The 60,450-nt window shown below is 36.4% G+C and overlaps 3 protein-coding genes across 3 annotated transcripts; all 3 read right to left on the bottom strand.

Moving 5' to 3' along the window:
* Positions 1-12,189: 12,189 nt before the first annotated feature.
* Positions 12,190-14,187, bottom strand: LOC104900756 (polyphenol oxidase, chloroplastic). Its single transcript, XM_010688262.4, has one exon. The coding sequence runs from the start codon at positions 14,168-14,170 to the stop codon at positions 12,368-12,370; it is 1,803 nt and encodes a 600-aa protein (XP_010686564.3). The 5' UTR covers positions 14,171-14,187; the 3' UTR covers positions 12,190-12,367.
* Positions 14,188-15,253: 1,066 nt separating this feature from the next.
* Positions 15,254-15,879, bottom strand: LOC125492932 (uncharacterized mitochondrial protein AtMg00810-like). Its single transcript, XM_048635686.1, has 2 exons — positions 15,695-15,879; positions 15,254-15,626 (listed from the first exon to the last, which is right to left on the bottom strand). Exons 1-2 carry the CDS (start codon positions 15,877-15,879, stop codon positions 15,254-15,256), a joined length of 558 nt encoding a protein of 185 aa, XP_048491643.1.
* A 22,362-nt stretch (positions 15,880-38,241) lies between these two features.
* LOC104900843 (polyphenol oxidase, chloroplastic) lies at positions 38,242-40,249 on the bottom strand. Its single transcript, XM_010688373.3, is given in 2 exon segments — positions 38,242-39,171; positions 39,174-40,249. Coding segments are annotated over 2 exon segments (1,791 nt in total). The 5' UTR covers positions 40,216-40,249; the 3' UTR covers positions 38,242-38,422.
* Positions 40,250-60,450: the final 20,201 nt, after the last annotated feature.

Genomic DNA, 60,450 nt, shown 5'->3' with positions numbered 1-60,450 from the left:
ATATTTTTTTCAAAGATGCTTGGAACATAGTTGGTGATGACTGTGTTAATGCCATTCTTGATTTTTTTTTCATTCAAAAATACTTTTGAAAGAAATAAATCACACAATTTTAGCTTTGATCCCAAAAGTTAAATGTCCAGGCAGTGTTACAAAATTTAGGCCAATAGCTTGTTGTAATGTCATTTATAAGTGCATTACTAAGCTATTGTGCACTAGATTGAGAATGGTTCTCCTTGAGATAATTGCTGCTAACCAAGGGGCTTTTATTAAAGGAAGGTTTATTGCACATAATATCTTGATTTGCCTAGATATTGTTAGCCAATATGGTAGGAAAGGGGCTTCTCCTAGTTGCATAATCAAAATGGATATGAAGAAGGCATATGACTCGATTGATTGGCAATTTCTTGAGGACTTGTTAAGGGCTCTTAGATTTCCTGAGGTTTTTGTTGAGATTGACGTGGAATGTGTAAAGACTCCATGTTTTTCCTTGATGATAAATGGCTCCCTTGTGGGTTTTTGTAAAGGAAAAAGGGGTCTTAGACAAGAAGACCCTTATCTCCTCTATTATTTACAATTTGTATGGATAACTTCAGTAGGATCGGACAATGAAAAAAGCTGGTGAAAAGGATGGTTTTCATTTTCATTCTAGGTGGGCCAAGTTAAATTATTTGCTTATGTAGATGACTTCATAATGTGTAGCAGGGGTGAGTATAGCTCAGTGTTAAATTTACTTCAAGGCTTTAAGCACTTTTCTGAGGTTTCAAGCCTAGAGGCAAGGCCTAGTGTTGAAATTTACACAGATTAAATGAAGAGGCGGGAGGTTAATAGAATTATGGAAGTGTTTGGTTTCTGTTTGGGTAAGTTCCCCTTAAGATACCTAGGGGTGCCTATTATGATTTGAAAGAGCGTGCTTGGTTTGGTGGAGAAAATGACAACTAGAATAAGGTATTGGAGTAGTCGTAACCTTTCTTATCAGGGCAGATTGTGTTTAATTTATTCAGTGCTCGAGTCTACATGTGTTTTGGGCTTAAATTCTCATAATTCCCAAGAAGATCTTGTAGGAGATTAATGGTATTTGTCGTGCATATCTTTGGAGTGGTGAATATTACAGTCAAAAACCTGGAAATGTTTAATGGGAGAGGGTGTGTTTTCCAAAGGATGTAGGTGGTTTGGGTGTTAGGGACATTGTCAAATGGAATCAAGCTACTTTAGGAAGATATGTGGGCAATTGTTGCAAAGAAGGAAGGACAATTTATGAATTAGATGGGTGCATGAGGTTTATGTCAAAGAAGAAGAGTGGTGGGTGTATGTTCCCACGCAAAGATGTAGCTGAAACTGGAAGATGATTTGTGCAGGTAAAGAGCAACTGAAATCTGTCATGAACTGGCAGCAGATCTATCAATTACCAAATTATAAAATTCAAGCCGTTTATAAGGAATACATGGGAGTTACTCCACATGTGATGTGGTTTGATTTTGTTTGGAACAGGTTGAACATTCCAAAGCATAGGTTTATATGCTGGTTAATGATTCAAAGAAGGCTTCATACAGCTGAGTTTTTGAATGAAATAGGAGTTGTTACACTGCCTCATTGTTTACTATGTGGTGATGATGTGGAGTCTCATTCACATATGTTCTTCAATTGTTATTTTAGAAAATATGTTCTTAGCCTGCTTATGGATTGGGTGCAGATAAATAGTCAAGGTGGTTCTGTCATGGATGTTGTGTAGAATATAAAACAAAAGTGGTAAATCTAGATTTTAGCGTAATGTATGTTCTGCTGTTTTGTGCATTGTTGTGTATCAGACATGGTTAGCAAGAAATGATGCAGGTCCTGGGGTTCCCACACTTGAAAAAAAAAAACCTGGGGCGTATCGCTCAAATTATTGGTCCGGTACTGGACGTAGCTTTTCCTCCAGGCAAGATGCTCGCACAACATCTCCTATTCATAGATCTGCGCCTACCTTTACACAGTTAGATACAAAATTATCTATTTTTGACACAGGAATTAAAGTGGTAGATCTTTTAGCCCCTTATCGCCGTGGAGGAAAAATCGGACTATTTGGGGGCGCGGGAGTGGGTAAAACAGTTCTCATTATGGAATTGATCAACAATATTGCAAAAGCTCATGGGGGCGTATCCGTATTTGGCGGAGTAGGTGAACGTACTCGTGAAGGAAATGATCTTTACATGGAAATGAAAGAATCCGGAGTTATCAATGAACAAATATTGCAGAGTCAAAAGTAGCTTTAGTCTACGGTCAAATGAATGAACCGCCAGGGGCACGTATGAGAGTTGGGTTGACTGCCCTAACTATGGCGGAATATTTCCGTTGGAATGGTGAGGTGGATGTTGTCCATAAACGTGTTTATAGAGTTATAAAAGTAATTATTGACATGATTTATAGTATACTTCCTAGAATATGTACTAGGAAAGATAGGGAGTGGTTAAGGGAGCTTGCCATGGATTATAATTAGTAGCCCCTCGTGTTAGGTTGTAAAGTTTCTCTGTTTGAAATATATCTCTTAATTACTTAGCAAAAAAAAACTTAATGATGTTGATAAACTAAGTTCAATCAATTACTGCGTATAAATAATATAGTGGTTGTTTGGTATACAAGAAATTATGTAGGCAGTACAAATTTCCATGATTTTCATATTTGGGTAGTTGTTTGGTTGACATGAAGTGAGAAAAATGGGGGCAATGCAAATTCATGGGAATTTGAGATTCCCACAAAATGTAGGAATTTATTTACCTACCCTCTCCTTGGTCACTCACAATTCCTACATGAATTCCTATGAATTATTCCTTTATAACTACCAAACAATTTAGACTAATTCCTAGTAATTTCATAAAAGCAATACTTTCCCACAAATTGTAATAGGAATTTAATTCCAATTGCAATCAAATAATCACATAATATATACAGCACACAAGAAACAAGAATATGGACTATATAATTAATTAGTAGCTATGAATTTATTAATTTGATTATTTTGAATTAAATTTTTTTAAAATTATTGATGGATATCAGGCTATAGATATAACTTAGGCTCTCACAAATGTCTTTCACTTATGAGTACATTGAATCTAATTTAGATAGGGGTATAGATTGATTTGTTTAGCTTGGCTCGCTTAACAAAAATAATCTAACTTAAATCAAGCTTTTGAATAAACACCCTGAAAAATAAACCAACCATGGTGATTTTTCTCATAGGCCTCCCTAAATACATATTATGAAATAAGAATGAGTAAAAATACACTTTATATAGGACTTAGATTAGTGGATCTATTCAACTAATACTATTTCCAAGATAGCATGTAGGAATATATATTAAAAAAACCGTTATGAGCTTTTTGTCACTTATCACGTCATACCGTCAATTTTTCACTTGACAAAATATACAAAAAGTAACAAAATTAATTATAAAATTTATAAATAATAACATATTTGTATATCATAATCGACCCGGGGTATCGACTGGGCCAAAATACTAGTTATGAATATACAATTTGTGAAAAATCTTGGTTAAACATCCATTGAGAAATATGAAACTTTCAAAACAGAGATGTAATTACTATATATGGAGATTATATCATTACGTGGGTTCCATTGGTTCTTCTTCATCACCTCTTTTTTCTTGGTTCTAATACCACTGCCATGGCAAAGAAATCTGGAGGCTCAGGGAAGAATGTAGTTAAGCCAAGAGGTCCATCATCGGACTCATAGGCATTAAAAACTCGTTCCATAGATGAGGTTATAGGAGTGGAAGCTCTGGATTTTGGATTGAGTGATGTACTGACTCCAAAATCTTCGATTAGAAGTTTACAGCAGCAATCGCAGATCAGACATACATTCAATGAGTGGCTTGATTCACTTCACATGACTCAGAACAAGGATCGCACTGAGGTAACTATTTCCCCTGTTCCTATACTACATCCTCTATCTGAAGTAGATGTAGCTGAGGTAGATGTAGTGAATAGAACTTGTGTTAATGAAGTTAAAATTGATATGGAGGACATTCAAGAGGAGGTGGATTTCTGGAATTCGGCTGTGATATGTTATGTGGTTGGATCAAATCCCCCAATTCAAGTAATGGAAGGTTTTATTTGACGGATATGGAAGAAATTTCAGGTTGACAAAGTGGCTATGGTGAAGAAAGGAATATATATAGTAAGATTTAAGGCAGTTGATAATAATCATGATAAAGTGCTGCAGGGAAATTTATCCTTTGATAGCAAACCTTTGATTGTGAAGCCTTGGAATCAGGATATGGATGTAGAGAAGGAGGAGCCGAAATCGATTCCGATTTTTGGATCCAATTGAAGCTTGGATTCAAATACTAGGGTGAAAAAGCCTAGTTTGAAATTGTTGAGCAAATTGGTAAGCCTTTGCAAAGGGATGAAGCAACTAAGAAGAGAGATAAGGTTCAATATGCTAAAGTGTTACTGGAGGTTCAACTGTCACAACAGTTCCCTGATTATGTTGATTTTGTAAATGAACATGGTGTAAGCACTCAGGTGGATACCCACTATGAATGGAAGCCTATAGAGTGCCATGTATGCCAGGGACATGACACAGCTCACTGTAAGAAGGCTAAGAAATAGCAATGGGTGCAGAAACCTTCCCTACAGAACGGTGAGACACATGAGAACAAGATGGTTGCTGGGCCAACAAGTGCTTCTACACATAAGGCTCAAGAAGGGTGGATCAATCTGGATTCCAGAGAGCCCTCGGGCCTATTAAAGTTAAAGTGGGGCAATGTAATCCTACATCCACTAGTAATGTCTTTGGGACATCCGAATGTAATGCTCAGGAGAATGGGCAAGGTGAAATAGGATTGTTAGAAGGTAAGAATAGGGATGCAGATATGGGAAGGGGGGACCCTTCCCCTTCCAATGGATAAGGTCCTAAGCTGGAATGTCCGGGGAGTCAATGATCCTAAAAAGCAACAGGAGGTTAGAGCTTTCATTAACAAATATGACGTACGGCTGGTTCGCTTGCTGGAAACCAAGGTGAGCAGGTTGCTACCAAGCATTATCAATTAAAGCATCAAATTTACACTAGAGTGGATCAAGCATGGTGATGAAAATACAACATTAAGCATGGTGATGCAAATATGGGAAGGGGGGACCTTTCCCCTTCCAATGGATAAGGTCCTAAGCTGGAATGTCCAGGGAGTCATTAATCCTAAAAAGTAACATGAGGTTAGAGCTTTCATTAACAAATATGCCGTAGGGTTGGTTTGCTTGCTGGAAACCAAGGTGAGCAGGTTGCTACCAAGCATTATCAATTGAAGCATCAAATTTACACAGAATATCTTAGGCAAAAGGCAAAGCTAGAGTGGATCAAGCATGGTGATGAAAATAAAACATTATTTCATCAGAGCATTAGGGCTAGGAGAGTTCAGAATCAGATGTATGCTATTACAAATGATCATGGTGTGTGGCAGGATCATGCTGAAGGGGTGGAGTAAGCCTTTATTGCTTATTATCAGCAGTTACTGGGTTCTAATCATTCTCACAGGAAGACTGTCCTGCAATAAATTGTTCATAATGGCCCTTTGATTACTGAAGATCATATGAGAATCCTAAATGCTCCTTATACAGCAGAGGAAAGCAAGCTTTATTCTCTATCCCTGGCAATAAAGCACTTGGGCCAGATGGTTTTAGGGCTCATTTCTATAGAGATAATTGGGAGTTAATTGGAAATGAAGTAACAACAGCAATTTTGGATTTCTTCACTCACAAGAAGCTACTCAAGGAGCTGAATTCCACAATGATTACTCTCATCCCTAAGAGTAAATGCCCTACCACTGTAAGTGATTTCAGGCCTATCTCATGCTGTAATGTTTTGTATAAATGTATCACCAAACTTCTCTGCAATAGACTGAGAGAAGTCCTGCCAGACATTATTGCTGAAAACCAGGGTGGATTTGTTCAAGGAAGATACGTTGTCTATAATATCATGATTGTACAAGCAGTGGCGGATCCAGGAATTTCCTAATGGTGGTTCACCATCAATTACCGTTCACTAAATCCAAATAATTTTAAATAAAAATACTCCAAACTAAATTTCAATCGAAAAGAAAATAATATATAACCAATAATTATACAAAATACAACCAAATAGTACTAGAAAAACCAAATATCCAAATTATACTACAAAATACAACCAAATACTAGTAAAACTGATTACAATTGCTCACGTCGAGTTTTCATGTTTTGATATCAATTTACAATATCATTCATGCTAACATTTAAAAACAAATCATTCTCTAAATAAGTAATCAAACACTCATTCAATATTTGATCTCCCATACTATTACGCAATTTGTCTTTTACTTGCGTCATTCCAGAAAATACCCTTTCCACACTTGTTGTTGCAACGGGGAGAAGTAACACCAATTTTAAAAGCAAGTAGACCCTATCGTGAGTTTCAGAGAATCCCGTCTCCACAAGTTTCATTGAAAGCTCACTAAGAGTCTTCAAATTCCAAAACCTTTCATCTTCTCTCATAGCAACAATAAAATTCTGAAGTGTATGGTCAAAGAATATCAATTCTGAACTTGAAAATTCATTTGGATAGAATTTTGCAAGTTCAATCAATTTTGCTTTATCAAAAGAAGCAAACCGATTAGTTGGATTCAAACAAGACATACACACAAGTAAATCTTTACTTATCTCGGGAATCGATTATCAAGTTCTTGCAACTGAAGATCAATGACACTCAAGAAAACTTCCACTCGAAAATGATGTAAATTTGACACTTGTGGGCCCTTACCTCTAAACAACCTTCTCCCGGGATAACATATTTCCCCTCCATGCTAGGAACCTCAATGTCATACTTAGCCATCAAAAAAAACACCTTCTCCATATGAGAATCCCATCCTTGCAAAGTAATCTTGGTTACATTAACCATTCGCATTGCATTTACAATGTCTTGATCACGTTTTTGTAATGCCACATTCAAGTTATTTGTTATCCCAAAGATACCAACCATCAAATGCGCCACAAACACAAAATCAAAAGACATCAACAAATTTGTAATAGTTTGTGCTTTGTTAGAATCAAGTGCATCAGAGACTTCTGCAATGTCATCAAGCGACCCAAGGATTGAAGGATATAAATCAAGCACATTCAATATTGTTTTAAATGAGATCCCCAACGAGTGTCATAAGGTCTACGTAACCCACATTCTTGATTTAAACCCGACCCTGTTTCACGTTCACCTAAGGACAATGCTTCCACAATTCTTTGAGCTTGTTTTTCACGAAGAAATTATTTCCTCTTCGGTGAACCTCCCACAAAGTTCAAGAGAGGTGCAAGTACATCAAAAATAACCAAAGCATAGAGTTTTTTTTAGCAAGTGCAACTTGAGTCAACTGAAGTTGGTGAGCAAAAGTGGACAAAGTATGCTTGTTTACATTCATTCTGTATTAGAGTCTTAAGGCCATTAATTGAACCTTGCATATTACTTGCCCCATCATAACCCTGACCTCGTACTTGAGAGAAAGACAAAGAATACTCCATCAACAATGACTCTATAGCAGTTTTAAGAGTCAAAGAAGTAGTATCGGAAACATGCACAATACCAAGTAAACGCTCCCAAACTTCTCCTTTTTGTTCACATATCTCAACAAAGAGCCATTTGTTCCTTATCAGAAACATCAGCAGACTCATCAGCCAAGATAGTAAAGAAACCACCATCAATATCTTTAATGATTGCTTTAGTTGTCTCTTTTGCACATGCATTTATGATATCTTTTTGGACAATTGGAGAAGTAAGTTGACAATTACCAGGAGCATTTTTAAAAACAACTTTTGAATATTCAGGATCTTTTTTTAAAGAAGAGTCAACAACGAAATAAAGTTACCTCTTCTCAAGGAACTTTCTTTTTCATCGTGACCACGGAAAGATAATCCTTGGAGTAGAAGCCATTGTATAGTTTCAATCGAAGCTTCAAGTCGCTCCTATAAGCACTCATAGTTTCCTTTGTTTGTTTTGACAAGGCAGAGGAGATACTTGACTTTTGTTTCTTGAATAAATCCATGGCTATCACTGCTTTGTTGTGAGCACTCGTGTGTTTCCCGACATGATTTTTATCGTATCTAATCTATTCCAAGATTTGAAACCCCCACTAACAAAAGCATCACCTCCAATTGCATTCTCATCCTTGAATAATAAAACGAAATAATAGGCAGCATCCTTTTCCACACTATACTCAAGCCAACTCCATGTTTCAAACCACTTGGCAACAAATCGACGGTTTTTTTGTGCAATAAGTGTTTGAGGAAATAGAAAGTCTTTGGGTTGACAAGGTTTTCTCTCAATGTAAGTTCTCCTCACTAAATCTCTATCATTTTTATGAAATCACTCATCTTTCTCTAATCCTGGGTCTTGTGGAAGATTGGCGCAATCAATTTCACTTAGTCTTTGACCAAAGACCGGAGCGCTAGGAGGATTATGAGGGGAATTATGAGGGGAATTTAGAGGGGAATTATGAGGGTAATTTAGATGGCAATTATGAGGAGAATTTTGAGGAGAATTTTGAATTGAATTGTGTGATGGAGAGAAATGTTGTTCGCTTGCTAGTTGAGGAGACAAATTTGTTCACTTTGTGTTGGATGTGGAGGAGAATTTGGAGTTGGATTTTCTTAGTGAAGAAACTAGCAATGTTTTGCATTTTGTTTGGAGTACGTTTTCTCTTCATTATCAAATCTGAAAATCAAGTAACAATTGAACTAAATTTGATGTATCTCACCAAATGAATATTCAATTTGTCATAAGCCATAAACTATCATCAACAAAATCACAATAAAGTGATAACACCAATTAATATAATGTATATCATTATCAAAACCAATAACACAAATCAAAATAAACAAAAAATCAACATTTATAACAATTCTACATTACATAATCTGATATATAAACACCTATAACAACTGAAATTGAAATTTATTTTTCAATTCTCATGAAATTGATAAACCCTAATCTATAAAGTAAAACAAGAAATCAAGCAAATTGAGTAGATTAAGATGTACCTAGAGAAGATTCACGATTGTTGGAAGTTGTCCGTCCACCGTCGTCCACCAAGGAACGAATTCCGACCACTTGAAGCCACAAATCGCCCCCAATGAAGCCACGAATTGCCCACCAATGAAGCCACGAATCGCCCACGCACGAAGAATGAAGCCACCAGAAGTGACGAAGCAACCACGAATCGCCCACGAAGGCGCCGCCGGACGAAGCCAGTCAGCCACCAGCGATATGGTTTGAGATTTTATGAGAGAGAAAGTAGAGGTCTGCTGTCGCCCGTCTGCGATTGTGAGTGAGAGAAAAAAAAGTTGCTGAGTTACAGGGGAAAAAAGATCGTGCGTGTTTTTTGAATTTTTTTTTATTGCTAGTGCACGTGCACCAGCGTGTTATGAGGTAAATCCGCCACTGTGTACATGATATGGTTAAGCAATATGGTAGGAAATCGGCCAAGCCTAGTTGCTTGATTAAGCTTGATCTCCAGAAAGCTTATGATACAGTTGACTGAAAATAAATTCTTACAAGAAATGCCCACTCACTTAGGATTTCCTACTCATTTCATTGAGATGATAATGGAATGTGTTACAACTCCAAAGTTTTCATTGATGATTAATGGAGCAATGAAAGGCTACTTTATTTCAACAAGGAGTTTAAGACAGGGAGATCCTATGTCTCCCCTACTCTTTGTAATCTGTATGGAGTACTTGTCTAGATTATTGGGGATGATGAGCCGGATGGAGCAGTTTCATTTTCATCCTAAGTGTCATCATCTTAAGCTCACTCATTTATGCTTTATTGATGACCTGATCTTATGTAGTAAGGGGGAATTCTCATCTGTCTATTTGTTATTACAAGCATTCAAGCTTTTCTCTGATTCATCAGGTTTAAAAGCCAATGTAGGGAAATCTGAATTTTATTGTTGTGCCATGAGTGAGGAGGAGATTCAAAGACTTGTCAATGTTTTAGGTCTGCAAAGGAGTCATTTGTCTTTCAGATAATTAGGTGTTCCTATCTGTTTAAAAAGTGTTTCTAATGGTCAGTGTGAGATTTTAGTTGAGAAAATGGCTGCAAGAATAAAAATGTGGAGTTCAAGGCACCTCTCCTATATTGCAAGAGTTCAATTGATTAATTCAGTGCTTATGAGCCTTCATGTATATTGAGCACATGTATATGTGCTTCCAAAGCAAGTACTGCAAGGTATTGAAAAGATATGCAGAGCTTTTCTTTGGTCTGGGAATGTATATACAACTAAGTCAGGGAACATAGCATGGGAGAAATTATGTAGCAGCAAGGCTCATGGTGGCCTAGGTTTCAAAAATATTCAAGTGTGGAATGTTGCTAGCATGGGAAAGTATGTGTGGTCTTTGGCGCAAAATGAAGATAATCTCTGGGTGAAATGGATTAAGGCATTGTACTTGATGGATGTAGAGTGGTGGATTTACACTCCAAGGACTAGTGGCAGCTAGTATTGGAGGAAAATATGTGCAACTAATTAGACATTGCAACAATACTTTAGTAGAGATGAATTCTATGCAATGACAAAGTACTCTACTAAAAGAGTATACCACAAGATGATTGATCATTTCGAGCAGGAGCATATTCACTGGGATCATATGGTGTGGAATAGGATTAGCACTCCAAAACATAGATTCATCACTTGCAAGTTTGGTGCCGCAGTCCACGCTAGGCTATATACAAAGGCAAACTTAGTTCAGTTTGGTGTTGCCACTTCAAATACTTGCAATATATGTGAACAAGATCTGTAAACTCATGAACACTTATTCTTTAAGTGTGAATTTAGTAGGAGGTTGGTGGGTAATACTAAAGATTGGATGGGGATCACAACAGGCACAACTGATTTGGTGCGCTTACAACAATGGATTCAACATAGCAAGAAGACCAAGTTTAGGAAGAATGTATGGTATGCTAGTATTGCTGCAGTAATCTACTGCACATGGCAAAGTAGGAATATTGCCTATTGGAATCAGGTTGTTCCTAGTCCTAGGCATGTTTTTAGATGTGTTAAACAGACAGATAGGCAGAGAATTATAGCTATTATGCCACAGAAGGTCTATAGTGTAGACCAGAATTGGTTTGTAAGATTGTAATGGCTTGACTTTGTTGCTCTTCTTGGCTTTGGGGTCCAGCCTAGTTAGTTCGCTTAGCCTTGAGGTTGCTAGGTTGTAACGAGTTTGTGCAATCAATATTAATCTTACTTCTAAAAAAAAAAAACACTACTTGGATAGTGACCATATCATAATATAAAACCATGAATACAACAAGATACAATAATACTCTTATTATTATAATCAAGTCACTGATAATGGGCCAATTAACATTACATTAGAATATACTCAGGCACGGCTATGGGTGAAAAAAAACCCTAGCCTCTCCTTCTATCTTTTTCTCTCTAAAACCCTAGCCTCTCCTACTCCTTCCTTATCAATTAGGGGCTGCCATGGATGATTTCATCCATGGTAAGCCCCCTTTTCCCTTTTATTTTCAGTTTTTAATTTATTTTCTTATTTTGTTGAATAAATTAGTATCTCGTTATGAGATTTCTTCAAACCCTATTATGGGGTTTTTAGTCTCTGTTGTGGAGATCTCCTTCTCTCCTATGGGAGTTGTGAGTGTGGTTGTTTTGTTTTTAGGTATGAGAAATTGTTCTTATTGGTTGACGTTCAAAAGTCTACATGAAGGTATTGGAATCTCGGATGCGGTTAACATGACTCGATCAAGAATGCTCTTCCCAAACTATGTCAGAATGATAGACTTCCTCATCAATAGTTGTTTGATTCAGCAAAAACAAGGGGGCTGCGCTGTATTGATCGATCTGGTTCATTATAGTTTCTTCGAAGATAAATTTGATTTAGCCTTGTTTAATTATATCTTGTTTTTCTTCAATATCTATTGTAAATGCCGTTTGGCCTTCAATTAATGAAATTTCTCTTTCAAAAAAAAAAAAACATTACATTAGAATTATAATATACAATTAGTGAAAAATCTTGGTTAAAACTCCATCAAGAAATATTAAATTTTCAAAAAAGAGATGTTATTATATAATTTATATGGAGATTATATTATTACTTGGACGGTGACCAAAACATAATTGAAAATCATTAACATTACAACTAAACCATGAAGACAAGATACAACAAAATACGCTTCTTATTATAATCAACCCCCATGATCGAGGCAGGAATAACACGTACACGAACACAAAGAGCATCCAACAACCAAATCGAAGGAAATTAATTAGGAGCTAATTAAACAAGTAAATCAGCTCCAACGGAAGTTCATTTCAACATTCAAGCAAAACAGAACTTAATCAATCTTGAAACTCAATCCTCACATCCTTGATAATCACTGAATCAGTTCCAGTACGTGGAACAAAGATGATATCAATTCCTTCATCATCATTAGCGTCCAAATCGTCAATTAGCTCACTTAATCCAAATTTCACAGTAGTCTTCTTCAAGTGTCCATCCTTACCACCATGTCTATGAGGCACATTTACGAAACTTCCTGCATACTCAGTTTGAGTACGGTTTTCCAACGTTGGACTTTCATCTTCATCATTAACATACACATCAAACTTGGAGTAAACATCAGCCCTTGACTCAACCTCAATCACCAAAATTTCTTCTTCATCATCCTTCTCATTCTGAGTCCTAGACTTCCTTGGCCTTGGCAAGTTAGTCCTGATGATATTCTTCAATGGCTTAGGGAAAACCACCGTTGGTACGACAGGATCAGTGGCGGGTTCGGCAGCCACGGCATTCTTGACAGTGGAGAATACCTTCTTGAGTGGCTTAGGGCGACGATTACGCTTAGGAGTTGGCTTTGACTGCAACCAAGGAAGGTCCTGAGGCTGGTAGTCGTACCCCAGTTTCTTGGTATCCAAGACATCTCTAACATAAATTTTTACAGGCTGGGCATTTTCATCATAGAAGTAGAAATGAGAGTCCAAGAAATCTGTATCAGTGAAATCCTTATTCGTAGTGGACAAGCTCTTCCATATGGACCATGTTCTATCCACATTAGCATGGTGGGAATAGAAGATGGGATCACGCCCCGCAGAGTAAAAGTTACCCATATCCTCCCAGAAGGGAGTATTTGGTGGCGGGTTACCGGTCCAATTATGGATGGTACCGTGTGGTTGGACCTCTAGGGTACCAGGTGTACTGCCTGGGGGATCCCCAGCTCGGTAAGGTCCGCCTAGGAACAATTCAGGCTTCTTAGCATTAGCAACCATTTGCTTGTACATAACAGCAAGGTTTTGCGCTATTTGTTCCTCCTTGGTTAGGTTGCTAACCGTGTCCGGCCCATCGTAACTAAGATTCATCAAGGTTGGTGGGCGATGGTTTTGGTCACGAATGGCGTCGTAGAAAGGCGATGCTTCAACGTCAAACATGGAAGGCATATACATGCCATCAGGGTGATCCCAGTTCCAGTATGGAAGGGAAAAGGTTGGATCATCGATAAGCTTAGCTAAGATTCTTTCATAGAAATATAGGTAAGCCCTATGGAAGGGGAAAAATAACCAAGATCCATGGACCTGGAACTCGATATTGGGCAACCCAACTTGATGGTAACCCCCATTACAATAAGCACAATGCACATTTGCTTGGTTCTTAAAGCTACGAGGGTCACTATCAGGTAGAGCTTTCATTAAGGCCAAAGCTCTAGAGTACTTGGCTAAGTACTGTTCATCGACCAAATGGGCCGCTGGTCGAAGCCTCAACTGTTTAGGGTTGACTGTAGGCAACTTAAAGTCGACAAATTGTGAGGGTTTAGGTGGGCAACATAATAAGGTTGACCCATCATCTATTGTGGATGGCGCACATTGGGTCGCATCGGGGGCGGTAGGGGCAGCTAAGGTAGCATTACCACCAGTTAAGGTGGTAGCTGCACCGTAAAGACCACCTAGCCCAATGAGCAAGTTTCTCCTATCAAACTTGTTGGACTCATTATTGTTTGCTGCATTGCATGAGATCTTAGCTGGGCCACGACGACTTTGGGTGGATCTAAAGGCAGAAAGTTGGGATGATTTTGATAGCAAAGCGTTACGTGGGACAGCAGAGAGGTTTTGGGTGGTAGTGGTGGTCGTGGAAGGAGAAAGAGAGGCCATTGTGGTGTGTGTTTATGTTTTGGGTTAATGGATTACCATTCTTTTTATAGTAGCTTAAGGGCTATTGGTCTAACCACAAAAATCAATGCGAGGAATTATTTTCTTGCTAAAACTAATAAGAAATTGAAAAAAAATCAAACAAAATCGACAAGATCCACGTGATAAGCATTAAACTAATATTAGTATATGAATTAGAGATATTAGGTAATCTCCATTGGCAGTATTATATGTATGTAATGTATCCATATAGTAACTACTACATTGCGACTAGCAAAATATTGATCAAATTGCATAAAGAATATGGATTATAGTCCAGCGTATGGTTACGCATCTGGCAAGAAGTTATGGAGGAATATTATGTATCTCTTTCTTTTACAACTTGTACAGTTACTACTCGCTACGTATCAACTAATTAAGTAAGTTAATTAGGTGGTTAAACTCTCTCCATGATGGAATTGGTGATGCGAGTTGAGTTTAAGTTTGGCTATTAGGGTTTAAAATCATTTGACTAACTAGCATTTAGACTCGATTTCTAGTCGAGCTTGAGTTGAGTCAAGCTCAGTCGAATCGAGTTTTAATTGAGTTTTGACTGAGTTGATCTCGAGTAGTTTACAAGTGTTTCATCTTATAAGCACTCTTACGGTGGACAATATGTTGGATTTAGACATCTTACTATTAACATTAGTTGATAATTGGGTTTTTTGAGATTTTGATAAATGCGGCTTACACTCTGCTCTTTTCATTCATCTTCACAATATATATACATCCTATTATGACCTAAATACACAAATAGGAAATATAACATAAATAGAACTTTACAATATTATATCTTAACATCCCCACTCAAGATGGAGCATGGAGATGGCGAATGCCCATCTTGTCTCTAAAAAACAAATTGTATCTTACCCAAAGCCTTAGTGAAAATGACCGCTAATTGCACCTTTGTCGACACATACGTAGGGGAAATGACACCCTATTTAATCGCATCTCTAATAAAATGACAATGTGCTTTGTTTACTCATGAAAGACGGGATTCTGAGCAATATGGAGGATCGATTGACTATCACAGAACATACGCATACCCTATTTGTGGTCAACACCCAAATCTCGTAGCAGTTGCTTCAACCACTTCAACTCACAAGTCAACGCTGCCATCGATCGATATTCTGCTTCCTCGGATAAGCGAGAGACAATATTTTGTTTCTTAGTTTTCCAGGACACCGGAGAAAAACCAAGTAATACGAACCACCCAGTCAACGAACGACGGGTCAAAGGACAACTTTCCCAATCTGAGTCACACCATCCCTCTAGTTGCAATGCACTATCAAAACATAGAAGAATATACCCTGTCCTGGACACTTTTTCAGATATCGTACTACTCTCAATGCTGCTTCCCAATGCTCCTCTCTTGGTGCTTGCATAAATTGCGACAAAATGTGCACGGAATACACCAAATCTGGACGAGTAACAGCTAAATAAATAAGTCTCCCAATCAACCATCTTTATTTTTCGCCGTCCTCTAACTCCTTCCCCTCTGCTAAGGCCAGCTTGTGATTTTGCTCCATTGGGAAGTCAGCAGGTTTTGCACCTAACAATCCAGTCTCTGAAACAATATCCAAGGCATATTTTCTCTGGCAAACATAAAATCCATGCTTGCTACGGGCCACCTCAAACCCCAGAAAGTACTTCAGAGCACCCAGATTTTTCATTTTGAAGCATTCACGCACTCAAATATGCTTTAAAACTCTCCATCGCAAATTTATTATTCCCTGCTATAATCATATCATCCACATAAATAAGCACACTCAATTGCAACGAACCCTTCGAAAGAGTAAAACGAGAATAATCAGAATACGATTGTTTAAATTTGTATCCCTTCAGAGCTGTAGACAACTTCTCAAACCAACACCTAGGTGCTTGTTTCAAGCCATACAATGACTTTCTCTTTCTGCAAACATTGTCAACATTATTCTTCTGAAATCCTGGGAGGATCTTCAAATAAATTTATTCTTCTAAGTCTCCTTGAGAAAATGCATTGGAAACATCCACCTGGGGCACCTCCCAATTTTTCACAGCGGCAACTGCAAGAAAAGTACGTATCGTTGTCATTTTCGCCACCGGAGCGAATGTTTCATTGTAATCTAACCCTTCTTCCCGATGATTCCCGAGACAGACCAACCTTGCCTTTAATCTAAGAAATTTTCCATCTTCATCTCGCTTCTCCGAATACACCCATTTGCTCCCAAGTGCTTTTTTTCCCATAGGTAAACTCTCTAAAGTCCAGGTTCCCTATTCCTCAAGAGCCTCAATTTCAGCTGCCATTGCTTTTCGCTAACCCTCATGTTGCATAGCTTGCTTAAATGTTTTAGGACCATTTTCTGCCTGCAAAGCTGCAATAAAATTTATGTGTTTTGACGAAAAAAGTTCATAATTAACAAAATATGTGATAGGATAAAGAGTACTTTAGGAAGATGATCGGGCGGACGAGCTGTCAGATAAACTATATTTTTTCCGTATTGTATGCATTACACAATCTTGCAATCTCGTAGACTGAAATTTTTGACGTTTACTCTCCCTAAATCCTCCTCATAATTTTTTCTTTAATGCCCCACATCTTGTTCCTCACTACTCAAGTTTGCTGCATTAGCTAATTCACTTTGTTGACTCACTGCATGGCCTTGTTGGAGTTGCTGCGTCACTCCCATCTCCTCACTTTGGTTTTGCACACATCCCCTCACTCAGCACCTTACAAGCTGCATCTTGTTGCACCACATATGTGCCTCTCTCAGCACCCCACATTTTGGTCCTCCACTCACCCAATCCCCAGAATCCTGCTGCAATTCCCCAACTCTCGTTGGCTCACCCTCACTTGCCATAGACAAGCCATCATCTAGTGGATCCCCTACACCAATGTCAGATACAATTAAAGGCACTGCATCCAACGGCCAACGCTCAAAAACGTCAACACGCGCATTCCCAACACATGACATAGGAGACACAAAACTCTCAGTAGCCTCATCCTTATACGGAAAAATACGTTCGTGAAATTGGACGTCATGAGATACAAAAAATTCACGAGTCTCCAAATCAAACATTTGCCACCCTTTTTTTCCAAATGGATACCCAAGAAAAACACACTTACGACTACGCGACTCAAATTTATCTCCCTTACTACGTTGATTATAAGCATAACACAAACAACCAAATACTCGAATAGTGTCGTATGACGGTGGTTTCCTAAATAACATTCATAGGGTGTTTTATTTGAAAGAAGAGGTGTAGGTGTCCTATTAATCAAAAAACACGCAGCCAAAATACACTCTCCACAAAACTTTTTAGGTAAATTTCCTTTAATCCGCAAAGCTCTACCAACATTTAAAATGTGTTGATGTTTTCTCTCTACTCTCCCATTTTGTTGAGGAGTCCCAGCACAAGACGACTCAAACAATATCCCATGTTTAAAAAAATAACCTTGTAAGCAGTTGAACTCCGTAACATTTTCACTCCGAACAACCTTGATAATTTGATTAAATTGGCGTTTAATCATAGCAATAAAATTAAGAAACATTAACTCAACTTATGTTTTATTACTAATCAGATAAACACAAACTCCTCTAGAAAAATCATCAACAATCGTCAAAAAATATTTTGAACCACAAGAAGAAGGTGTCTTATAAGGACCCCATGAATCAACTGAACAAGTGCAAACATATGACTAGCCTCACTACTACCGATGGGAAAACTCTCTCTACATTGCTTGGCACGAGGATAGACATCACAAACTGCAGTATTCTTCCTAGTAGAATTACTCACAGGAGGGAGTAATTTCAATACTTTCTCTGACGGATGCCCTATACGCTGATGCCAAAGATCAAATACACAATCCACTGCCATCACCCGTACTCGCTGAACACCACAGAAAAAATATAGTCCATCTTGTCACTCACCCACGCCAATCACCGTCCTCGTTAATTTGTCCTGAATCACACACATTTTGTTAGTGAACTGAACATAACAATTCAATTCGTCACATAATTGAGTCACATAAATTAAATTGCAATTCAATTGTGGCACATATAATACATTATCAATAAATAAACCACCCTCCAATATGAGTGAACTAACCTAGTTGATTTGCATTCACAGTCTGCCCATCCGGTATCAAAATCGGATTATTTGCAATTTTTTTGATATTTTTCAATAATGAGAGCTCACTCGTCACGTGATTATTAGCTCCTGTATCAACTATCCATGGAACATCAGTTTTACCTTGCAACTTTAGGGAAGATTCATTATTAAGAATCTCAATAATTTGTTGAACTTGGTCACTGGATACTCCTTGCAAAGCTATTGTATTTTGTGTGGGTATGTTGCTGCTCATACCTCCACTTTGCACCGCATCCGCACGTACTGAGGTACTGCTACCAGCCCCATTCACATGTCCTCCTCTGCCTCCACGCGCCCCCGAGCTCCTACCACCTCTCCCAGCCTCCCAGGGCCTCTACCTCCCCGCTTTTTCTCATCCCACCAGTATTTTGATTACAACTCGCCTCATCATACCCCTCGCGGTTACAATGGGGACAAAATTTGTCACTCTTATCGTCGTATTTAGCTCGGTGTTTGGTCTCCACCTTAAATGCCATCACGTTCTGCATCTCTTTGCCTCCCTTGTTACGTAGACGCTCGGTGTTTATGACTGTCTGGTAAACCTCATCAACAGAAGGTAAAGGAATTTGCGCTAACAATTGAGCACGCATGGCTTCATACGGATCATCAAGACTAATCAAAAAGTAATGGAGGTAATCTTCTTCACGAATGTCACTTACTTGCTTGGCAATATTACACTTACATCTGCCACAAGTACACCACGACACTCGAGAATATTGCACTACCTCCTTCCACACCTTCGACAACCTTGCCGCATACTCCGTGACGGTTTCGGACACTCCTTGATTGCAGTCACTCAAAGCCTGTTTGAGTTGACAAACCCTAATACCACTCACAACGCAGTATCCCTTCTTCAAGTGAGTCCACAACTCATGTGCTATATCAAAGTCTTCCGTGGTGGACCTCAAACTTTCCTCAACAGTATTAGTAATCCACAAGACCACTATGGAATTCACAGCTACCAAAGCTTTTTCTTGTTTGCATCTGTCGATGGCACCTCAATCGTACCATCTACAAAGCCAAACTTGAATTTTAAAGTTATCGAACGTCTCACGACCTTAGCCCACTCATCATAATTTGATGCCCCACGTAGTTTGATTGGAGTAATCACCGCTCCGGGTCCATTACTCGAACTAAGGTAGTAGTCAAGATCGACAGGTTCTACCTTTGGTGATTTATCTTCTCCCTCTTTGCCCATGCTGAAAGAATGGACAATAATAATCTCACGTCTCTGTGAGTGGGAATAACAATGTCACTATTCGCAAATATGGCGGAAAAGAAAAATAGGATTTTAACCTATGCTCATGATGCCATGACAAATGCGGTTCACACTGTACTCTTCTCATTCATCTTCACAATATATATATATATACATCCTATTATGACCTAAATACACAAATATGAAATATAACATAAATAGAACTTTAGAATATTATATCTTAACAGTTTTTTATCAACAATTTTCAGGTCGGGTTTTAAAGTTGCTCAATTTAACTTGACAACATCTTGAATCCACCTTAATTGAGTTCGGTTTGGACTTACTCGAATCGAGTTTTGACCGAGACAATGTCAAATAACTCAAGAATTATGTCATCCCATTTACACGTGGTATTGAAATTTGTAGGTTTGAATCCCCCATGAATACTAGTTGGGTGTGAGAGCTCATTTGTAAGGTTTGTAGATTTGTCGTCCACTATTTAATACTAGCCTTCATATGCACGCGATGCGTGCGTTAATTTTAAAATTTATTATTCTATTAGATACTCCACTCGTACTTTATTTATGATTAAACTTAAATGTGAAAAATTCAACAGTTAGATGAATTTAGATATATTAATTTGCTAATGTAAAAAAATAAAAAGGTTGTGAGTGATTGTTAACATTAATTTTTTGTGAATGAATATTGAACAGAAAGAACAAAAATAATGAGTTGATTTAACTGGATTAAGAGTATCAAAAGGTAGTGAATGTTCAGACTTTTATGTGCACGTTATGTATGCCATCTTTTTTTATAAGATATAAATATTTTGTCCATTTAATTTTTGATTGAAGTATTTGATGCATATATCATTTTAAACTTGTTTTAAATGGCAAGTTGGAATGAGATTTTTAAATGATTTGCTTTTGTAATTTTTTTCATTCCATTAATTAGATCATTAAGGGTATTTTAGTCACTTCAAAAGAGGACACCACACCTCCTCCCTTGGCTTATATAATAGAGATATTTCGCCCTGATATATAATAAATGCTCCCTGCTCTACTCCTCTCCACTATCCTCTCGTCATTTCATACATCTAAGTTTCACTCTCCAAGATTTGATTTTTTTAATATAATTTCATTCATTTGTAAAAATTTCTATAAAAAATTGTTAATGTAGTGCAAAAATGTCTACAAGGACCTTTAGCCAGATTTCCTTTTTAAAAAGCAATTTTCACAAAAACTTTGAATGGTCATCACTTAGTTTTTAGGGATTGGAAACTGAATTTTTTATGAAAATCGCATGAATTGGTCAGTTTACAAGAATTTTAAAAACTTAACTTTAGTTACCGGATTCAAATGGGGTCTTTGAAGTAAATAATCGCATAACTTTTCAAGATCTAAATCACAGTTTCTTTTTCATTTCCAAAATTATTGATTTCTTAACTTTTTTTTTTTCCTCAAAACACCTATTTGTGATATATATAATTCAACAAAAAAACAAATTTGTTACAAGTTATATTAATTAGATTATTGGGTTTAACTCAGTAAACCAAAACGTATATAACATCAGTGGATGAAACAGTGATCTACCATCATTATCTTACCAAAAGTAAGTCAAGCCCCAAACTAGGGGTATTAACGAGCCGAACCAAGACCGAACTTAACTAAGCTCAGGTCGGCTCAAAAACATTTATGATTGAGCTCGGCTCGAGCTCGAAGTTCGTCGAGCTTAAGATATTGAGCTCGGCTCGAGCTCGAGTTCCAAAATTAGGACTCGGCTCGTGCTCGTCAGGCTCGAAAACTATTTTCAACATAAACAAGTCCAAGGATGGATGGAGGCCCAATGTCCAAACTAGTCAACTTGTATAGCCAAGCAATAAGCAAGCCAGTTGTGGAGTAATGAGATGTCAATGGTTTGTTTTATAGAGTTTTGAACTCCCCCCTCATGCTATTCCAACGATGTGGGATGCCCAAGATGTAACACACTTCTTCGCCATCCTCTACTCTCAGTCTCTCGCTGCACTCCCTCCTTCTCACTGCACTTTCTCTCTCCTGAACTTGGTTGCGCCGACGACTGTGACCCAGATATCACCACCGTCATCTTCGCCGGTGCACTATCGCGCCGTCGGTGTAACGGTGTTCATGGTTAACGTTGCTGAGGTTTTGGCAGAAGGTTTGAAGGGTCAATATATTGCTGATTTTCTAATCACATGAAAATAGAAGTTTTTTACTGAAGTTGAAGATGAAGATTTAAAAAAAAAAAAAAATTGAGTCAAGGGTACTATAATATATGTAGTTTTTGTTCCTTTTGAAGGTTTTTCTTAATATTAACGAAAGTTTCATATGATTAAAACACTAACATGCTACACTCTACATGGATTTTGATTATGTTTTGTTAGTAACAACACTTGTCTTTCAAATTTAAAATATCTCGATATTGGAAAATATTATAATTAGTAACATGCTTGTTATTAACCATAGTTATTCATTAATTTTTTTTATCTTATACTTCCTCCGTTTCTTTTTAAGTGACACATTTGCATAGTGTTTACTATTCAAAGTATAAACTTTAATTAGCTTTGGTGATTTACATGTTAGGAAAAACATAGCCATGTGGGATCTTGTTAGATTCGTCTGAATGTGAATTTTTTTAATATCAACTTTTTATAATTTTTGCTTATTGATAATTGAAGATATTAATGGTTAAAATAACGCATTGGCAAACGTGAAAACAAGAAGTGTGTCACTTAAAAAGAAACGGAGGAAGTATTAAATAACTGAAAAATTTTAGTTACTAAAAAATTATCGAACCTGTTTGCGAGCTTTCGAGCCGAACTTAAGGTAGCTCAGGCTTGGCTCGTTAAGGTATCGAGCCGATCTCGAACTCGAATCGAGCCCGCTCGAGCCGAGCTTTGACCGAATCGAACTCGAATAGTTTGCGAGCCAGTCTGGCTCATTAACACCCCTACCCCAAACACAACCCCCCCTACTTCAGGTCAACAGAAAAAAAAAATCATATTAGCCAAGCAAATCCATGCAATAACTATATTTTTCATTTCTAGAAGTATTTTATTCCTAATTAATACTAATTGGGTAACCTTTTCTTACAAGCAAATCTGTCAATAAAGCACCTTCCTACATAGCTATCATAAAAGTAATTTGTTTTGAATAATTGAATGTTATTAAGAGCAATTTCCAAACTACCACAAGGGTGCATTACTTTAGATCGATTGGTTTTTTTTTTTTACAACTAGATACGTTTATCATATTATATAATTAGAACAAAATCCAAAACCAACTTAAGAGACCTTGATATCAATTTCATTTTTTTTTTTTTTTGATTCATAAAGTTATCCACTTATGTACCACCACATCTAGTCACCAACTATCACTTATTCACCAAAAAAAATGTATCTGGTAACAAATGTAGGAACGTAAACTGGTAACAATTAAAACAAACTTATCTGACAATCATGGCGTCAAAAGATTATTGCCTTAAAGTTGAATTTGCCTCGTAATAACACACGGGCCACATCAATCAACCTCCAGGGATACACGGTTTATGCGCTTCTGGTGTTGAACATTACCCAGAATAATAGAGGAGAAAGAAAGAGAAAAGAAGATGTGATTTTCCGTTTATGTGTTCTCAATGAATACCAAAACAATAGTATTTATAGGGGGGAAAACCAAACGAGATCATAACATGGCTGAAATCATGGGAAAATAGTCAATAAATAAGAAGAATGATGGATGCGAATTAGGAGATAAATTAGGGAAAAATCAAAATATTAAGATATAGATTACGGGAAAAAAGTAACTTAAGATTGATAAAAATATTCATGAAATACTGACAAATAATTGACCCAAAAAGATAGTTAAGTTAAGTTTATTCCCCAAAGCCCATGGCCCATGGCTTTGGCACGGACCGGGCGGTGCGCGCGTGGTAACCACATATCACAACATACCCACTAAGCCTCATTGCTACACAACTCAAAGAGTAGAAGAAGAGTAATGGTTATAAACCTTACTCTTCCCTTCTATTCTTTCAATGTGGAACAAAAGATAAAATAGTCTCTTCATATTCTTTTGAAGCAAACTTTGATTTTCTATTATAAACTCTTATAAACTCCAACAATATATTCCCCCACATGATTCAAAAGAAGAAAATTGAAAGAAACAAGACTGGAAAAAGATGATATGGGCAATAGATACTAGGTTTTGAAGTATCAATGTCTTATGGACTTAAATTGACACTCAATGCATATAATTATGTCTTACTGTCGTAATGGGTATATTTCTCTTGAACCTTTCACGAAGTCAGCACAGCATAGTTGCGCACTCAACCTTTTTCAAATCAAGAAACGTTCTCGCAATTGTAATATCGGTTCCCATAATTAGCTTGGATTCTCATGAATGCTCTAGACAGCCTAAGCCTTCTAACTCTCATAGGGGATTGGGAGTAATCCCCACATTCAAATAGGTAAGTTAATCAAGTTTGTACTGTCACAAACCACCTCATAAGGCTATGAACTTATTAAGAGCTCTATGCTCAACCTTACACATATACCAGTAGGTTAAAACAAAATACTACATCACTTTTATCAATAGAAATGGTAGTAATATAAAATGTGCATTCTTAAATGGATTTTCACTTGAAGACGTCTATGTGGAACAACCTTCTGGATTTGAAAATCTCGAACTTCCAAATCAGGTCTATAAGCTTGATAAGGCTCTTTATGGGTTGAAACAAGCTCCTAAATCTTGGTATGAAAGGTTGTAACAACCCTGAATTTCCAATACTTCTAAACTCAACTTAATATAAATAAACTCGGAAATCCAAAGGTGCTACGCCGCTATAATTATTCATAATAACCCGAGGCTAATGGTTCTAACTAAAACAATAACCAATAAGTTTTAACTAATTATTGTAGACCAACTAAATAGACTGTAAAATAATTATTACAAACCAGAACATAAATCTTATAGTCAAATAAATAACAGCGGAAGTCATTTTAAAGTCCTATTAAATCAAAAGGGATACAACGCACTCTTTAACCCAACTGGAGCTAACTATCTTCAAGTCCCTGCACATTAAACAATGTATATATATATATATATATATATATATATATATATATATATATATATATATATATAATATTAACTTTCTAACAACCTCAAATCCAATCTTTCTTTCTTTCTGAACTATTATGTAAAACTTTCAAATATAACCTTTCGTAATCTATGAGTAGGAAGTAATAAAAATCCAATGAGCTAGCTAGGCTCACTAAACAAGGTAAACACCAAAGTCCCGAGTATTTATACCCCTAACTTGATAACGTACCAAGAAGGAAGACAAATGGCAAGAGTATTGATCAACATACTCCCAACTACTAAAATTTATTGTGGAGACACTGTTAACTCAACGTACTTCCAAACTCAGAGAATACCGCTTACCGGCAACCCCACAATAAAATTCTATAAACCCTCGTAAGGGTGAGGAACTTCCTTCTTTCAAAATCTCAACTTGGTAACATAGAGGAACTTCCTCCTTTTAATATAAGTCTCATATATGATCTCATAAACTCTTTCAATATAAATATTGAGAACAATATAAATCTCAACATATAAACTTCATAAAACAATCTCGTTGTAAAAACAAATTTCTAAGCATGAAAAATAATTTCTGAACACATCTGTACAGCACAGTAAGAAATCTTACCTTAGTAGCAAACACAGTCAATGTATCTCAATCTCAAGTCAAAAAGGTTCCTCTACGAACCCGCAATCTACAATAATATATATATATATATATATATATATATATAGGGGTGGGATCCGCTGAAAACAGCTCTTAAGCTGAAAACTGAAAACAAAGGTAACTTTTAACCCCTTTAGGGTAACTTTTAACACTTTTAGGGCAACTTTTTCCAGTTTTGGGGTAACTTTATTATATTAAGGGTAGTTCTATATATTTCAAGGATAACTTTATTTATTATAAGAGTAACTATTATCATTTTTAGGGTAACTTTTACCATTTTTAGGGTAACTTTCAGCAATTTTAGGGTAATTTTATATATATTTCAAGGGTAACTTTTAGCACTTTTAGGGTAACTTTATATGCTATAAGAGTAACTTCTTCCACTTCTAAGGTAACTATAAAAAAAAAATCAAAAACACAATAACTCGATTTATCAACACTTGCAATAACATTCAACGAATTTCGCAACACTCATCAAAACACATAACTCTCAAACCAGAGAAATTTAATCAAAATAGAGATAATTCTTCGTTTGAGAAGAGTACGGAGTTAGTTACAATTATATAGAACGGAGGAAGTATATGAACACACAAAATTCCAGAAATAATTTACCAACTAATTAGTTTAGTATTACCCTATCATCTACGTCACATTACAACAATCAACAAAAACAAAAATTAAGTACAACCCAAAACCAGAATCAATCAGCAACCACCAAATTGGCAAATTCAACAAAATCAAAACTGAATATACATATAAAAGTGTAGAAAAGTGATACTCTGTCTCTCTTCAAAGGCAAAGCAGCTTTGCCAGTCTTAGGCTTAGTAGACTTAGGCAAAGTGACAACACCACCACCACTTTCTCTCTCCTCTTCCTCAGTCTCAGCAAACTCAGCTTCAGCAGCAACAACAACATGTAAAGAACCAAACTTTCGTTGTTTCTGGGAATTTACATCAACCCATTTCAGACATTTTCTTTCTCTTTGATTCAGAGTTAATGGGTATAAAGAAGAATTGAGAAAGAAGGATTTATGGGTTCGAAAAACAAGAATTTGTGAATTGAAGTAAACATTCGAAAAACATTTGACATTACCTCCTTTGTCTTTGGCGGCATTCCAAGATAGGAGAGAGAAAATTAAGCTTCAAATTGAGGAGAGAAATTAAAAGCAGCAAATTAGTTGCGAATATGGAAGCTCAAGCTCGTCAAACTGAAGCGAGAGGAGACGAGAGAGAATTTCATTAGAAGCTCCTGATCCGACGCCATTGTTGACGCCATTGAGTTATATTTGTGAGAAAGGATTTGAATGGAGAGGTCAGATATGGAAGTTGAGATGAGGAGAGAGAAAATCGCCGGTGAGATTGGATGGAGAGAGAAAATCGCCGGTGAGATTGGATGGGGTAAGAGAGAGAAAGGATTTGCATGGAGAGGTAAGATTTGAATGGAGAGGTAGAAATGAGGGTGAGAGGTACAAATCGCCAATGACCCAGCTAAGGAGAATGAAAGATCTGACGGTTAATAAAACCAAGCGAAATCGGACGGTCAAGATTTGATGTTTTCAGTTTTCAGCCTAAGAGTGGTTTTCACAAGATCCACTTCCTATATATTATATATATAATATATATATATATATATATATATATATATATATATATAGAGAGAGTTGATTCAACTCAATCCAAGACAAAACTACTTATACCATCATATGAACAATATACTTAATAAGCAATTATCAAACTACTATCATAATTCCTTCACTACTACTTCTACATGTTAAAGCAATAATACCACACTAATAATTTATAGAGTACTTTACCACTGTTATCAACCTCCATTACCTACCCTTACACGCATACAGCATTACCCGTATACAAGACCACCAAAACAGCATGAACTTTCAGGAAGCATAACTTCTTGTATACAACTTCGAATCATGTAATTCTTGTGTCTAAATTCATTAGCTTTTCGAGCTCTACAACTTTCATGAAGGAACTAAGGCCTAAAACTGACTGTATCAATGAGAAAATTCGCCTAAACAACAGCAGCGAGCAAAACATAGCCACGACAACAATTGCAACCACAACAACAATTAACACCTAAAGGAACCACTACAAGATTAATTTTTCTATGAACATTACTCATATTGAATCAGAAATTAAACATAAATCAATTATATAAACATGTTAATATAGAAATTTGCCCCAATTCTATTTATTCAAGAACCCTAACCAAACAACATACCCAAATTCGAAAATACATTAACGAAGTGGAATTAAACATGAAACACAAACCAATTACACTAATTTCGCATAGTAGGAATTTCCCCCAATTCGATTTTGTTATGAATCCTAATTTTTAAAATCCCAAATTCTGAAAATAATTAACCAAATACGGAAATAAAACTTAGGATTATAACTTACTTGATTAAGGGAAGGTGAAAAACAAAATAAGAGACCGATATCACAACTTTGAGCCGATTTTCGACCCGAAATCCGCAAGCCCAAGAACTAATTCCTCTCTGTCAAACTAACGAACCCAATATGAAGATGGAGATGATGGACAAAGTTGATGTTTGTTGGTGATTAATGAAGAAAGTTGTAGCTTTAATCGAGTTTTTGTTTTTCTTCTTTTGGGTGTAGCAAGAGGTTGAAGAAGAAAGATAAAGAAAGGTAGTACAGAGGAAAAGAAAAGAACGTGGTTTCTAAGTTCTACTTTCCCTTTTTTTCTTTTTTCCTTTTTTTTTCTTTTGCTTACTCTATATTTATGATAGATTAGTTAGGTGACTTGATTAACCTAGGAAATATAGGATTTAGTTTTTGACCACTCCAAAGATTAAGTCAAAGCTAGTAAAAGAAATATATTTTTAATAAAAGACATACATCTGAAATTATTTTCCTAAAATAAATTAATGCAACTAATTACTAAACGGGTATAAAAAAATACGGGGTGTTACAAAGGTTGTCAAAATTTCTTGCTTTCTAATGATTTCATCAAAGGTAAGGTTGATAGAACCTTATTCCTTCGATCAAAAGGAACAGACATACTAGTAGTTCAGATTTATGTTGATGATATAATATTCGATGCTACTAATGATCTTCTTTGTAAGGAGTTTGTTGATCTTATGAGTAGTGAGTTCGAAATGAGTATAATGGGAGAATTTAACTTCTTTCTAGGATTACAAATCAAGCAAACTGAAAGAGGAACAATGATTCATCAACAAAAATATGTGAAGGAGCTGCTAAAGAAATATGGACTAGGACAATCAAAAACCAACCACACTCCCGTAGGAACATGAACAAGGTTAGATGAAAACACAAATGGTAAGTGTGTAAATGAGAAGTAATATAGAGGTATGATTGGTAGTTACTTTCTTAACTCTAAGCAGACCTAACATTGCTTTTAGTGTTGGTTTATGTGCGAGATTCCAATCAAATCCCAAAGAATCTCACTTAACAGTAGTTAATTAAGAGAATTCTTTGGTATTTGAAAGTAAGTGATGAATTATCTTTGTTCTATCCTCGATGTGATATTTTTGATCTTGAAAGTTATTCGTATGTGGATTATGTTGGAAACTTGGTTAATCGCAAAAGCTCATCATGCATTGTTCAGTATCCAGGAACAAGCTTGGTTTCATGGAGCTCAAAGAAACAGAACACATTTGCCTTGTCCACTGCAAAAGCAGAGTCTGTGGCAGATGATGCATGCTGTTCCCGGGTCCTCTGGATCAAGCAACAAATAAGAGACTTTGGCATTAAGTTTAAGTGTGTTCTTCTCTATTGTGATAATACAAGTGCCATTTGCATTTTCAAGGATCCAGTCCATCATTCAAGAGTCAAACATATACACATTAGACATCATTTTCTCAAAGACAATGTAGAAAAAGGTTTTTCATAGTTGAATTTTGTCCTACTGAAAATCAAATAGCTGACATTTTGACCAAACCACTTCCAAGAGACAAATTTGAGAAAAATTTTCCTAGAACTAGAAGTGATTAGAATTCATTGGGTGTGCTACACAAAATAAAACCCTTAGTCTCATAAAGTAACATATTTGACAAGCAACATGTTGTGAAGATGTTCATATATTACATATATCGTAAAGGACTCATATCTTGTCTTCGTAATACTCTCCTTATTGTCCATACATATACTTGAGCACAAAATAGTAAGGACAACGTACATATAGCTTAGAAATGTAACATGAATGAGTTCACACCTTCTTCAATTTTCTTTCTTATTATTCCTCTCATTTCTATTTTTTATTTTTTAGTTTTATCTTTATCTTTTTCCGTCCACTCTATTGAATATTAATTATCCCTCTTCATTAATCACCCACAAACAAATTTCAAAACATAAATTAAGCAATGTTTCACCAGCGTGCATGTACATACCCAAAATTGATAAATCCAAAGGATTTAGAGAAGGGAAAAAGAAAAGCCGCATTTACTTCTTTTACCATCCCTCACAAATCTACCCACATAAAAACCCATCAAATCAACCCACTTTCACACGCCAAAATTCACTACTTTTACCCGAAAACCAACACCTATGCAAAACCACCTTATTCTCTCTCCTAAAACCTCTGAACTTCAAACTCATTCTCTTTCACCTCACCAAAAATGGCTTCCAAACGAAACACATCCGCCGATACCCAAAACTTCCCAACTAAAAAATCTTCTCCATTGGTGGATCACTACAACGCCAGTGAAACCGAATCATCAAACTCCAACGCCAATTCTTTGGGATCTCACGAAATTTCGGGAGAACCGGAAATGAGTTCTTCGAAAAAAGAAGATATCTTGGAGGAAGTTGAAACAGAGCAAGACAAGGAAGTTCTGGTTCCTATTACAAGGGATAAGAAATTGAAGTCTTCTAAATATATGATTGGGTTTTGTGTCGACTTTTCTTGGTGCAAGAAAGTTTAATGGATTCAGTTTCTTAATATGGTTAAATTCCAAAAATGGGATAAACTCCTAAGTTTTGATGAGGGGTTATATGAAAATGAAATGAGTGAGTTTGTTTCGAGCCTTGAGAACAATGAGGGTCTATGCATTGGGGTGGTCAATGGGAAAATAATTAAGTTTTCGAAAAAACTGCTGGGCGAATAATTTGAAGTACCTATTAAAGGGTACAAGGATTATGTCAAGAGAAGGGTTAAATTGAATGTAAATGGTGTATCAAATGCTATTATTCTAAAATACTTTGGGGGAAAGGACTCTGAGGTCACCCTTGATCAAAAGGACCTTTCTCCTCACACAAATTTCTTTCCCAACTGGTTTGGCGATTCATCTTATCGAGAACATCCAAAAAGACTCAAGCGAGTCTTATGGATCTCTCGTTAATGTTCTGTCTTGCTAAAATTGTTAAGATTAATTTCCCTGCCTTAATAATCTTCCATCTCTCTTATTGCATTTCCCATAACACTAAGGTTGGATATGACAACCTTATTTTGTGATTCTCAAGAAAAATCAGATGAAACTCCCCTCTAGTACATCATTTGATCTTAAACTAGATAATTACTTGACTAAGGATATCCTTTCAAGGTTGTCCTTAAAGGTACTATGTGGGAAGTTGGTCTTTGAGAGAGCATAAACGAAGGGGAAAGGAGAGATTGGGTCCAAGAGGAAATTAGAAGAGGAGGTCAGTACTGAGAGTCCTAGGTCCGTCTGCAAAAGCCAACGCATTGTTGAGACCAAGGCTCCCCGGGATCAGGGACAGGATACAGTGCATATCAATCTGGAGGAGGATCGAGCTCCTTTAGGATCCCAGGCAGTTGATTATCCCCTATTCTCCACCACTGGTCCCCATGGGATACTAAATCAATACAGGAGTCTCCGGCTCTCCTGCATGCTATGGTCCAGGGTGTTGAAGCAAGAGTTATCCGGGTTGATATACAACAGGAGCAAATCCTTGCCGTTGTGAAGCAAGGTGAAGCTGCAGTGAGAGAGAAGATCGACCATGTGGTCTCTTCTTTCTCTGTCCGTTCCAAACCCTACCCCCCCCCCCCACACCTCCATTCCTTTATCTTAATCTCATTAAACAATATTTTTTTTGGATTGTATTAAACAATGGTGACTTGTTCTTAATTTTTTTTTTATCCTTTGGTTGTGTGGTGCACATCCTATATTGATGATCATTTTGCTTTTCTATTTCTTTATATTTAGCCTCTTTTCTTGATCTTTTCATTTCTCCTTTTCTCCCTGAACTCATCTTGTGCAATATTTTGTTATTATGCATTGCTCCCGTCTTCATATGCTCATTACATTGCTTGGATGACTAGTATTACTAGATAACATGTTTGCGCTACTAAGCCTTGATCCTGTTTATATGATGTCCTCTATGCATATTGCTGGTTCCTTTATTGATTTTAATGATGACAAAAGGGGGAAATGGTTGTGGCACATAAAATTAACATTCTAATCTTCTGTTTTCTTGGTGAAGTTTTCTTACTTAGTCTCTCTTGTCACAAATGCTTTAGGATGTTAGAGTAGTTTTGTTTTCGAGTTTCTGCATGATAGGTTTTCTATTTTATTAAATCTCATAGCTCTTAATTCTTTTGCTATTGTTTAGTTTACTTTTATTTCTTTTTTTTTTTGCCTTATATTTGCCATCATAAAAGAGGGGGAATGTTGTTGTATTCCATGCTTTGATGATGCCAAATACTTAGGTCGTAATATGATTTAGTTTAGAAAATGATAAAACACCAAAAATATTGTCATGTTTATTTAATATATCCTGTAAAGAAATATTTTATAATCTAAGTCAAGATATTATTTTTAATACACTTTTGAGTATTATTATAAGGTATGTTTAATGATCTATTAACTAAAGAATCTTTGTATCAAAGATTCTTATAGTTATTACATATATGGTTGTTGATTTGTGGCTTGAAAACAGTTAGAGCACACATAACAATGTTAAGCAAAATTCGACTAGAGCGTGTGATGCATAAAAGGAGCAACTACTTTCTTGACGTTCTCTAACTACCTGAACCAAATGAATCCGCAACTAACTGTTGTAAGCACTCCAACAACCTAGCGGCACTTCCACACTAACGCATAGTGGTGGAAGTTGATAGCCATTGCAAAATTGGTGGAACAAGTGGAGCAAAAATCACACCATGATCTACCCTCCATTAGAAGTGCACATCATGGAGAAAGTGGAGATTAATAAGCGCTGAGGAGAAGAATTGAAGCAGCTATGAAAGCGACAATTTATTTGAAGAAAAAAGATAAATTTCGAGCATAATAGATAATAATTGTTTTAAGAAAGTTTTTCTGTATTTTTTCTTCTACATTTCCTTGTAATACTCTAAGTGTTTCGGTGAGAGAAAAAATTAGAAAATATCCTTGAGATAAAAAGAGAAAAGAAAGAGAGAAAAGAGAAGAATTCAAGTGAAGTCAAAGTGAGTGTCATCAAGTTCAGGTGGAACTGAATGACTGGGAACAAGTTCCTAGAGGAACAGAGAAGGTCCTTATTAGGCTGTAAAGAGAGATTCTTTTGGCCTATTTTAGTAAAGAAAGTTGAGTTAAAATCCCTTTGAGTCGAGGTTTTTTTCTTCCTATTGGGACTAGGATAATTTCCGCTTATAAAATCTTTTGTGTCTTTTCTCTTAAGTTTTTAAGTTATATTTATTCCACATTTTAAATTCGAAAATTTTCCCTCAAGTATTTTTACCCTCGTCCTCTAATTGATTTAGTGTTCATACTAGAACGACAATTGTGTTTATCATCATCAAAAACCATAAGATCAAAACAATTACATTAGAATTATAACATACAATTAGTGAAAAATCTTGGTTAAACATCCATCAAGGAATATTAAATTTTCAAAAAAGATATGTTATATATTTTATATGGAGATTATATTATTACTTGGATGGTGACCAAAACATAATTGAAAATCATTAACATTAGTACATTACAACTAAACCATGAAGACAAGATACAACAAAATACTCTAACTGTTTATTACAGTATGGAATGGAAAAGGTTGGATCATTGATAAGCTTACCTAAGATTCTTTCATAGAAATATAGGTAAGCCCTATGGAAAGGGAAAAATAACCAAAGATCCATGGACCTGAAACTCGATATTGGGCAACCCAACTTGATGGTAACCCCCATTACAATAAGCACAATGCACATCTGCTTGGTTCTTAAAGCTACGAGGGTCACTACCAAGTAGAGCTTTCATTAAGGCTAAAGCTTCAGAGTACTTGGCTATGTACTTTTCCAAGCCACCTTTGGTGATGTTCCCGAGCTACTTCACGATCTTCGCGCATGGCACATCTCACAAGGATGGACGCCGGGCAGCTCTAGTGATCATACCATGCATGACGCTCCTCCTGATCCATGAGTTCCCTCTATCCCTTCTCCTTGCATGCTTCTCTTTCTTGCAAATTGAGGACACTGTGTCATTTAGCTTGGGGGAGGGATTTACCATATCATCTGTACATATTCATCATTTAGGCATTTTTATTTTCCGTCTTTGCATATAGTTTCATCATTAAGTTGCATTTTAGGTTGCATGTAGGACCGATCTCTGCTGATAGTACACACTAAGCTTGGTTCTAGGTTCATCTCTATGTGAAGTATAAGCATGATTTGAATAACTCAGAACTATTTTTGATCTCTCCTTGCTCGTTGTGATTTGAATGGTTTGTGGTAAGACGGTTTGATCCTCCTAAGGGAGACTTGACTATACTTGTTAGCCAAATATATATACCTAGTGAGGTTATTTTGAGCCCTAATAGACTAACATCTTCTTAGTCTTTCTTTTCATGTGTGATGCTCTTCCTAGGCTATTATTCTCTAGAACTTGCATTGATACTCCTTGAGACCGCATTGACTTGTTTGTGCATTGAATATGATTGAGGTGTCTATTATTTTTGAGCTACATAACCAAATGCCACCCACATTGATTATTTCCCTTTTATCACCCCTCTGAACCTAGCCTGTTTCTCTTGATTAACTACATCTTTACCCCTTTACCTTGTCCTACCTAGGGGATTGTGAAGCTATGTTGATGAAGTTATAGTGTGACATTAAACATAGTCTGTGGTGTTTGTGATGTTTGATTGCATTGAGTTCAACTCCTCATAGTTACTTTCTTTTAAACTCCTATCGATTTCCTCTTGTAGATAATTTGTTAAATCCTTATTGAAAAAAAAAACAAAAGATTGTGATTTATGTCTTTAGTGCGTAATAAAAGGAAATTGGAGTTTGTAATTGAGGAGTTATGAAGTAGCTAATGAGAAAGAGAAAATGAAGTGAATTAAAATGTGTGTGTGAGGATTGGTAATTGTTGTCAAGGGTGTTTGAAAAAAAAAAGAGCTTCACTTTCCCCTTTGAGCACCACTTTCCTAGAACTTTCCACACCCATACCTTAAGCCTTCATTACAACCCATATAAAGTCCTCATGATTCTTTGCATATAACATAGTCCCATAGCGGTGGAGAGTGAGAAGATGTGCAAGCTTATGGTAGGATATAGTCAATGGAATGGAGCCTTGAGCGACCATTTGACCCTCTTATACACATGAGTGTGGTGTGCACGACTAGAGTGAGGGTTACCATGTATAGTCAAGACAAGCTTGGGGGAGCAAAGTGGTAATATTGATTGTCAAGTCACAATTATGAGATCTAGTATTTGCATTGAATAGTTTTGTGTTTATTCTCTTCATGGTTTTATTTTCACATTTGAAGATTGATTTGAAAACCGTGTTGTGTGTGTCTTGAAGAGTTTTTATCTTACTTTTCCCAATGTTTCATGTTGGAATGCTTGAGGACAAGCATTAGTTTAGCTTGGGAGAGTTTGATAAGTCGGTTTATAGTTGCATATAGGTAGGTATTAAGTCTCATTTTCATGAAGATTTTAGTGCATATTAGGTCTAATTGCATGATTTGGGCACTCTTCTGAACCATTGTGTTATTTCGAGATACTTTCGGGTTTTTCATGTGATTTTCAGGTTATTGAGTCCGATTGTGACTAAGAGGAGCTCATGTGGCTCGTAGATGGTCTAGATGGCGGTTTCCGGATGCGAGAAGATGAGTTTGAGTGCTTTTGGAGTTGAAGGAATGACGATATCAAAGATTATCCTCTTTGCGGGACCAAGCAGAAGTTTGCTTGCCCACGCTCCAAGGTGCACGCCCAAGCAAGATCTCGCTTGCCCACGCACCAAGGTGCACGCCCAAGCGAGATCTCGCTTTCCCGTGCATAATTGTTACAAAATCGTCAAAAACCTTTTGTTTCGCGCGCACGCCCAAGCGATTGCTTGCCCGTGCACTGTCTTGCACGACCATGCGCACTGTTGGCCAATTAGTTTTGCGGTTTTCAATTATTTCTTTTTTTTAGTTTATGAAAACGAAATTAGGTTTTATTAAACATACTTTTCAGTACTTTTTCATTATTAGAGAATAGACTATTATTTTTTAGAGAGCTTTTGAGATGAAAATTCCATTATTGAACCTTGAATTCTACAAGTTTGATTCATTCAAGTAAATACTAAGTTTTTCTAATCTCTTCTTTTCCTTTATTATTATTATGTCTTTCAATTTATTTATTATTTGCTTTGTTATTTCAATTATGAGTGAGTAGTCTTATAATCTAGGGTTAAGTTGAACCCTAGCAATGATTAATACATGAATTCCTCCATTAATCCCAAGTTGATGTGATTAATTGTTCTTGCTTGATTGAATTTTTCTTATTTTCATTATCATACTAGGGATAGATGATTTTGAATTGATTCCTTATGTCTTATTTTCAATGGGAATTGAATTTAGATGGATTTGTTGATTCGATCAAGAGTATGAATATCTCTATGAGAATAAGTAGATAGGATTACTAGGGATTTATTTGTGATGTCATGTTTAAAGTCTCTTTCTTGCATGATTCCATGGGAATAGGTTTGATTGCTTGTTTAGAGTAGCCATTGGTACTCAGGAGAGATCTTTGGTAGCTATAGAGCGCATTACTCCTTTTGAATCATTGATTATGTTTATTGGGATGGAATTTATTCATGTATTGGTCATACTAGTGGGGATACTTAACTCTAGATGTCTTTATTGATTGATTACACCTTGTGTGTTCCTAGTGGTTGTCAGAGTTTAGCATTATTATTAGTTCAACACCCTTTTCATCATTGTTTGTCACTTGTTTAGTTAAATTGAGTCGAGATTTCTAGTGTTTGGTACTATTTGTCCCTGTGGATTCGACCTTGACTTGCCCTGCTACATAGTTAGGAGGTTATTTAGGAAATTACTTTTGTTAGGTGCGCGACACGCTTATCAGGATCCCTTTTCCCTCCCTCATCTTCTATAAAATAATTCCCTCAGAAACTCTCTCTCTATATATATATAATTCATAAACTAATTTTTCTTCAATTTATGCACCTCCTCAGCTAGCCTGCACTTCTCATGTGTAACAAAATTTAGCTTCATTGTCAGGATGTGATTTTCAATAGCAAGCCTGTGTTTTTCAACTATAAGAATATTAGTGACATCTCTTTGCTGTTCCAGTATCTCCTCGTCAACCCATTCAAAGGTATTGCAGCCCCTTTGTCCAATTTCGTGGTTGTAGAACTTGCAAGCAATGAACTTTCTTCCATGATTTTCATGTGTTCATGAAGTCCTTCTCGCAACCGGTATTCCCCCACCCACAATTCACCATTGTTGCTGCAAAATTCATGCATTATTGGAGAGGTAAAAGAAATGCACAATTGTGAGAGATAAAAGAAACCCTAACTTACACTATGAATTGCACAATTAATAGAGAAATAAAATAGATGGAATCAAACCTTGAAGAACCAGATCTCTGAAAATTTCTCGAATTTATAAGAATTTATGAGTGAATAAAGAGAGAGAGAGAGAGAGAGAGAGAGAGAGAGAGAGAGAGAAATGAGTTTCTGAGGGAATCAGTTTATAGAAGATGGGGGAGGCAAAAGGGTTTCCAAGTGAATAAAATTGGAGGGAAATGGGAGTAAATTGGGTTAAGTAAGAAGTCAACGCCAGAAAAGATGAGTCAACACCGGAATGACATCATGTGTTTGTTTTTGACAAAAAAAAATTGTTTAAGGTTGTTCTTGGAAAAAAAAAAAAAATTTAAAAGGTTGTTTCTTACAAAATCTTCCTTTTAAAATGTTGTTTCTGACAAATTTCTCTAAATCTTTACATATATATGAGAGTTTAACCATCATATACTGTATAATTTATTTGTATAATGTTTCTAATTAAATATGATAAAGTCTTATAATAATTACACTTAACTAAAAAAGACATAAACAAATATTTACAACTCTAACAATCTTATTATAGTACTAACAAAATACTATTCATGACATATTCTCTTATCCCAATTCCTTTCAGCCTATTATTTTCAAACTCAAATTAAACCATTAGTTATAATTTTTCACTCATCACATCACGACGTCAATTTTTCAATTTCTTATTTGACAGAATATACGAAAAGTAACAAAATTAATTATGAAATTTATAAATAATAACATATTTGTATATCGTAACTGACCCGAGGTATTAACTTGGCCAAAATACTAGTTATAAATATACAATTTGTGAAAAGTCTTGGTTAAACATCCATAGAGAAATTAGAAATATTAAACTTCCAAAACAGAGATGTAATTATAATATATGGAAATTATATTATTACTTGGATAGTGGACAAATCACAATATAAAACCATGAATACAACAAGATACAACAATACTCTTATTATTATAATTAAGTCACTGATAGTGGGGCAATTAACATTACATTAGAATTATAATATATAATTAGTGAAAAATCTTGGTTAAACATCCCTCAAGGAATATTAAATTTTCAAAAAAAGAGATGTTATATAGTATTTTATATGGAGATTATATTATTACTTGGACGATTACCAAAACATAGTTGAAAATCATTAACATTACAACTAAACCATGAAGACAAGATACAACAAAATACTCTTATTATTATTATCAACCACCATGATCGAGGCAGGAATAACACGTACACGAACACAAAGAGCATCCAACAACCAAATCGAAGGAGATTAATTAGGAGCTAATTAAACAAGTAAATCAGCTCCAATGCAAGCTCATTTCAACATTATTCAAGCAAAACAGAACTTAATCAATCTTGAAACTCAATCCTCACATCCTTGATAATCACTGAATCAGTTCCAGTACGTGGAACAAAGATGATATCAAGCCCTTCATCATCATTAGCGTCCAAATCGTCAATTAGCTCACTTATTCCCAACTTAACAGTAGTCTTCTTCAAGTGTCCATCCTTACCAACATGTCTATGAGGCACATTTACGAAACTTCCTGCATACTCAGTTTGAGTACGGTTTTCCAACGTTGGACTTTCATCTTCATCATTCACATACACATCAAACTTAGAGTAAACATCAGCCCTTGACTCAACCTCAATCACCAAAATCTCTTCTTCATCATCCTTCTCCTTCTGAGTCCTAGACTTCCTTGGCCTTGGCAAATTAGTCCTGATGATATTCTTCAATGGCTTAGGGAAAACCACCGTTGGTACGACAGGATCGGTGGCGGGTTCGGCAGCCACGGCATTCTTGACGGTGGAGAACACCTTCTTGAGTGGCTTAGGAGTACGATTACGCTTAGGAGTTGGCTTTGAATTCAACCAAGGAAGGTCCTGAGGCTGATAGTCGTACCCCATTTTCTTGGTATCCAAGACATCACGAACATGGATTTTTACAGGCTGAGCATTTTCATCATAGAAGTAGAAATAGGAGTTCAAGAAATCTTTATCCGTGAAATCCTTATTCGTAGTGGACAAGCTCTTCCATATGGACCATGTTCTATCCACATTAGCATGATGGGAATAGAAGATCGGATCCCGCCCCCAGAGTAAAAGTTACCCATATCCTCCCAGTTGGGAGTATTTGGTGGCGGGTTACCGGTCCAAACATGGATGTTACCGTGTGGTTGGACCTCTAGGGTACCAGAGTTATCTACTGGGGGATCCCCAGCTCGGTAAGGTTGGCCTAGGAACAATGCAGGCTTCTTGGCTCCAGAAACCATTTGCTTGTACATAACAGCAAGGTTTTGCGCTATTTGTTCCTCATTGGTTAGGTTGCTAACCGTGTCCGGCCCATCGTAACTAAGATTCATCAAGGTTGGTGGGCGATGGTTATCGTCTCGATTTTCGTCAAAGAAAGGCGATTCTCTAACGTCAAACATGGAAGGCATATACATGCCATCAGGGTGATCCCAGTTCCAGTATGGAATGGAAAAGGTTGGATCATTGATAAGCTTACCTAAGATTCTTTCATAGAAATATAGGTAAGCCCTATGGAAAGGGAAAAATAACCAAGATCCATGGACCTGAAACTGGATATCGGGTAACCCAACTTGATGGTAACCCCCATTACAATAAGCACAATGCACATTTGCTTGGTTCTTAAAGCTACGAGGGTCACTATCAGGTAGAGCTTTCATTTTGGATAAAGCTTCAGAGTACTTGGCTATGTACTTTTGATCGACCAAATGGGCCGGTCGTCGAAGCCTCAACTGTTTAGGGTTGACTTCAGGCAGCTTAAAGTCGACAAATTGTGAGGGTTTAGGTGGGCAACAGTTTAAGGTTGAGTCACCTATTGTGGATGGCACACATTGGTTCACATCGGGGGCGGTAGGGGCAGCTAAGGTAGCATTACCACCAGTTAAGGTGGTAGCTGCACCATAAAGACCACCCAACCCAATGAGCAAGTTTCTTCTATCAAACTTGTTGGACTCATTGTTGTTTGCTGCATTGCATGAGATCTTAGCTGGGACACGACGACTTTGGGTGGATCTAAAGGCAGAAAGTTGGGATGATTTTAATAGCAAGGCGTTACGTGGGACAGCAGAGAGGTTTGGGGTGGTGGTTGTGGAAGGAGAAAGAGAGGCCATTGTGCTGTGTTTTTATGTTTTGGGTGAATGGATTACCACTCTTTTTATAGTAGCTTGAGGGCTATTGGTCTAACTCCAAAAATCAATGCGATGGAATCATTTTCCATGTGATCGATAAGCGTTAAAATAATAGTAGGTATTTTTTTTAAAGGTAAGATAAAGGGGAATCACTTGAGGGGATAAGGGGAAATTCTCAAATGAGTCTCATGAGGTTTGATCTTTAGACTTCAGGGATATGAGGTGGGAAGCGATGGCACTACTCCACCACGTTAACCTCAATAATATTTGTATATGAAATAGAGATATTAGGTATTCTAGATTGACTGCATTATATGTATACATATAGTAACTACTACATTAAGACTAGTAAACGATTGATCAAATTGCATAAACAATATGGATTTGAGTCCAACATTTTTTTATAAAAAATTGGTAAGAAGAAATCCCTTGGACTACCCTCGCACAAGACCCTTACCTAGAGGCTCATTACAAGCCAGACATCATCCCCCAACCACCCTCCCCCCTTAAATCCCAAGCAAATGCTTGGGGTGGGAATTGAGCCCTAAACCTTGCTAGGGAAGATGAGAAAGCTCACCACTTGAGCCAACCCCAATTCCTAGATTCGAGTCCAGTATATGGCTATGTATCTGGCAAAAAGTTATGGAGGAGTATTATGTATCTCTTTCTTTTACAACTTGTACATTTACTACTCGCTACGTATCAACTAACTAAGTTAATTAGGTGGTTAAACTCTCTCCATGACATAATAGGTGATGCGAGTTGAGTTTAAGTTTGACTGTTAGGTTTTAAAGTAATTTGACTCACTAGCATTTAGACTCGATTTCTAGCCGAGCTTGAGTTGAGTCAAGCTCAGTCCAGTAGAGTTTTAATTAATTGAGTTTTGACTGAGTTGATCTCGAGGAGTTAGCAAGTGTTTCTTCTTATAAGCACCCTTAAGGTGGACAATATGTTGGATTTAGACATTTTACTATTAAAATTACTTGATAATTGGGTTTTTGAATTTTTGGTCAAAAGTTTTCAGGTCGAGTTTTAAAGTTGCTCAATTCAACTTGACAACATCTTGAATCCACCTTAATTGAATTCGGTTTGGACTTACTCGAATCGAGTTTTGACCGATACAATGTTGAATAACTCAAGAGTTATCTCATCCCATTTACATGTAGTATTGAAATTTGTAGGTTTGAATCCCCCACGAATACTAGTTACGTGTGAGAGTTCGTTTGTAAGGTCTGTAGGTTTGTCGTCCACTATTTACCGTATTTCGCCCTGATATATAGTAAATGCTCCCTGTTCTACTACTCCTCACCATTGTCCTCTCTCATTTCATACATCTAACTTCCACTCTCCAAGATTTGATTTTTTATATATGATTTCATTCATTTGTAAAAATTTCTATAAAAATTTGTTAATGTAGTGCAAAAATGTCTGCAAGGACCTTTAGCCAGATTTCCTTTTTAAAAAGCAATTTTCACAAAAACTTTGAATGATCATCACTTAGTTTTTAGGGATTGGAAACTGAATTTTTTATGAAAATCGCATAAATTGCCAGTTTAATAAGAATTTTAAAGAAACTTAACTTTAGTTACAGGTTTCAAATGGGGTCTTTTAAGTAAAACAATCGCATAACTTTTCAAGATCTAAATCACAGTTTCTTTTTTATTTCCAAAATTATTGATTTTGTAACAGTTCTTTTTCTCAAAACACCTATTTGTGATATATATATATCATTTTTAAAAAAAACTTTTGTTACAAGTTTTATTAATTAGATTATTGGGTTTAACTCAGTAAACCAAAACGCATATAACATCAGGGATGGAACAGTGATCTACCATCATTATCTTACCAAAAGTAAGTCAAGCCCCAAACACAAACACAAGTCCCCCCCCCCCCTTCGGTCAACAGAAAAAAAAATCATAATTAGCCAAGCAAATCCATGCAATAACTATTTTTTTCATTTCTAGAAGTACTTTATTCCTAATTTATACTGATTGGGTAACCTTTTCTTACAAGCAAATTTGTCAATAAAGCACCTTCCTGCATAGCTATCATAAAAGTAATTTCTTTTTTTTTTTTTTGACAATAAGTACAAACATATGAAAACTATATTATCTTACCTAATCTGGCTGTTGTAGCTAATGCATGAGCAGGAGCCACTTCGTTCCTATTTACCCTATGGATCTTACAAAAGAGAAATTTACTACACAAAGCCTGGATATCATGAGCTAAAGATGCAACTTCAAAAGGGTATTGACGTTTATGAAGAGCCGTCCAAGATTGTCGGGAAGGTTTCACTAGACAAATTGGCGATGGATCCAGCACAAATATCGAGACTGATAAATGGCTTAGAGAAGAACCAGTCACAGTGAAATCTGGGATTAACCTGATAAGCATGGGAATACGGAAGGTGAAGGATCTTCTGGTCTCACACCAAAAAATCTGGAATGCTCCGCTCATTTGGAGATGTTTTAACTCTGAAACAGCCATTAAGATATTAGCCACTCATATTCCTACCGAAGATCTGCAGGATAGATTTGTTTGGAGTGAATCCAAGTCCGGTGTCCCTAAGGTCAAAGATATTTACGCGTTCTATCTGACCAACAAGGGAGAATTGAATATCACTCAAGACAGCGGGCAATTATTTCTTTTGAATAATGTTATTAAGAGCAAATTTTCAAACTACCAAAAGGGTGCATCACTTTAGTTTAGTTTTTTTTTTCTTTACAACTAGACACGTTTATCATATTATATAATTAGAACAAAATCCAAAACCAACTTAAGAGACCTTGATATCGATTTTATATTTTTTTAGATTCATAAAGTTATCCACTTATGTACCACCACATCTAGTCACCAACTATCACTTATATATTCAACAAAAAAAAAATATCTTGTACCACGTGTAGAAACGTAAACTGGTAACAATTAAAATAAACTTATCTGACAACTGTGGCGTGAAAAGATCACTGCCCTAAAGTTGAATTTGCCCCGTAACGACATACGGACTCACAACAATCAACCTCCAGGAACACACGGTTTCTGCGTTTTCGGTGTTGACAGAAAAGCAGATTGAGAACGATCTTGAATATTGCCCAGAATAATAGAGGAGAAAGAAAGAGAAAAAAAGATGTGATTGTCCGTCTTCGTGTTCTCAATGAATACCAAAACACTAGTATTTATAGGGAGAGAAAAAACAAACGAGATCAAAACATGGCTCAAATCGTGGGAAAAACGATCAATAAATGGGAAGAATAATGGTTGTAGATCAAGAGATAAATTAGGAAAAAACCGAAATATTAAGAGAGAGATTAGGGGGAAAACGGTAACTTAAGACTGATAAAAACGGTCATTAAATGCTGATAAATAATTGATCCAAAAAGATAGTTAAGTTAAGTTTATTCCCTAAAGCCCACTCCCATGGCCCTGGCATGGTTCGGGCGGGCGGCGCGTGCATGTGGTAACCACATATCACCACAGACCCATTAAAAGCCCCATTGCTACACAACTCAAAGAGTAGAGGATGAGTAATGGTTATAAACCTTACTCTTCCCTTCTATTCTTTCAATGTGGGACAAAAGGTAAAATAGGCTCTTCATATTCTTTTGAAGCAAACTTTGAGTTTCTACTATAAACTCTTATAAACTACAACAATCCCCCACGTGATTCAAAAGAAGAAAATAGAAAGAAATAGGACTAGAAAAAGATGATATGGGCAATATATACTAGGTTTTGAAGTATCAATGTCTTGCGGACTTGAATTCACACTCAGTGCATATAATTATGTCTTACTGTCGTAATAGGTAGATTTCTCTTTGAACCTTTCAAGAAGTTAGCAAAACAAAGTTACGCACTCAACCTTTTTCAAATTAAGAAACGTTCTCGCAATTGTAACACTAGTAGAAAAAGGACGATTTGCGTCCCCTGATTTGCGTCGCACAGACACGGAAGTGACGCAAAAAAAACCTATTTGCGTCGCATGACAAACAGAGTACCCCTTAACTAAAAAAAATTCAAAATTTGGGTGGTGGAGCGAGGAGGTGAGGTGTGGCTAGAGGTGGTGGCAAGAGGTGGTGGTTAGGGAAAAGAAAATAAAAAAAGGGTAAAGTTGGAAATGTTTGATGAAATTAGGGAGATATTTGGCATTTCATATATGTTTAGTGAATATTCTGACAAGTAAGTGAAGCAGTAGGAGGCTAAAATTCGAACTAAAAATCCTTGTCGAGCAAGCATCTTCAACATCATGCCAAATCAGCTTCTAGGAAATAAAAAGCCTAAAGTGACTTCTAAACTAATTTCTACTTAATCTAATTAATAAAAAAAGGACCCTAATTAGCTTAAAAAATGTAAAATCTATTATAAGTAGAATAGAAAAACCATGTAAGTAAAATACTAATTCTAGTTTACATCAATTATTCTATTAATTTAAGAAAATTATCTATAATATCTCGTTAGAAATATGCTATTTTTATATGGAACATTATATTAATTTCCTATTTAGAACATTCTATTTCCTATACTATTCTAAAAGCTCAAAAGAAAAGTTTCAAAAAATAAATAGTATGACTGCCTTTATTTGGGACTTTTTTGTGAAAAACTGCCTTATGAAATTTTTTTTGCACACAACTGCCACTAAAGGGACTTCCGGTTGTTCACTGCTGCCAAAAAAAGTTTTCAGGCGTTGACTTGTGATTTCTGGCAACTTAAAATCACGTGCTTGGCACGTGTTTCATTTTTTACGTTTTTTTGGACCCAGGACTCAAGTTCTTCACTCTTTCTCTCTCTTCTCTCTCCTCCAATTTGGGCGGCAGAATTGAAGCCTACCAACAGCGAATTCTCCTCTAATTCCTCTTATAATCTTTCGATCTTAGGTGTATGTACCTTGTTTACTCATCCATTTTGTGGGATTTTAATTTTGTAGTTGTTTTGCATAATTCCATCTATTTTGGTGGTTAATTCTAAAGAATTGGTCTTTGATGAATGTTTTTTTTAATTTGGTGCAGAAAATGTCTACTGGGAGTGAAATTGGTGGAGTAATTGAACCACGAACTGGAATGTGCTACTGTGGAATCAAAGTTAGTGAATTTGTATCTTGGACTGAGAAGAACCCTGGAAGGAGGTTCAAGAGGTGCAAATTATATTCTGGAAGAAGGGGGGATAGTTTGGGATGCACTTATTGGAGATGGATTGATGAAGGAATCATTGATTGGCAAAGGAATGTGGCCAATCAACTCATTGCTGAGAATAAGGCTGAGAAGTAAATTAATTCAATTTACTGATGCTAATGACCATGAGTTGATTGCAATTGACTGAAAGAATTGAATTCGCTGTTGGGGGGAAGTTGTAGGGCTTCAATTCTGCTGCCCAACTTGGAGGAGAGAGAAGAGAGAGAGTGAGAGAAGAGAGAAGAGAGAGGAGAGAGGAGAGAGAGGAGTGAAGAAGTTGAGTCTTGGGTCCAAAAAACGTAAAAAAATGAAACACGTGCCAAGCACGTGATTTTAAGTTGCCGAAAATCACAAGTCAACGCCTGGAAACTTTTTTGGGCAGCAGTCAACAACCGGAAGTCCCTTTAGTGGCAGTTGTGTGCAAAAAAAAATTCATAAGGCAGTTTTTCACAAAAAAGTCCCAAATAAAGACAGTTATGGACAAAAAATCCTAAAAACGTTGTATGGAAAACGCACTCGAGCTTTTATACGAGTTAAAACTAGTAACCCTTAAATTGAGAAAATCGTGACAAATTACGCATGATTCGGCCTTATTACGTATGCGCTCTATATATTCACCTTTATCCATAATCTATTAGGGGCAGCATCAATATTTTCCTACAGATTTCTCACTTAACTTTTCATAAGCAAATAAGCCATCATAGTTCTTGTTTATGCTAAAATTTGCCTCAATGACAGAATTGATGTTGGGGACACAACAAGCATATGTTTATATGATCAGAATAAGAAATGAATGCAAAGGGGGAATTCAATAAAATGACACAAGAAAATGGTGACGCGGAAAACCCCAATGAAGGTGAGTAAAAATCGCGGGTGGAAATGATTCCACCAATCCACTATCGATGACTGTCGTCCAAGATGAACAACAATCATTACAATCTAAGTTTTCAGATCTAAGTATTGAAACAAGAATAATGATTATTACCTTTTTCTTATGTATTTTTTCTCTCGTAAAATCCAGTGTTCTTTTGTATGGCTTTTTCTCTGCTTAAATACTACTGCTTTTACTAAATCTTCACCAACAATCATTTGTCGAAATCTCGGAGTTCCTTCGTTCAAGGCTCGTTCAGCTATAACAACCTCCTCACTTCGTGCAACTACTGAATCCCTTTATTCCCGTTGGCAGAGCATTATCTAAATTAATTCCATCTTTCTCGGACAGGTGGTTTGAACTTCATTGACTCGGTCTCTACGTTATCATAATGCGGTTGGTCTTGCGTCATAGTCAAAGTCCTTAAGTCATTGCATCAATGTCAACCTGAAAATTTAGCCATAACAATTTGCCCCCAATTGTTGAAATGGGGAGAGTCCAATATCTATAAGACAATTATTAGTTAAATACAACTTTTCATCAAATGCAAAACACAAATATCAACTCAAATATCAATGTGTTAGGCTGCCTGCTAATAGATAAGAAAATTGAGTAATCAATTGATTTGGATAAAAAAATTATCAAGAGTAAACGAAGGGTCAACGCATAAAAGATAAGAAAAAATCATGCAATTAATTCTCATCCGTTGTAAATCTAATGATTACAATTGGAGCTATAAAAGTCATGCCCAAGTAATTCAAACACACGCCACCTTTTCTCTCTCCTCAAACATCCTATTTTACTCTAGAAACCTCCGTTGTTCTTTGCCAGAATCGCTCTCCACCACCAGATAAATTTTCGCCACTGCTTGCACTTTATTTCTCAATTTTAGTTTCTCTAGTCTCATCTATGACTCCTAGTAGGTGTAGTATTAGGAATTTTGTAAAAAAAACCAAGAAAAATCGAAGGGAAAGGAGAAAGTGGTAGAAAATAAAAATGACGTTGAGGATGAACAATCTACTATGACTGAGGACGATGTGATGAAATTCCTAGAGTTGGGGAATCTTCCAACCGACACCATTATTAGGAACGTAGAACCCCGTGAACAACCTAAGATGTCCCAAGTAACTAGGTGGTTCTCTATGAGTGCCCTTTTAAGATAGGTTTTCGCTTACCCTTCTCCCCTATAGTTAGGGATCTCATGCAAATTTATCAAATTAGCCCATGGAAAATAATGCCCCGAGTTTGGAGAATCTTGAGCATCGTTGACAGAGTGATGGCGTCGTGGGAGGAAGTTTTTACTCTTCACGACCTGCTGTTGTGCTATGAAATTAGGGTTAAAGCAAAAAAACAAAATAGTCGTTCATGCCAAAGCAAGGCTGGAAACGTTGGTTGGTGGTGGAGTCCAATCAAACGACAGAGGCTGGAAAAATAGAAATGTTCTTGTGAAGAGGTCCTCTCTGGGAGAGGTTGGAAAGGCGTTAATTAGTGGCTGGAACACAGAAGGTTCGTAATGTTTTAATCGTTTGTTAGCACGTCGCGTCGTTAACAATGTTCTTACAACATTTCTTATACATGTCTAAACCCAAAGTTGTTGACTCATCGCGACGAATCTGCGCGACTGTGTGAAAAGTTTTTGGAAGCATCAAAGGAGGAAAGACAATTCAGGAGAATTTTATTCACCAATCAAGACAGCTGCTCATCTGTGGCTTATGGTAAGATTTCTTTGCGTCACTTCTTATCTTTCATCATCGTCGAAAACTTCGTTTGCATAACGACTTTTTCTTCAATAGGTTCTTCCCAATCATGTCTCTATAGAACAGTCAAGCGTTGGCGAATCAGAGACGTTACGCAGAAAAAGAGAGATAGGGAAATATCTATCGCGATAACGTTTATAACGAAGTTAAGCAAGAGGGATACAACTGTCGTCCAATTGGAGGACGACGAACGCGAAACTGCGCCCAAGGTGCGCAGGACTGACTTTATGGTTCCCCCAGAGAAGGGAGGTCCATCATACACCGTGACGGTGCCTAATGACTTTATGTCGTTGGAAAGATCGATATGGCTTGAATCAGAGAGGCTTCTTTTCCCATGTGCTGAGGAGAGGATAAAAAGAACATACTCTCCCTCGCATGATGTCATATGGCTTAGAGCTCATCTTCTATATTTGTTTTCTTTCGTTTTTCTTTCCTTTTACTAACACTGGAGATAAATCGCAACCGTTTACTTACATATGACTTGTCGTTACGCAGGCGTCGCAACACTTTCTTATGGCTAAGAAGCAGATGTCGTCTCTGTTAAAGGCCATCAATTGATGAAAATCAAAGCTGACAAGTTCGAGCTTGAGGTGAAAAATAAAGACGCAGAGTTGAAGAAGAATCAGTTGGCTATGATGAAGATGGAGGAGACGTTGAAGAAAAACGGTGAAGAGTTGGAGGAGATAAGGCAAAAAGCCGAGGATCTGGAGAAAGCATCGTGTCTAGAGATCGAGGCGCTTCAGGCCCAAGTTGACACTCAGAAGAATGAGCTGGACTTGCTCGAAGCCGAGGTGACCACTAGGGTGAGGGCGAAGCTGATGTACCAGTTTTTAATGAAGAAGACCGCATCATGGGAGCCGCAAAAAGACGTAGATATTTTCCTTGAATGCCTAGGGGCATAAAGGATCTGATGGACCCAAACGAGCTATCAGCTACAGCGGATTCTTCTCCAAGTGCCGATCATCCAGACGGTGGAAAGACTGTGTCTTGCTAGGGATGACAGTGGGGCGAGTCAAGTAGGAGACCCGCCCCATCCCCGCCCAAGTGGGGTGGGGATGGGTCTAGGTTTGGTGGGGATGGGGCGGGGATGGGGATTAAAATCCTACCCGCAATGGGTGGTGGAGCGGGTGTGGATTTTATGCTATCCCGCCCCATCCTGCCCGCCCCGCCCCACCACCGCCCTCCCACATATATATGATTAAAATTCTACTTATATACTTATATTATTAATAATTATATCTTGCAAATATAAATATGTGGGTATGACGCAGGTACGAAGTGGGTGCGGATACCCGTGAGGGTGGTGGGGGTGGGGATAAAGTGGGTACGATGCGGGTATGAAGCGGGTGTGGGTACCCATGCGGGTGGTGGGGTGGGGATGGGTATAAATAAATACCTGGTGGGGCGGGGATGGGTCTGGAATTTTTCCCCGCAATGGGTGGTGGGGCGGGGATGGGGATCGAAATTTTGTGCGGGTGTGGAGGTACCATCCTCCGCACCCGCCCCGCCCAATTGCCATCCCTATGTCTTGCGCTGCTTTTACAACGTTAGACGTACCTCCTGATCCAGACACAGAAAAGGACTTGGCACCTGATGTTCCGTCGTCTGCTGCGTCGATGGAGAAGGAATCTGGCGACCGAGACGCTTAACTTTAAGTTCGTTTTCATATGCTTGTCTTTTGAACTTTTAGAATATTTTGATATACTTTGCTTTGGGTCACTCATGGGGGGTGACCTATGTTTATGTCTTTTTAGACCACTCATGGGAGTGGTCATAACTTTTGCACTTATGGTTTGGTCGTTCAGATGACAATTTTCTTTGATAATCTAAGTATTTATGCATTTATCGTCTGTCGTTTTTCTGACGTTAAAATGGCATAATCAGGCACTTAGTAAGCCTATCTTTGTCGCAGAAGTTTAGACTTTATTTGTTGCAAGAGTGGTGAATTTAATCATACGAAAAAATACATGTACTTACTTGCGATGAGTAGGGCAGGTTCTATTAAGTTTTAAAAACAATAATAATAATAATAATAATAATAATAATAATAATAATAATAATAATAATAATAATAATAATAATAATAATAATAATAATAATAATAATAATAATAATAGGTCGCGATATTTGGCGTCCTCATTGGATGCCATATGTCGCACTCATTAAGAGTTCTAAATTAATTGAAATACAAATAGTGTTTAGGATAAGAATAAATAGATTTGGGTTCACAATGAAAATCTTAAATATAAATTGATTATAATTTTTAATATATAGTTCGTAAAATTATAATTTTTGTACCATTGAAAAGTGTTTGAAAATACTTTAAAGTAAGATTCATTTATACTGTATTTAAAACTTTATATTAAAATAAGGTATAAAAGAAAACATTGACGATGCTAACGTATTAAAGCAACCTACTGCAATTCGAATTAGCGATTTAATTAGAATTAAGGGTAGAGTATTAAAGTAATCGAAGGTACGATATCTAATAAATATACACCTCATATTTCCTTTTCCTTTGATAAGAAACAAATGTTGCATCATTCGTCTCCTCCAAATATGAATATTTGATATTGTTAATCATGTTGGTCTATTGAGGCTTGAAGGGCACCGTAGCAACATACCGTAGCAACATTACTAATCTTTCAGAATTCAACAAATTGTTTCATATTTATATGATATGTGCTTTAATTTGATTTGTAAACACAATGAGTACTAAAGAAAGGTAGGTTTAATCTTGAACTTTCTCCATTAACTTCTCATTGGTCTAGAATATATGGAGGTTTTATTTTTATTGTTTTAAAATGTAGGAAGATGTAGGTTGTGTAATATATCGTGATATGTACTTTAACATATAAAATTGTGTAGGTTCTGCACGATAGAGCTAGTGAATGTCTGAATTATATAGTGAGTTTCTACATGACATAATGAGTGTCTAAATGATATAATAGATTGTTAAAAAATGATATAGCTTCTGCATGATATAGTATTTCTGAATAATATAGTGAGTTTTTCCATGATATATAAATTAGAAACCAACGTCGAAGATAATGCCAAAAATACAAATATAAATAATATTTAAAAACTCTACCTCTTCTTCACGAAAAACCCGAATCCCAATACTAGTAGTAATATTAATTGGAAGTAATGGTTCAAGACAGCTTCAGCCTTCATGGACAAGTGGACAATACATTTCTTTGTTTTTCTTCCATTCTAATATTCAAACCAAATCATCCAGAATCCCGTGATAAGCAATAGAATAATATATCTTATTATTAATCATAAAACTTAGCAGTACTATTAGCTGGCTGCTTTAATTATCTTCAAACTTTTAGATCAATTATCAATGAGACAATGACAACTTTTTTTTTAGGGTTACTATACAATGACAACTAACATTATCTAAGTCACGTTAAAATCCTATTCGAAGTTGTTGATTGTGATGAAGCATACAATAATAATATGTCAATGTGGTTGTTTTTTTTGACATTGTAATATGTGATCCACTTGTTAATAACTTAATATATAAGTATATGAACAAACATTACTAATACAGAACTAAATCATTAATTATAGAAGTTAACCAATTTCTAGCAACAACAGTGAAATCGTTTAAAAAAATAAAATCAAGATGTGTGTCAGTTTAATTACTTTACATTGTTAATATGTTCCTCTCTTTGTTGTATACACAGGACTGGCCGGCTTCTGTATCCCAGATTCCCGCGGTCCTCATCTCATAGCAACGACCCACCCCCTTCCTATCCCCCCAAAGTACTAGTGCGTGGTAGAAACAAATTTAAACAATCGGTCTTGCATGGACCCGGTTCACACTAAAAATAGTGTGGACCAGGCCCAGACACATGACCGATTTGTAAGTTCTATTGACTATCAATCTAGAAATAATAGCAAACAATAATAGAATATCAAATAATAAAGCAGGAAAGAACACACCAGAAATTTTACGTGGAAACCAAGAACTGGGAGAAAAACCACGAATCTGCACTAGGAATCGATGAATGTTATAGAGATTACAAAAGCACTCAAAGCTCTCTCTAAGCTTTCTCTCTCTCAAACTATGTGTTTAAAGATGATGAATAATGAATAAACATAATTAGGGTTTATATTATACCCTCATTAATACCAAAAACCGGAAAAAACTAGGCTTTGCGGTTCGACACCCCGGGCCGCGCTCGACAACCGCGGCCGGAGAACCCCGTCAGTTTTGTCAGTTCTTCGTAAAATTGCATAACTTTCTCGTTTCTCACCGGAATTGACGTATGACCTATCATTGGAAAGCTCTCGGAACAAGCTATCACCTCCACTTTGAATCACCTCAAAATCATTTATAGATTGAAAGTATGTCCATTCAAAGTTGGCCTTATGTCCCAAATGACGTTTTTCTTCTACGCAACCTCATCTCACACCATACACCTCCATGAGCTTCATATACTACCATATACCCAACAATCCCACTTGAGATAGGTGTAAGTGAAGAAAACTTCATACCTTCATCATCCTCTCATTCATCTTCCTACACACAACTCCCACTGCAAAAGCAATCTCGAGTCGTGTCCAAACCATGACATACATCAAGCATCCCATGACAACATCTCCTCTACACCAAGGAAACTAACATTGAAGTTTGCACCAACTCCAATTCAAAGATATCAAAGCCTACACCGACTTTGATTCTTAATAACTAACCTCTAAATCATTGCACCATCACTCCATGAACCTACACACCCTCCTACCCCGGAGGTCGGATCACCTTAGAGACAAGCACAACCAAATGAAGATCCCTTCCTCAACAACTAAAGAAGATAATCACTTCCTCTCCAACCAAAGAAGCACATTGAAGTCTCATCAAACTTCAATAAAACCAATTACCACCTAAGTCAAAGAAGCTTCTCATTGTTCTATAAGCAAACTCACATTGCTCCCACTCGAACAATACACCCTTTGTTCCACTTAGGATTTCCGACACTACATGCTTGTGTGCCGTCTTCACCTTGTTCGCTTACCGTTTAATTTGCCACCGGGATACCGCTTCACCACGGTTCTCATCCCTTGGCCCACTATCGATAGTTTTCCGACCAAACGACACTTTATATGAAGTTCTCATCCCAATCCCGGGCCCCTTCACTGTGCTCCCCATGGTGTAAAGTGTTCCAGTCCTTGTCCCACGAGCTATGATCATTGCTCCCTTGACAATCTTCCAAGAACCACCATCAAACACAACCTTGTAACCCGATGTAGCAAGTTGGGCTACTGATATCAAGCTTTTCTTCAACCTTGGGATAAACTTGACATCCTTCAACTCCAACGAGCCACCATGAGTGAGTTTCACACTCACATCACCTTTCCCCATGACTTCCACTGTCTTGCCATCTGCAAGATAGACCTTTTCAAGTTTTTCGGATTTGAAATTCCGAAACAACTCCTTGCATGGTGAGGAATGATGAGAAGAACCCGAATCCAAGACCCATGATCCCGAGCACCCAATCAACTCTTTCTGATCATCCATGCTCACCATCAAAGCATCAGAATCGTACTCCGAAATCAAGTTAGTTGATGCATCTTCTTCATCATCACTTTCTTGAACCTTCTTCTTCCCTTTCCCATTCTCTTTCCTAGGACAATCTCTCTTTAAATGTCCTTCATTACCACACCCCCAGCAAGTAACACTAGCCCTGCCATTTGACTTACTCCGGTCCCCCTTTGACTCCGATTTTCCCTGAAAGTTCCTCCCTTTTCCCCTCCTCTACCTTCTGCACTGTATGCTCCAGATGATTCTCCACTCTCCTTCCTTCGAATGCTCTCACTCAAAATCAGATCACGGACAACATCATAAACCAATTTCTCTTTACCAGAGGAATTACTAACAGCAGTTACAACAGTTTCCCAAGCAGTAGGTAAAGAGGACAACAAAATTAGGGCTTTCACTTCATCCTCAAAGGCAATATTAACCGAAGATAACTGACTTATTAATGAATTAAATTCATTAATATGTTCAGCAACAGAACTACCATTATTCATCTCTAAACCAAACAAACGGCGCATCAGATATACCTTATTCATTGCAGAGGGCTTTTCATACATATCTGACAGTGCTTTGATCAATTCAGCCGTTGTTTTGATATCCTTGACATTGAACGCCACAGTCCGAGCCAATGTCAAACGCACCACCGCTAGTGCCTGTCTGTCCAGTACTTTCCACTTAGCCTCCTCCATCTCAGCAGGCTTTTCAGACAAAGGTTGATACAGATTTCTCTGATATAAGATGTCCTCTATTTGCATCTTCCAATATCCAAAATCTGTCCCATCAAACTTCTCAATTCTTAATCTTTGAATCCTCCATTGTTAATTATTCTAGATCTAGACAATAATCAAACCTAGCTCTGATACCACTTGTAAGTTCTATTGACTATCAATCTAGAAATAATAGCAAACAATATAAATAAAATCAAATAATAAAGCAGAAAGAACACACCAGAAATTTTACGTGGAAACCCAAGAACTGGGAGAAAAACCACGAATCTGCACTAGGAATCGATGAATGTTTGATAGAGATTACAAAAGCACTCAAGAGCTCTCTCTAAAGCTTTCTCTCTCTCAAACTATGTGTTTAAAGATGATGAATAATGAATAAACATAATTAGGGTTTATATTAATACCCTCATTAATACCAAAAACCCGGAAAAAACTAGGCTTTGCGGTTCGACACCCCGCGGCCGCGCTCGACAACCCGCGGCCGACAGAACCCCGTCAGTTTTGTCAGTTCTTCGTAAAATTGTCATAACTTTCTCGTTTCTCACCGGAATTGGACGTATGACCTATCATTGGAAAGCTCTCGGAACAAGCTATCACCTCCACTTTGAATCACCTCAAAATCATTTATAGATTGAAAGATATGTCCATTCAAAGTTGGCCTTATGTCCCAAATGACGTTTTTCTTCTACGCAACCTCATCTCCACACCCATACACCTCCATGAGCTTCATATACTACCATATACCCAACACGATTAAGAACACTATATGATACATAGGTACACTATATCAGAAATAGATACACTATATTAAAAATGAATACACTATATGATACATAGGTACACTGTATCAAAAATAGATACACTATATCATAACTACGTACACTATATCATAACTAGGTACACTATATCCTATAGGAAAATATTTACTTAAACGCATTACAGAAACATACACTATATCAAAAATAGATACACTATATCAAAAATAGATATATTATATTATACATAGGTACACTATATCATTTTAACATATACTATATCATTCTAACATATACTATATCATTTTAACATACATTATATCATTTTAACATATACTATATCATTTTAACATACACTATATCATATCAATATACACTATCCTAAACTCACGTGATATGGATCGGGTGCACACTAATTAGTGTGCACCGGGTTCATATTAGTTTTTTTTTTTTGCTTAAGTGCGTTTCCAAAAGATCTTTCCTCTTTTACTTTATTTCTTATTTGGATTTTTTTTCCCTTTTTACCCTCTCATGTCCCTATCGTATGATCCACCATTACATTGTTAATTCAATTTTACTCCCTTTCTCTGTCCTACTTTAACCCTTTTTTATGTTTATCTATCTTAACGTCTTTCTCTCTCCTACTTTATCCATCCCACACTCCACCCAAATAAATCCTCCTTGGTATCTGTAGGTATAGTAACAAGGAAGATCTTTAGGAAACGGAGGGAGTATGTGATAAAAAAAGTAGTTAAAAATGGATACATAATTTAACGTTGGGAAAAATCTTTAATAGAGTAAAAAAAAAACACAGACGACGACGGGTACCTGACTATAACTATTCTTAAATAAAAGAGCACACAAATCCTAAATTTTATTAGGGTGAGTAATACAATAAAACTTTCAATGTAGTAGAAAACTCACAAAGAGTAGTAATACAAAAGGTAATAGTGGATTAATAATATTAGGTGGGTTATAAGGAAGGAGGGATTATGTTAGTATGGCTTTTTGGATTTGTGAAATTTGGTAGATTTGTTGGTGATGCCCAAAACGAGTTTACAACACCATTTTATAGGTGAGGAAGGCTTAGTTAAAGAATTCTCAAGTGAATTCTACATCCGTATTTTGCTTACATTTGATTTTTATCATGATGATCATATATATTGATTAATAGAATCTCTCGGATTACGGGGTTCTACTAAATCTAACTGGAAGCTTAAATTATATTCTCTTATCTAAATTATATTCTCTTATCTAAATAGATTTACTAAGTAAGTTTGAGTACTTTAAAGTGATTTTTAGGGACTAGCTAGTTAAATGATCGATGATATGCTTCAATCATCGAGGACTTAGTCTCCGTTTGGTATGGCATAAAACGTTTTTCTGGAAAACTGTTTTCCTCTATTTTCAGTTTTACATTGTTTGGTTGGCAAAAGAGTGTAAAACCATTTTCCCTTAGGGTAGAATTACTCTCCCAATGATAGAAAATCATTTTCCTTTCAAAATGAAGGGAAAACTATTTTCCTTATCTCTCTTGTACACTCCTCTCATTACCTCCTTACTTTCCCTTTTATTTTCCTTTCATTTCATCATTTTACTAACACTGAACCAAACAACGAAAAACTAATTTTAGAATTGTGTTTTCCATTGTAAATTGTTTTCCATGAAAATCATTTTACACTGAAAATGTTTTACGCCCTACCAAACGGAGCCTTATACAAGTACCTAACATACAAATTTAGGTGTATACATATACCAAGATAAGGCGCGGCCAAGTGGGTTGTCATTTTTAGTTGTTGTGACTTGTGAATGATGGAAGAAGATAAATGAAAGGAAAAGAATCCCAAAGTCTTCAAAAATAATTTTGATAAAATTGACCAAATTGATGGAATTTTACGGTGCATAGTTTTCTCCTTATCATTCTAATTGTTCATAATAAACGTAATATAAACGAAGAGTTTATGGAAAGGACATTGATTGCAAAGCGTAAAAGTTGGAAAAGTAAACTGAGGAACATATATTTGCCTTTCTAGACTCATATAAAGTGTGCAACATATCAAAATTATTTGACTTTTACTCAATTATCCACGAACTAAACGTGTTTATACTACATAACATCATCGTGCCTCGCAAGGCTGCGCTATTTTTCCATAAAACTAGTTATTAGGTCCGGGCTATGTCCCGAGTAAGAAAAAATTTCATTTATTAATATAACACTTTATGATAATAACACTAAATACAACTTAGTCTAGTGGTTAAGACTTTAGTATATGTACATGAGGTCTCCGGATCAAATCCTATACTACGCAATTTTCAATTTTTTTATTGTACATGGATTACATGAACAAAAACTTCCTAGGGAGAGCGCCACGTGGCACATAGACTTTCTTTCACACGCCTTTTAATATATTTGTAAATCAACCCAAACAATAATCGTTTACATATAAACTCATATTATGTAATTGCCCTACGATTTATATAATATTTTAAGCACAAGCTTAAATCATCACTTGACCATGCTCGGAGATGAACGTACTCGAATTGACAAGTCTACATATCATATCATATAGCAAATATGTCTAAAAAAATCCAAAAGATATTTTACGATATCATATAGCAAATATGTTTAAAAAAATCCACAAGATATTTTACGAGATTGAGATATCTGACCGTCTTATTCAAACTTGAAATTTCATACCACCTCAAATACCCTATAACAAAATTGTGTCACCTCTGAGCTATGAGGTCAATTAAGCCAAAAAGATAATATTAGAGTTGTAATAATGAACTACTAATATTTCGCAAAATGAAGATCAAGCTAAGTAGAACTTTTGCAACATACTCCTCCATTACTCAAAAGTAATTCACACTTTTCACATTCATGAGTTTCTTTTCCCACTTTCACTTCATTATTAAAAAGTTGGTAAATTTCTTCCTTGGTCCATTGAAACACACCCATATCTCTTGACATGGAAGTTCCACTTTCTCACCTAAAAGTAAAAAAAAAAAATCCACTTTTGACTAACTCTAAACTCCCACATTTTTCTCGTATTTCTGTTTAAATGTGTGGGCAGTCTCGATCCTTTGAATTCTAACTTTATATGTTATGGTCTTACCACCAAGCTACATACATTTCTTATAGTAATCATATTCTAACTTCAACTAATAAATCTTATGTCTAAAAAAATCTAAATATTAAAAGAAAAATTGGCTTTCGATAATTCTAAATTTCTAACTGTTGTTGGTGTGTGCTAAATAATAAATACCCAGTTATTTGCTCACGGCAACACAAAATATTAAGTAATTAGTTTTTAGGACCGGGCTACGCCCCGGGTAATTATATATTTCATTCATTAAGTTCTACTTTAACACGATAACATCAAGTATTACTTGGTTTATTGGTTAAGACTTTAGTATATATGATTGTGATCACGGGGTCGAATCTTATATACAATATATATTTTATTTTTTATTGTGTACATGGATTATATGGAGTTAAATACTATAAGGAAAAGCGTCACGTGGCACCATTCCTTGATTATAAACATCTTTTAATATATTAGTATAGCTAGATTTGTGCTAAATAATGCGCTGGTGACATGAATTATTTCAATATTTTATGTGAATATTCGGCCTAATTTATTATTTTAATATTTTATGAGAATCGAGGTATTAAAAATACTATATGAAATATGATATTAAATGATTTAATCTAACAATTAATTACTTTCTCCCCTATCAAGAAGCTAAATATTAATTGCCCAAAATTGACTCTAAGACCCCCCAAGTGTTTCTTTTCTCTTCAGGAACCAAAACTTGCAGAAGGGTCAACCTCATCTTGAAAACTAGATTTCTTCATCTTTTAATTTTCCCAACTCTATTTCTCTTAGGATAATATATACTTAGGAAATACTTCCTCCGTCCCATAATATAGTGCTTGTTTATTTTTTATACGGTCTCCAAGACGTAACTTTGACCTTTAATATCTTCAGTTTCGTATTAATATAAAATATAAAAAGTTGATATTATGAAAGTACACATTGAGACGAATCTAACAAGATCCCACATGAATATGTTTTTTTATATATACAAATGATAATATTCGGTCAAAAATTTTAAAGTTTGACCCACCAAAAATGAAGTAGGCACTATATTATGGGACGGAGGGAGTATAATATTTAGATGTGAAAGTATTGGGTCAGACCGTCTGACCCAATATTCTCGTCAGATGGGCTGAGCCCAGTACTATAATATACAGCAACGACGGCGGTCGAAGGATTCTCCACCATTCCTACATAAAACCCACCACCACCACCACAACCACCACCACCACATTACAAAGCCTCATCCATCTCCACCGCCACCACCTCAGTTCTCGATGCGACACTACAGATCACTTAGAACATCAGCTTCTTCCATCGAATGTGTTGTTAGAACAATGGCTCGCCCTCTTTTTGAACTTTCTATAATGTCCCGGACATGTCTTCTAGTAAGTGGATCCATACCAGTAGTCTACAAACTCAAATATTAGCCTGTTGTGGTTACTTGTTCACGTGAACAAATAGGAAACATTTGCAAGCCTTGAAAGTAGTTAAATAATTTCATACCAGTTCATCTAAGTGCAAGTGCTAAACAACAACAAACGACAACGAAGGTGAAGCCATGGAGAGGGAAACACAAAAATTATGATCCCAGGTTTCTGATAAAAGAAGATGCAATTGTAGAAGCTAATGATAATGAGCTAACGGGGCCTGTGCGGAAGAGTATTTATAAGGAATGAAGAAGAAGGAGAAAGTGAGAGAAAGCAGAGGTTAGTTTTCTTTTCAGTTGGACTTTGTTTTCTTTCAGTTGGACTTTGTTTTCTTTCAGTTGGACTTTTGTTTCTTTCAGTTTGACTTTGTGTTCTTTCAGTTGGACTTTGTTTTCTTTCAGTTGGACTTTGTTTTCTTTCAGTTGGACTAACTGAAACAAAATGAAGACTACCTGAAGAAAAATGAAGACTACCTGAAAAAGAATAAAGACCAACTGAAACCCAAGTAAGTCTAACTGAAGCACAAAAACCAACTGAAAAAAAAGAAGACTAACTGGAAAAAAAAAAGACTAACTGAAACAAAATGAAGACTACCTGAAAAAAAATGAAGACTACCTGAAAAAGAATAAAGACCAACTGAAACCCAAGTAAGTCTAACTGAAGCACAAAAACCAACTGAAAAACAAAGAAGACTAACTGAAAACAAAATGAAGACTACCTGAAAAAAAAATGAAGACTACCTGGAAAAAAAATTGGAACCACCTGAAAGTCGTCCGACCAAGATTATGGTCGGACGAGTCCGACACAATACGTTCTCTATTTAGATAAATGTATTGCATTGAGATAAGATGATAAGGAAGTATTCTTTAAT

The sequence above is a fragment of the Beta vulgaris genome, chromosome 8 (assembly GCF_026745355.1).
Source record: "Beta vulgaris subsp. vulgaris cultivar EL10 chromosome 8, EL10.2, whole genome shotgun sequence".
In the NCBI taxonomy this organism is placed as follows: domain Eukaryota; kingdom Viridiplantae; phylum Streptophyta; class Magnoliopsida; order Caryophyllales; family Amaranthaceae; genus Beta; species Beta vulgaris.
This window is presented reverse-complemented; position numbering and strand designations above follow the sequence as displayed.

Excerpts from the sequence above, each read along its gene's own strand:
- LOC104900756 (XM_010688262.4), bottom strand. The coding sequence starts at position 14,170 with ATGGCCTCTCTTTCTCCTTCCACGACCACCACTACCACCCAAAACCTC.
- LOC125492932 (XM_048635686.1), bottom strand. The coding sequence starts at position 15,879 with ATGAAAAATCTGGGTGCTCTGAAGTACTTTCTGGGGTTTGAGGTGGCC. Across the intron at positions 15,627-15,694 it reads GCCTTAGCAGAGGGGAAGGA|ATTTGGTGTATTCCGTGCAC; the intron begins GTTAGAGGACGG and ends TTACTCGTCCAG.